Here is a 72089-nt window from a genome sequence, read left to right as displayed (position 1 = left end):
TCGATTCTCACCCCCGCATCTCACCCCAGTCCTGACTACCCTCCCAAGTTTCTTGAACTCAGTCCTACATTAAGAACCTCAGAAACCAAGTCCCCCGCATTTTCCTCTGGTCAAATATTGACCAGTGTTTGTCTCAGTAGATCCAATCCTGGAGCTTCAGTTCCCCTATCTAAATAAAATATTTTCCTTTTTCTACTTACCCTTTTCTCGTAGTGTGATTCTGCATGTCTTGGGTCAGGAAACTCCCCACGACCATGACAGAATCATCCGGCCATACTCCTGACTCCGCAGAATCATTACATCCTTCCATTAACGATACTCTGGCACACCACAACCGGACCATCCAAACTCTCCTAGAGCAACTATCCAACTCCAACCAGCGTCTTCTTCAAGTCATGACGAAACGTTTTTAAAGGGGGCGTATTTTGAGTTTTTGAAGGAGTTCAGACTCACTTTTGGATGCACGGAGTCTCCTGCAGACGTGGCTAGAAAACTGCTCCATCTCTCACAAGGAAGGAGATCAGTAGCAGAATTTGCCATAGATTTTAGAACAGTCGCTGCTTCCTCAGACTGGAATGAGGAGGCACTAAAAGGAGCATTCACCAAGGCTCTAACGGAGAAAATCAAGGACCAACTGGCACTCTGTCCAGAACCTGCTTCACTCAACGACCTAATTAATCTGGCCATACGATCGATGAGACAGATATGCAGGTATGCACCACCACCCTGTTAATCCTCTTCCATAGCTTTCTGCTCCATCTCAGGTTGCTGTCCAGTCCTTGATGGAGGAACCGATGGAGCTTGGTCGGACTCGGCTTAACCCTGAGGAGAAGCAGCAACGTTGCAGGTCAGGTCTCTGATTATATTGTGGTCTCCCTGGACATTTTGTGGCCAAGTGTCCATCATTGTTAAAAGACAAAGCCCATCAGTAGACGAGTGTACTGATGGGCAGTATCACTGATCGCAAAACCTCTCGTTGTACCATTCCCTGTACCATGGGCTTCAATCAACACATTCTGAACTGTCATGCGCTGGTTGACTCGGGCTGTGAGCAGAACCTCATGGACTTTGAGTTAGTAAAACAGCTAGGATTACCCACCACACCGCTTGCTACACCGCTCACAGTTTCTTCATTAGATGGCAACACACTCACCATTATTACACATCGCACTGCAGCCTTTACTCAAAGTATCTGGCAACCATACAGTGACGTCATCATTTTTTGTGTTCCTCTCTCATCAGTCACCACTAGTACTAGGTCATTCATGGTTATCCATCTACAATCCTCACATAAACTGGCTGACCAATAGTCTTGAGTCCTGGAGCCCCAGGTGTTTAGAACGGTGCCTTAGATCCGCCCTCGCTGTTTCTCACACTAGCCCTAGTAAACCTCCAGACCCCCAGACCTCAATGGGGTGCCCGAGACCTACCGTGATCTGAGTAAAGTTTTCAGTAAGGACCAAGCATCCCCTCTATCACCATCGACCATTCAACTGCAGTATTGACTTGCTTCCTGGAGCCACTCTTCCTTCCAGTCGCCTTTACAGTCTCTCCAGGCCAAAGAGGGAGAGTATGGAGAAGTATATTACTGAGAGCTTGGCCGCTGGCATCATTCGTTCCCCAGCCTCACCCCTGGGGGCAGGGTTCTTTTTTGTTTCTAAAAAGGATGGAACACTTAAGGCCATGTATAGATTACAGAGGACTAAATCTCATTACTGTAAAGAATAAATATGCTCTGCCTCTTCTCTTCTACTTTTGAGCCAATACAGGATGCCACCATTTTTACAAAACTGGACCTCCGGAATGCATACCACCTGGTCAGGATCAAGCAGGGGGATGAGTGGAAAACTGCATTCAAGACCCCCCTCGGGCACTATGAATACCTGGTGATGCCTTTTGGTCTGACCAATGCACCGACAGTGTTTCAGGCACTCATCAACTCGGTGTTGGGTGACTACATTAACCGTTTTGTCTCAGTTTATCTTGACGACATTCTGATTTTTTCCAAGGATTCTACAGAACATGAGAAACATGTCAGGGCTGTGTTACAGCTCGTCCTACAGAACAGACTTTACATAAAAGCTGAGAAATGTGAATTCCATGAGCCTTCTGTTAAGTTCCTAGGATTCGTCTCTGAGAGCGAGTGGTTGAAGGCAGACCCGGAAAAGATTCAAGCGGTTCTGGATTGGCCAACACCCACCACCAGGAAACAGCTTCAGCGTTTCCTTGGTTTCGCAAACTTCTACCGCCGTTTTATCCATCACTACAGTCAGGTCACTGCTCCACTAACCAGTTTGACCTCTGTTTCCAGACCCTTTGTGTGGACCAGTCAGGCACAACATGCTTTTTCTCCACTCAAGAACAAATTCATCCATGCTCCTGTGCTGACTCAGCCTGACCCCGCTAGACAGTTCACCATAGAGGGGGATGCTTCAGACACCGGAGTGGGAGCCGTCCTATCTCAGGTAGTTCCTAATGACCACATCCTCCATCCTTGTGCATTTTTCTCCAGACGTCCTTCCCCTGCTGAACGCAACTATGACGTTGGAGACAGAGAACCGCTTGCGGTGAAACCCGCTCTGGAGGAGTGGAGACACTGGCTCGAGAGGGGGAGCTCCCGGTGGTTATATGGACTGATCAAAAGAACTTGGCTTATCTCAAGGACGCTAAACGACTCAACCCCAGGCAATACCGCTGGTCATTATTCTTTTCACGTTTCAACTTCATCATTTCTTACAGACCAGGAGCCAAGAACACAAAACCGGACGTCCTCACTTGACAATTCTCCCCAGACAAGAAGCTCGAACCTACCACCATTATACCCTCCTGCTGCATCGTCGGGGCCCTGACCTGGGACATTCACTCACGAGCATTACATGCCCTGAGGACCGATCCAGGCCCAGGTAATGGTCCACCTAACCGTCTCTATGTCCCCAACCAGGTCAGAGGTTCCGTCATCCACTGGGCCCACACAGGGCATTTCTCTATGCATCCTGGGATGGGTCGTACAGTGGCTCTCCATTGGCGCATGTTCTGGTGGCCATCCCTGTACACAGATGTCAAGAGTTACGTCGCCGCCTGCCACATCTGTGCCAGATGTAAGAGCAGCAACCAACCTCCCTCTGGTCTCCTAAAGCCCCCTCCTGTTCCTCCACGACCCTGGTCCCACATCACCCTGGATTTTGTTTCTGGTTTGCCCCCATCTAATGGATTCACAGTAATTTTGTCTATAGTTGATCGTTTCTCTAAAGCCTGCCACCTCATTCCGTTGAAATCACCTCCGTCTTCTACAGTAACAGCACAACTTTTGATTAAGCATGTTTTTCGTTTACATGGCATCCCCAAGACATTCTGTCTGACCGGGATCCCCAGTTTATCTCACGCCTCTGGAAAGAGTTTGCCACTGCACTGGGGGCCAAGGTCTCCCTAACCTCAGGGTTCCACCCTCAAACTAATGGCCAGTGTGAGCGACTTAACCAGGAGTTGGAGGCCACCCTGCGCTGTGTGCACCACCAACCCCTCGAGATGGAGTACACAACTCCCTTGGGTGGAATATGCCCACAATAGTCACATCTCCTTGTCTACTGGTAAATCTCCTTTTGAGACCTCCCTGGGCTTCCAACCCCCTTTGTTTCCTTCAGACCAAGTACAGTCCGCCTCTTCAGTTCCACCATTCCTCCGCAGTGCTCGACGGGTTTGGACCCAGACCACATTAGCCCTTCAGAGAATGGCCGACCGTAACAAACGGCTTGCTGACCATCACAGACATCCTGCTCCTCCCTATACTCCAGGCCAAAAGGTGTGGTTGTCTACCTGGGACATCCATCTGAAAGCCTATTCCCGCAAGCTTTCCCCACGTTCCATTGGTCCCTACACGACTGCCTCGGTTCCTTGTCCAACCACAGTCCGTCTTACCCTTCCACCCTCCCTCAAGGTCCACCCCGTGTTTCATGTGTCTCTAGTTAAACCTGTTGTTTTCAGCCCTCTGTGTCCTTCTCCTGCTCCGACACCACCTGCTCGCTTCTTTGAAGGGGCCTCGTCTACCCTGCCAGGCGCCTTCTCAACGTTCGTCCTTGGGGTAGGGGCCGCCAATAACTTGTGGACTGGGAGGGGTTTGGTCCCAAGGACAGGTCGTGGATTCCCGGGTCCTTCATCACGGACCCTGCCCTCATCACTGCCTTTGAGGCTTCCAGGTCCTCTTCCTCCTCCTCCGCCTCCTCCTCCTCTGATCGGCTGCCAGGTGGTGTCCATTGAGGGGGGGTACTGTCAGGCTCTGGGGTGAATGCAGCACCAGTCTGTTAATTGTGCTTGAGTCTCTGCAGGTGGGCGATTCTGGAGAGTGGCCAGATGCAGGCTGTTCCAAATCAACTGGTCCAGTGTAAATAAGGAGCTGTGAGATCACTTCACTTCGCTGGATGATTACTGACTTTGGGTAGCTCTTGCCATTTCAGATTAACTAGAGTCTTAGTCTTAGAATTGTGCTCTTGCTCTGTAGTTTTTATATATTTTTTGTATGCACTCCGTTTTTGTCCTAACCAGGAACGTCCACCATTGACCCACACAGCAATAACCTGGATTTCACCTCCGAGCCTGATCTCACCCTCCAACTGGACCGACCCGCTCTCCCACCGCTCACCTGCCTCGGATATTGGATTCTCACCCCGACAAATATTGACCAGTGTTTGTCTCAGCAAACCCAATCCCGGAGCTGAACCCAGCATTACCGCCACATCTAGAGGTGTACCTTTTGTTCCCCTTTCTAAATAAAATATTCATTTTTCTACTTACCCTTGTCTCCTAGTGTGATTCTGCATGTCTTGGATCAGGAAACTCCCCACGACCATGTTATTATCCATGACTTCACATTATATCTGAATATCAATATCCTGAGCCAAATGACGTTCTTGATTATAAAGCGCTTTCTTTTAAGGTTAAAGTTCATTTAAAAATCTAAACAACTTGAACCTGAGAACTTGTGAATCAATGAAATCACAATTTGTTCCAACCTAAGGATCAGTTGGGCATTTACATTAAGAAAGTAATTAGTTATAGTTACAAATTACTTTTACAAAAAAAATGAGTTAGTGATTCAGTTACCACATTGTAAAAGTAATTAATTACCTAGCAATGTAACTGTAATGTTATTTCTATGTTCTAAAATGCAGTTCTGTTCTATAATATCTATACAGTCAGATGTTTTTATCAGAATGATTCTTACTGTCTAGAATGAACATTTCAGATATCTGAAAAGTTCATTCAGTAAGAATGCTCTTATGGATATCTGGAATGTTAATTTCTAGTAGGAACAATTTAATTATAGATATCTGGAATACATATCCAGCATGCCTAATAAATGTTAAAAAGGCCACCTTTGGATTTCTGAGATATCTCAAACTTTAATTCCTACAGTTGCTATCATGGATAGCCTCCATTTACAATTTCTACTAATTTGAAGAATACAATTAGTATTGGGATAAATTAAATTATTGCTTTATAACATAGGAATTACAGAGAGTTCAGATTGTTGATTAAATGTTAAAATGGCTAGCCAACAAACAAAAAGATATCTGCTGTGCCCTTGAGCCTCATAAATGTGGTGATTTCACCAGAAAAAACAGTTATACTAAACCGAAAGAGGCCGGGGTGAAAGTTGCTCACTGGGCACAAAACACTGAGGGATTTACTTTTAAAAAACTATAATTGTTGAGCAAATTAAATAGAAAATGCATGTTGTAACTGGAAATTGTTGCATTTGCATGAATAAACCTTTTACATAGAACACATTATGTCATGATTAAGGAGATGGCTTCAATATTGATCCAGTGACCTCACCACTGTTAAGTCCAGCTGAGAGCTAATGTTGACCCAGGACTGGAGGTCTATATAGACAGTGCTTATGTTAGTGTGGCAAAAGGGATGGGTGACTTAAATCTAAACATTTGCTTTAAGGTTTGACCAGCAAAGAATAACCCTGAAATGGCAAATATAGAGGATGACTCTGAAAGCTGTGATATTGCTCTGTGTGTTGCGCGTGTCCAGTCTCCACGTAGACAGAAACAGGGTGTCCAACTAATAAAAAGTCCATGTCTGTTTTCCTATATCTGGTTCTTGTTGAGATAAATGGTTGGCCCATTTGTTTGTGTTAATAATATGCTTTGGTAATATTGTATTAGAAACCTAGAAGATCATTTGTCATCAGCAAATCTTGATTTTTACATGTGTTTCAGGCTGAAATCTCACTTTAAAAACTAATATTTGTGAAAGTTGTCTCTGCTGAATGCAGATGTTTATATATGTTATTATATGGAAGAATACACTGAACTCTGAAAAGACTGAATGTCTGATCATTGTACCTAAGAGCATGGTTCCCCTGATTAGTCAAAAACTTGGTCATTTATTTTCTACCGTCAGGACAAACTTGAGGAATTTGGGTGTTGTTTTTGACCATTCAATGTCTCTTGAAGGCCACTCAAAAACATTGGTCCGAAACTATTTTTATCACTTAAGAAAGATCTCCTATCTGCAAAGGTTGGTGTCTAAACATGAACTTTAAATGGTTCTCCATGCCTTTATCTCTTCCCATCTAGGTTACTGTAACACACTCTTCACATGTTTTAACAAAAATGCAATTGGCCACCTTCAGTTGGTCCAGAACTCTGCAGCAAGACCCCTAACTGGTGCAAACAAAAGAGCACACATCGCTCCTATTCTAATGTCTCTGCACTGGTTACTCATTAACTCCAGAGTCCATTTTAGAATTCTGGCTATAGCGAACAATGCTCTACATGGCCAAGCTCCTCCCTATATTACTGAACTGTGTAACGTCCAGCAATGGTCAGTTTTTAGGTACAGTTTGACTATTCAACATCCGGTCAAAAAGGAGACACGAGATTGCATGTTTTCCCTTTAAATCAGCCTGCCTTCATCCCATCAGCTGGAGCCAAGAGTCTCTCTGCAGCTCTGAACACAGATAACGAATTGTCAACAATGATGTTCTCTCCTCAAGGTCCATCCTTATCATCCTACAGGATTCTTCATGCCTCCAAATAAGTGAACACTCGCAGCTCGGATTAGTTGCTAAATCAAAGAAGGACTTCCTAAATTAAATATGAACTTCTAAAACTTACAAGCTAGATAATCATTAAATAAAATGTTTGTTTATTGCTACTTATAGTAATTATAATATAATGAAATGTGGGCTGCGCAGTGGCGCAGGTGTTAGAGCTGTTGCCTTGCAGCAAGAAGGTCCTGGGTTCATTTCGCAGCTTGGGATCTTTCTGCATAGAGTTTGCATGTTCTCCCTGTACATGAGTGGGTTCTCTCCGGGTACTTCAGCTTCCTCCCACAGTCCAAAAACATGACTGTTAGGTTGATTGGTCTGTCTAAATTGTCCTTAGGTGTGAGTGAGTGTGTGTGCATGATTGTTTGTCCTTTGTGTCTCTGTGTTGCCCTGCGATGGACTGGCTCTCTGTCCAGGATGTACCCCACCTGATTGCCCGTTGACCGCTGGAGATAGGCACCAGCACCCCCCACCCCCACCCCTGCGACCCTGCGTGAACAAAGCGGGTTCAGACAATGGATGGATGGATGGATGGATAATGAAATGTTTCATTAATCTGCGCTCAATTTGAAACGAATGTTATGTTATGATTACAGTGATTGAAATATGTTACAGCTAGGGTTGTCACAGTGTGAAAATTTAACCTCATGGTTATTGTGACCAAAATTATCACGGTTTTTGGTATTATCGCGGTATTTTTTTTAAACGTGCTACATTTTCACACAATTAAATAAACCCTGTATGTCAGGAAATATTGTCCTCAGTTTGTGTCTAAATTTAGCCTAAAATGTGTTATTTTGTAATTATGTTGTTTATTTGTTTACATTTTTTCCCTTTAGTCTTTAAAATACCAATATTTGCCCATAACTTCTTATTTTATGTCTGTTTGATGTCATCATTTTAAAAATATTAGATCAGATGATACTCAGTACTCAAGTAGCCTTCTAATCAGATACTTTTTTACCCTTACTTGAGTAATAAACCTTATATCAGGAAAATATCGTCCTGGGTTTGTGTTCTTCCAGTGAGCTTTGCAGATGTGGGAAAATGTCATCAGGCAGTAATCATTGTTAAATTCATAATTATTCTTGGAGAGAGACCAACTCTTATCTGCCCCTGGGAGCCCCGTAATGCATAGCGTCATTTCAATATGGGGGTGTCCGCGACACGGCTTATATGCAGGTAGCGGCGCTGCGGCTGCTTTATGTAGCGACTCGTTGCATTCTCCCTCAACCCAAATCCTCGGATCACGCATTTTAGCTAAAACGCTAACGTTAGCTTGCCTTGCGTTGACTGTAGAGATGTGGGTGATGGTCACGCAGATGTGTCATGAGATTTGAAGCGTTGCTGCCTTTCACAGACGCTTTTTCTGCACGTGCTGCAAACAGGATAGCCGTCTTCTATAAACTGTCCCTCGGCATTCTTCAAATATCCAAAACATGCCCGTACTTCCCACTTTGTCTTCTTTGAGGGATAATAAATGTCCTGAGTGCTGCCGTCTCCTCCTTTGGCCTTTATTTTAGCTTTAGCTTCAAGAAAGTTTTGGTTGTAAACAACAAAGCACGCATGTGCTGCCGGCAACTTCAGCAGATGATACGGTGGCTGGTAAGGGTCACCGCGCCTACACCGCAGCCACGGTAATCCACCGAGATAATATAGTTTTTTTTAAAACAAGACGGTTATTATTATTGTCAACTTTTTTACCGGGGTTTACCGCTACACCGGTTACCGTGACAACCCTAGTTACAGCATGTTAATATGACAAGGTCATCACCATTTGCACTAACACAAGAACAAAGTAAGGTTAAGTTAAACGCGTGACACATAAATAGCCTTTACCCCAGATCAGAGCATCAGGTATCAAGGAAGGCGTGTTTCTGAGATTCTTGGTAATGTTCCTCAAACTTGTCAACCTCTGCTTGGCTACACAAATCATAACATGTGAACATTAAAACTGGATCACTCTAGTGATTCATCAGTTCAGTTCAGCTCAGCTCAGCAGTGTAGTTCTAGAGAAAGCTTCAGACCGGTCATCTGAAGCAAAACCCTCTTTAACCTATCAAAGCTTTTGACACGTCGTCAAAATCTTTTGCAGCTGCGAAGCTGATACAACAACAGTTCCTGCAGAACAAGCTGATATTGTTTAGACTCCTTAAGAGTCCCAGACGCGTGGTTCCATCCATCTGTCATGACCCGAGACATCTCTGGACTGAAGAGTCGGTGCCACGGTAGTCTACAACCCTTCTATGCCAGAGGTCATCCGACCTCTGTGACCTTCGGATCCACCAAGACGGTCTCCGAGAACGGGTGAAGTAGACACACAGATAGCGTCTGATGTGCTTTTGATAATAATCAACTTCATAGCTTAACGCAAACCAAATTATTTTACATCCAGAACTCTAAATACGGAAGTTCTGATAACATCGCATTCACACCAAGGTTCATACATCACATCTAGTTGCATCCTTCACAGCACACGTTAGTTAACTTGTCATGTTTTAATTGTTGGTAAAATAAATTCTTACTTTTATAAACCTGACTCTTTTCTGAATCAAAACGAAGTGTTTACAATCCCTTAATAAATAAAGAATCCTAGAATCTTCTGATAAACACAGTAAAGACCAAGCAGGTTGATATTCTACATTTAGATAGAGTATCACAGCTTATTGGTCATAAGTAGAGGTAATATATATAGAGCTCTTAAAGCACTCAATTTCCTTAACCCTACAACTGTTAAAGCCTTATGCTCCAACCCAGCCCTCAGGCCCACCCACCAGAACCTTCTAGAAGTTCCAAAGACCAGATAAAAAAGTCGAGGTGATCGCTCCTTCCAGACTGTTGCACGCCTACTTTGGAATGATCTTCCTTCATCCTTAAGTAGCATTGACAGTGTGTACATTTTTAAAGACCCCTTTATTTAAAGCTGCTTTCACCTAAATCTTTTGTTTTCTTATTTTCAACTCAAATTTGTAATCATCTTCCATCTGTTTATGAAAGAAAACATTTTTAAGACTTTATTTTTTCTGATGTTAATCTACTTCTGTTTTGAGATCATTATGATTTTATGACTTTATGTTTTATTTTGTTTTGATCTATGTGAAGCACTTTGTAATTCTATGTCTGTGATAAGTGCTTTATAAATATAAATAAAATTTACTTACTACGTGGAATGTCACCTCTGGTGGGGAATGAGCCTGAGTTGGTGTGCAAGGTTAAGAGGTTCCAATTAGATATAGTCGGACTCCCCTTGACGCATGGCTCTGGAACCAGTTTCCTTACGAGGAGCTGGAGACTCCACAACTCTAGAGCGCTCTCACTGAGAGGCGCAGAGCAGGGGTGGGCATCGGTGAACGAGAAGGTAGCCTCCCTCCGCCTTCGTGTGTGTGTGTGTGTGTGGGGGGGGGGTACTGACTATGGTTTGTGCTTAAGCACCATACTACACAGCTCTTGGCACCAGGAAACCTTAGGCCGCAGCTCGATGATTGACTTGGTTATCGTCTCATCTGATCTGAAGAGAGGGGTGGAGATTTCAACTGACCAATTACCTGGTGGTGAGTTGGCATCGATGGTGGGGGAGGTGGGGGAGATTGAGTCTGAGTGGGCCATGTTCCGTGCCTCCATTGTTGAGGCGGACGACCAGTGCTGCGGCCGCAGGGTCGTTGGTGCCTGCCAAGCAGCTAAAATAAGTTTTCTCCATAGGGTGTCTGGAATCTGAGAAGCTCAGTCATCCGAGAGGGGCTTGGAGTAGACCCGCTGTTCCTCCACATCGAGAGGACCCAGTAGAGGTGGCTTGGGCATCTAGTTAGGATGCCTCCTGGACACCTCCCTGGTGAGGTTTTCCGTGCATGTCCAACTGGGAGCAGACCTAATGAAGCCCCAGGACACGCTGGAGAGACTATGTCTCTCGGCTGGCCAGGGAACACCTTAGGATTTCCCTAGAGGAGCAGGCCCAAGTGGCTGGAGAGAGGGAAGTCTGGGCCTCACTGCTTAAGCTTGGTTTATGTTTGACGCATTTACTTTCCGCTTGGTGATGCGACTCGCTGATGGAACACGCTTCACAACTTGCAGCCTTTATGGTTCATGCGGCTTATCTCTGCGGTGAGCCAATATTCTCCCGAACTGTAGGGGGCAACATGGAGCTCTACGGCATGCATCCAACACTACACCATAGTAGAAGTAAAAATTACTGTTGTTTACAACATGGCATTCCAGCAGTTTTTTTAACAGCGCCCTCGTCTTTTCCGACAGTGCGAGCTATTTCTCTCCAAGAATTATTAACAACATGTTGATCACGGTGATCTTCGAGAGCTGAATCATACAAATGTCTGTATTTACGAACCTCTGCCATAACTAGTTCTTGCCAGTCCGCCATGTTTTTCCATGTTCGACCATCCGCGTGGTTAGAAAATTTCCTAGGTGCGTGATGCGGAAATTTTGGGTTGTGCGGAGGCCAGGTGGAGGGGCGTGGTTGTTAAAATGACACAATGTTGCCGCACGGAACCGTGCAAACCTCGCGGACGCGTCAAACATAAACCAACCTTTAGGTGCGCCTCCATCAGTGTCAGCCTGAAGAAGCCGGCAGCCGTCGGCGAAACGTAACGTCAACAGGTAACAAAACTGTTTCTGTGTTTTAAAAAAGAACGACAACATGCAACCTTTAGGCTACTGCCTATGCGACTCAATCCTGAATAAGCGGCTGAAAATTAAGGGATGGATGGATAACACTCTTTTAGGTTTAAGAGATGTTTTGTAAGTCCAAATAACTGAAAGCATAGATTTGAGTAGTTATCCACACAACTAAACGTTTCTACAATAATATTCAAGTACCAGGCTTAAAATGGCTCCACGACATGAATAAGTCTGGGAAAACCATGACCAAGACCATAACTAGTTCTTGCCAGTCCGCCATGTTTTTCCATGTTCGACCATCCGCGTGGTTAGAAAATTTCCTAGGTGCGTGATGCGGAAATTTTGGGTTGTGCGGAGGCCAGGTGGAGGGGCGTGGTTGTTAAAATGACACAATGTTGCCGCACGGAGCCGTGCAAACCTCGCGGACGCGTCAAGCATAAACCAACCTTTAGGTGCGCCACCATCAGTGTCAGCCTGAAGAAGCCGGCAGCCGTCGGCGAAACGTAGCGTCAACAGGTAACAAAACTGTTTCTGTGTTTTAAAAAAGAACGACAACATGCAACCTTTAGGCTACTGCCTATGCGACTCAATCCTGAATAAGCGGCTGAAAATTAAGGGATGGATGGAGAACACTCTTTTAGGTTTAAGAGATGTTTTGTAAGTCCAAATAACTGAAAGCATAGATTTGAGTAGTTATCCACACAACTAAACGTTTCTACAATAATATTCAAGTACCAGGCTTAAAATGGCTCCACGACATGAATAAGTCTGGGAAAACCATGACCAAGACCACTTTAAAAGATTCAACTACTACAGAAGCTAACTACATATGTAAGTAGTAAGGGACGATTTAAAACTTTTGCACGGTAATACTTTTTATTTCATGCGAACATATGCCTGCATGCACAGGGCTGCCAGCGATGATGAGCATACATGATCCCCTAGAGGAAGACAATAATATTGGCATTAAACACCTCAAGATTCTGCTGGTTTTTAATATATCTTAAATTATGTCAGGAAAAACATTGGAACATCACACAAAAGCCACAGTCAGTGTATTATGCTATCTCATAAAGCTACAGATCTCTCCAACAATATTGACACAGGGAGCAGACAAACAAATGTCAGCCCCTATAACATATGAAATACTTAACGTAACCAATTTTCACCTGTCAATCAACCTGGGAATAATGACAGACAGCCAGGAATCAATACAGCACAATTGAATTTATTCGACTTCCAAACATGCCTCATTCTGCCCCATAAAAGACTGTCAAATGTCACGAAACCCTGAGCTGCAGGTGGCGTCTAAGCATTTATTTTATTTCCACCAATGGAGCTTATTAGTAACTTTTCCTTTCACCATGAAGGGAAAAAAAATGAAACCCCCTCTGCTTGTTTTCCATTAGCAAAAAAAAAAAAAGAACATTGTCATCTTAGTCTTAACCATAAATGCTGTATTTATTTTTTTCTACCTCTTCTTGGCACTGAATTTTCCCATGACCTCTTCTGCAAATGGCACATTGAAATTTTCTTTACTGTTAAACCGCCACCGTAGCGGAAAATAACAGAGGATGCAGCTACTGAGCATTGCAGTCTTTGTCTTGCACCTCATTTACAATACATTGCCCCCTGCCTCACATAATCAATTAAAAGGCGGCAGGGCTGAAGAGGCACCCTACCAGTCACAGAGGTTTACATCAAAAGGGAGAGACGCTTTTGAAGACTTGCTTCATCCTTGAGAGTCTTCCCTGGGAATGCAAGGACAGATTTAGTCACTGATAGATGTGGTTCTGGCCTTCTTCAAGGTCTCGTCTGAAACGTATCAGGTTGCACTGCAGCTTTAGAGTACAGTATTTCTCTGCTGAAGTTTTAGTGAAGAAAAAAAAAAAGATTGTGCATGCACGGAATTGAAATGAATTATTTAAAAATCCATAACATACAATTTAAAAATGCCATTGTTAAATAAAATGGTGCAAAACCGGCTTTAAAACAAGATTTTCAAACATGTTTTAACATTAATAAAATTGACCTATTAAAAGCACCATCTCGCTGTTACACTTACCAACGTGTAGATGAACTAACGATTGCATCTTCCAACAGAAGAACAGACAGAGAAAAGGGCTGTCTCCAAATAAAGGCCTGTTTTATAGTGTAACAGCTGTGCCACTAGTATTGATTACCGAGCAGTGTGAGTGGGCTTGAATATTTTTATGAAGTGAGGAATTGTGGGTCTTTCCGTTCGGCGCCAAATGGGAGCGGCCGCGGGACATTCCGTGTGACCCACTTGCTGTTGAAGAGGTATTGTTGTGTCCGGTTCACACTGACGTGCCAACATACGCTAATATTTGATATGCACTCGGCAATAACAGTCAGCTCTGAATGCAACCAGATATATTGTTAACAGCCAGCTCTTTAAATGTCATCTCAGTATGGGCCAAGAGTTGTAACAGAAGTTTGCGAAAGAACTTTTTGCAAAGAAATTGATCACTCTTGTAAATCAGACATCTGGGCAGCTGCAGAGTGAAACGGGAAAAAATATGATTTAAATACAACCACTGTGGGAAAAATAACAAGTCTCAGTGTCTGGGCAAAAATTTCAAAATATACCGTCTTAGAAAGATGTTTGGTTTTGCATTTGCATTTTTTGTATATCTACAATAATACCTTTGCAAAATAGATTTAGAATCAAATTTAATTTCAAATGCTTATTTATTTATATGTTTTTTTACATGCAGGAATAATTATGGCCCTGGTTCCCATCTGTTATGCGTCTTGCACCTGACCTTGACTTTTCCCAATGCGGGTGGTGGGCCCATGTGGAAGTAGCTTCCTGTGGTGTTTTCTGACCCAACCCCTGGAGCCCAGGCTTGACCACCAAGCATTTGTCCCGAAACCTGATAATATATGAAATAATGGGTCCAGTAGGGTAACATGGTCTCCCTAGTGCAGGTAAGGCATCCTGTTTGTCAAAGTAATCCTTCATCAAGAAGGCACAAATTCTTAAACCAAGTGTCCTCATAGGATGGCAGAGCTCTGCTGTAGAGATAAAGCAAGGAGCTTGGTGTTCAAGAAAGAGATGGAGTAGAACCAGCAGCCCCTCCTCATCAAAATAAGTCTATTAACTCAGTCACTGCCAATAACGACTAAAGTCGTCAATTGCATGTTTTTACTGTGTGGGCATCAGAATGAGCCCTCGCACCGTGAGAACAAACATCTCAGATCTTAAGCTGATCTTCATTTGCATACGTCACATGTCATGTGATCAGGAAGCAGAAAATCCATGTGTTAGGAGATCGTTTTGGGCCACTGCTGTAAAAAAAGTGAGGCGTGAACCGGAAAAGCTTCTGCCGATCACAATTCAACAACAGATTATGAAAGAACGGATAAAGCTCGAAACGCGCTGATTCTTCCTGATGCAAGAAGTGAGTCTCCGCTTTATTTTGGTTGTTTTGGTGTCGACGTCATTCTAGCGCGCAACGTTCTGTGACTCTTAAAAACAGTAAAAACAGTGAGAAATTCTGGCAGCGAAGGGCTTTACCGATCAGGAAACGGCTGGCAGCGAATGAGTTAAGCTTCAGTCATAAACTTGGTCCACATCGGCAGGATCTTTTAATTGACAGGGTTATTCATCATCATTAACTTTATTTATAAAGTGCTTTCCATTGGCCAGGAGGCGAACCAAAGTGCTGTACACACACAAAAGAATTTTAAACATCACTGACCCATGCAAGGGCCACCCAAATATACAGAGACAAATAATAGCAGGAGATAAATACAAAGGATGCTGGCAAAGGAACAAGATAAAGTAAATTACATTGGATAAAAATGAGCTAAACCATCTAAAAATATGGCTAGCTCACGTGCTGAGGGAACGTGGCTGAAAGTGAGTCTTCATCCGATTCTTAAAAACCAGCAGTGAGGGTGCTTGTCATTTCACAGTTTAGGGGCCAAACCGAGAAAGCCCTGCCTCCTCTTGTCGAGCATTCACACGTGGACACAGTGCACGGGATGGGTTGAATCGGGTGAGTAACTCTGACAGATAGCTTGGAGCAGAGCCCTGCAGAGACTTAAAAACAAAAATAAGTATCTTTAACTTGACTAAAATAAACTGGAAGCCAGTGCAGATTGGCCAAGAAAGATTTTAAAATCCTGAGAGACACATGGGACAGTAGTAGCTCAGGAGATAGAACAAGTTGTCCAGTAATCGGAAGGTTGCAGGAGGGATCCCGGTTCCGACCAGAAAATACATGTAAAGACACAAAACCCACCACGCCTGCTGTGGTGGTCGGAGGGTGTCGCCAGTGTTCGGCAGGCCTTGCCTCTGGCAGTGCACCCCAGGGCAGCTGCAGCTACATCGAAGCTCATCATCACCAGCATGTCAATGTGTTGTGAAGCGACTTGGGGGATTGTAGAACCCTAAGAAGGCACTATACAAATACACGCCATTTACCATTTTCATGGTGATTAACCCTTCTACGACCTTAGTGCATTTTTTGTGCTCAAAGGACATTAACGTTAGAAAATTAAAGGGTTATATAAGGGTTAAAAAAATCAGGGCTATACCAGTTTTGGTCATACAGTGTGTGGTGTGCAGCAACTCAGCAAACACAACATGCACACACACACACACACCCTATTGGATATTGCACTCTTAGATGGCAAAATCCCACTAGATAAAACATGATTTAAAAATCAACAAACATGGTGGAGGAGGAGCTTACTGCACACTTCTGTCACCTCCATTTCTGATTGGCTTGACGTCCCATTATACAGGCAGCAGGCTTGTTCATCCCTAAAATTCTGACCAGGACAAGCCAACGTGTTTGAAAGCCTGGATTTATGACCCAAGTGTTCCTAACGTTCTTCCAAGCAAACCAGAGTGCTTGTAACACACCAGAAAAGGCAGGATTATCTATCTTATCATAGTCACGTGCATCCTTAAGGCCTGGCATATACTTGCAGTTTAAAATGGCTGCCACGCGTAACTTGCGTTGATTTGAAGCATCATTTGTACGTCCAAAATTAACACGACACATTTGAACACAGCCGAAATGCGTTTTCTCTGAAAGGTGGCTGGGCTCTCCCTTAAAGATAGGGTGAGAAGCTCGGTCATCCAGGAGGGGCTTGGAGTAGATCCGCTGCTCCTCTACATCGAGAGGCATCTAGTCAGGATGCCTCCTGGATGTCTCCTGGTGAGGTTTTCCAGACTCTTCCAACCGAGAGGGGACCTAAAGGGAGATCCAGGACATGTTGGAGGGACTATGTAATGTAAATGGTAAATGGCCTGTATTTGTATTGCACCTTCTTAGGGTTCTACAACCCCCCAAGGCACTTCACAACACAATCAGTCACACACACATTCACACGCTGGTGGGGATGAGCTACAATGTAGCTACAGCTGCCCTGGGGCGCACTGACAGAGGTGAGGCTGCTGAGCACTGGCGCCACCAGTCCCTCTGACCACCACCAGCAGGCAACGTGGGTTAAGTGTCTTGCCCAAGGACACAACATGTCTCTCAGCTGGCCAGGGAACGCCTTGGGATTCCCCCGGAAGAGCTGACCCAAGTGGCTGGGGAAAGAGAAGTCAGGGCCTCTCGACTTAGGCTGCTGCCCCTGCGACCCGACTCCGGATAAGCGGAAGAAAATGGATGGATGGATCTGAAAGCTGCAATATACGAGTAACCAGTAGGTGGATTTGACAAAACGAGTGAGACACACTCATCATGGTGACTCTGTCTCTGTTTTTTCTGTTGTGAACTCAAAATTAACCAGTTAGTGATCTCTTCTATTGACGCCATGTTTGTTTTGATTCAAACCCAGCTGAACACTGGGAACACTTTGGAAACCCCATGGAGGAGATGGAGGGTACTGTGTGATAGGGATGTCTGGAATTATCCTTTTAATAACCAACCAACATTGGTAAAGCTGACGAAAATAGGTAATGGCAATTATTTTTAAGTTGTCCTAATTTTACATCATATTTTCATTTTTAAAAACGTATTAAATTATTGAAAAAAAGCAGCAGCATCTTACAGGAAATACTTATATATGTATGTATAACTGAATGACAGTGAATACAACTAGCCAGCTAACTATGAATACAAACTTTGACAGACACTAAAAACATTATTTTGACCTGGATAATAATCTAAGAAGACGTTTAGGATTCTTATTATGTGGATTATACATATTTAAACTAATTGAATCAATAACTTTCTACAAAGAATAGTGATTCATTTTTTGCAGTAGGCAGTATTCATTCTCAGAATCTTACAGTGAACAGAACAGGTGGAGATGCTGATTTTGGAAAGAAGACAAAAATGGAGCACTTGGGAGCAAAGGTCTATGAGCAATCCAATCCACTCAAAACCAAAGATAATTACTGTTTTCTAAAGGGGTGAAAACATGTCCAGCATTCACTAATGATGCATGAGACTGTGTTTAAACAATAATAAATCAGCCCTGTCCTTTTGAGAGCCTCAGTATGTGTGTTTGACTTGATGGCAGATGTGTTTACTGGTGTCTCACTGTGTGTGTGCGACAGTGTGGATGACACAATAGCATGGCTGGCGTCTGGCTCAAGCAGAGCTATGCAGACGTGGTTGGTTGTTTTTCTGATCCCTTTCTGTCAGTGTCACAAGAAGTGTCATCAATCATCAGAGACCAAGGACCAGACCACCCCTTCCTACTGGTCTCTCACAGTGAGTCCTGACATTATCGGAGGATTTCTATAAACAGCTCAAATGCCGGTCTAAAAAATCCAATAATCATAAAATAAAATACAGATGCCATATTGTTTTTGTTTAATTTCAACAGTGTTTTATGTATAATTTGTAGAGTTCTAATGATAAGAAGGAAAGAGTCAATTCAGGGATGCAAACTTATCAGACATCAAAAACAAGAAAAGGTTTTACTTTAAACCCTAACATGTTTCACTTTAGCCTGAAGCCCGCTTCACAAGAAAATCATGGTGATTTTATACCAGCCATGCCCCCTCCGACAATGTAAAGGTTGTGCATGATTACTGTAATGATGCTAAAGGTCACTTTATTAGATAATCTTACTTTTTGCGGTGTGCTACGAGCAACCTGGTCTTTTCGGAAGGACATTGAGACAGCTCTTATCATAAATCTGGTATTTGAAACATGTTGAATTGTTTTGGTCTGTTTTTTGGGGACAAACAAGCATGCTGCTTGTTGGTCTGTCTAATTAGAAAGCAATGTGATGAAAGTGGGCAGCAAACTCCTAAGCAATGTTTGTTTGACTTTTAAGTCACATTTTATCTCTCAAAATGTCTCGTCTGAGCGAGAGATTTCTGTGTGAGACAGCGGTTTGTGTGTGGTGTGAAGTATCCTAGGTTGCTGTGCATCACACACTGTAGGGTCAAAACAAGGATATCCATGATTTTTTATCACTACATGTGTGGTCTATCCTGCTTTGTAAATTGCTGACTATTTAAAAATCCTGCCATGTGAAGCAAAGACACAATGTGTGGTTTTTACTGTTAATCTGTGGAAATATCCACAAAATGTTTTTGAAAATGAGCTAAATGATTCCCAGTTGTTGGAAAAATATAGGTGGCTTTGTAACATATAACCATAAAAATTGGATCTAAAATACATGAGAGCAGGTCTAAGTCTCTATGGGAGCCCATGAGGACAAAACGCATTTACTGATTTGTAACAACTTTTGCCTTAATAAATGCTGTTTTACACATTTGCCTCTTCACTCACTGCCAGTGATGAAAGGGAGTCTGACAGGGATGGACTGGGACTAAAAGACAGGCCTGGACTTTGACTAGGCCCGGCCCAAAGTAATCGGCGCGCGGAAATTCGTCAGCAAAAATATGTGGTCAAACCATCAAAATTATAGCAACAGTGCTAATGTTGACTATATGTTGAATTAAAAGCTGTATTACTGATGAACTTAAAAAATTATGCAGTAATTAATCTTCTTACTGCACAAATAATATCACATCTAAATGAAAATGCAACTTTACAAATGTAACTTCTGTATTTAAGATTTTCAAAGTTTGTGAGCATTAACTGTAACACTACTACCAACCTTTTTACGTAAAACCACAACATATTTCTTATTACTCACTGCGTGTGGCCATTTACAGCTAAAATGTTGAAATTTAACTGTTATCATAACATAAAATTGCAACCTAAAAATGAATTCCTAACGTCAATCCTTGCAAATGTTTCTCCTCTTACATTCCATATTTACTTCCCCTGGATCTGCCTGTGGAACCAGCGCGTCTTTCTGTCCCTCATTACTGCTGGCATGTTGCTGTGTAGCTATCTGCCTGACTTCACTGCTGTGAACCTGCTGCGAGGTGCTGCTGCTGGCTGTGCTACTAAATATGTCAGTTAATTAGTGACACTTAGAGGCTTCAGCATCTAATGACCGCAATTTTTTTTCTCTTGCCTTCTCAGCCCCACCCTTTCCTTTTTTTTACTAGCGGCCGGGTGTTGCATCGTTTTTTTTTCTACTGCCTTTGCCTCCTCTTCGCTTCATCTTCTCCTCCTTGCCTGGTGGCCACAGCCAATGTAGCTGGCATCCAACTTAGAGGTGCAGTGCTGCCTTTTAGAGTGCTGGAGCGTGAAAGAGCTTTGACGGGGGAAAAAACAGGTGTTGAAAGCATGCATGGAGAGTGGTGGGCCAGTCCACCGGCCGTCCTGGGGTACCGGCCGTTCTGTGATTCTCCAGAATCCACTGATCGCCGGTCCGCCCCTGGAGTCTGATGTGATTGTCCTTTTGCTGGAGGTTGTGCTCCCAGGAATTTTTGACCCTAATGGCCATCCGTTTGTAGCGTTGTAAATCTACATAACTAGAATTTAGCGCTGTTGCTATTTCAGCTTTGTTAAACCCTGAGAAAGATCAAACGAGTTGGCAATGAAACTTTATATATATATATATATATATATATATATATATATATATATATATATATATACATATGTATGTATATATATATATATCTATGTATGTATGTATGTATATATATATATATCTATGTATGTATGTATATATATATATATCTATGTATGTATGTATATATATATATCTATGTATACATATGTATGTATGTATGTATGTACATATGTATGTATGTATGTATGTATGTATGTATGTATGTATGTATACATATGTATGTATATATATATATCCACGGATATTTATATAATCGATAGAAGTTCATACACCAACTGGCTTGGTTTATATTTAATCAAAAGATTAATATTTAATTTAAGAGATTTAAATTAATAGCAAAAGTGTATTCATTAATTCAGATCTAAAGAGATCTTTGCTTGTTCAATGATCCATATACACCACTCTGTGTTTTACTCCAAAGAAGAGTCAGGTTTAAAAAGTTAATAATTTATTACTGACAATTTAAACGACAATTCATAAATAACAATTTATAAAAGGTTTGGTATTAAAAACTTGGTATTGAAGCAATCTGTGTCTGGATGAAACTAAAAATGAAATGTGTGTGTTTGGATGTGTGAATGTAGGTCTCAGAAGGTTTTTTATCTTGGAAAAAGAAAAAACGCGTTCTGGGTGGTAGAATTTGGTTTGCAACAAAGCTAAATTATTTCTTTAAAGAACAGGCATTCAGACACTTCGTCTTCGTCTTCGTCTTCCTCCGCTTATCCGGGTCCGGGTCGCGGGGGCAGCATCCCAATTAGGGAGCTCCAGGCCGTCCTCTCCCCGGCCTTGTCCACCAGCTCCTCCGGCAGGACCCCAAGGCGTTCCTGGACCAGATTGGAGATGTAACCTCTCCAACGTGTCCTGGGTCGACCCGGGGGCCTTCTGCCGGCAGGACATGCCCGAAACACCTCCCCGGGGAGGCGTCCAGGAGGCATCCTGACCAGATGCCCAAACCACCTCAACTGGCTCCTTTCGATCCGGAGGAGCAGCGGTTCTACTCCGAGTCCCTCCCGAATGTCCGAGCTCCTCACCCTATCTCTAAGGCTGAGCCCGGCCACCCTACGGAGGAAACTCATTTCGGCCGCTTGTATCTACGATCTCGTTCTTTCGGTCATTACCCAAAGCTCATGACCATAGGTGAGGATTGGGACGTAGATCGACCGGTAAATCGAGAGCCTGGCTTTCTGGCTCAGCTCCCTCTTCCCCACGACAGATCGGCTCAGCGTCCGCATCACTGCAGACGCCGAACCAATCCGCCTGTCGATCTCCCGATCCCTCCTACCCTCACTCGTGAACAAGACCCCGAGATACTTAAACTCCTCCACTTGAGGTAGGACCTCTCCCCCGACCCGGAGGTGGCAAGCCACCCTTTTCCGGTCGAGAACCATGGTCTCAGATTTGGAGGTGCTGATCCTCATCCCAGCTGCTTCACATTCGGCCGCGAACCTACCCAGCAAGAGCTTAAGGTCAGAGCTGGATGAAGCTAGGAGGACCACATCATCCGCAAAAAGCAGAGACGAGATTCTCCTGCCACCAAACTCGACACACTCCACACCAGGGCTGCATCTAGAAATTCTGTCCATAAAAGTGATGAACAGAAGCGGTGACAAAGGGCAGCCCTGGCGGAGTCCAACCCTCACTGGGAACAGGTCCGACTTACTACCGGCTATGCGGACCAAACTCACGCTCCTCTGGTAAAGGGACTGAATGGCCCTTAACAGAAAGCCACCCACCCCATACTCCTGGAGCGTCCTCCACAGGGTGCCCCTGGGGACACGGTCATAAGCCTTCTCCAAATCCACAAAGCACATGTGGATTGGTTGGGCAAACTCCCATGCCCCCTCCATCACCCTTGCAAGGGTATAGAGCTGGTCCTCAGTTCCACGGCCAGGACGAAAACCACATTGCTCCTCCTCTATCTGAGATTCAACTATCGATCGGACCCTCCTCTCCAGTACCTTGGCGTAGACCTTTCCAGGGAGGCTGAGGAGTGTGGTCCCCCTATAGTTGGAACACACCCTCAGGTCACCCTTCTTAAAGATGGGGACCACCACCCCGGTCTGCCACTCCCTAGGAACTGCCCCCGATGACCACGCAATGTTGTAGAGACGTGCCAACCATGACAGCCCTACAACATCCATAGCCTTGAGATACCCAGGATGAACCTCATCCGCCCCCGGGGCTCCGCCGCTGTGTAGTTGTTTGACTACCTCAGCAACTTCTGCCCCCGAGATCGGACAGTCCATCCCCAGGCCTCCCAGCTCTGGTTCCTCCTCGGAATGCGCATTGGTGGGATTGAGGAGCTCCTCAAAGTATTCCTTCCACCGTCCGACTATAGCCTCAGTTGACGTCAGCAGCTCCCCATCCCCACTGTGAACAGTGTGAGCGAGTTGCTGCCTTCCTCTCCTGAGGCGCCGGACAGTTTGCCAGAACCTCTTTGGAGCCGATCGATAGTCTTTCTCTATGGCCTCACCAAACTCCTCCCACGCCCGAGATTTTGCCTCGGCAACTGCCACTGCTGCACCCCGCTTGGCTATCCAGTACCTGTCTGCTGCCTCCGGAGACCCACAGACCAGCCACGCCCTGTAGGCCTCCTTCTTCAGCCTGACGGCTCCCCGAACCTCTGGTGTCCACCAGCGGGTACGGGGGTTGCCACCACGACTGGCACCGGCCACCTTACGACCACAGCTAGCAACAGCCGCCTCGACAATCGCAGAGTGGAACAAGGCCCACTCGGACTCAATGTCCTCCACTGCTCTCGGGACGTGGTCAAAGCTCTGCCGGAGGTGGGAGTTGAAGACCGTCTTGACAGGTTCTTCTGCCAGGCGTTCCCAGCAGACCCTCACTATGCGTTTGGGTCTGCCAGGTCTACGCGGCATGTTCCCTTGCCATCTGATCCAACTCACCACCAGGTGGTGATCAGTTGACAGCTCCGCCCCTCTCTTCACTCGGGTGTCCAAAACATACGGCCGCAGGTCAGATGATACGACTACAAAATCTATCATCGACCTGTGACCTAGGCTGCCCTGGTACCAAGTGTACCGGTGGGCATCCTTATGTTCGAACATGGTGTTCGTTATGGCCAAACTGCGGCTTGCACAGAAGTCCAATAACAAAACACCGCTCGAGTTCAGATTAGGTGGGCCGTTCCTCCCAATCACACCCCTCCAGGTCAAGCTGTCATTGCCCACGTGCGCATTGAAGTCCCCCAGCAGGACAATGGAGTCCCCTGATGGAGCACTATCTAGCACTCGTCCCAGGGACTCCAAAAAGGGTGGGTACTCTGACTTGATATTTGGCCCATAAGCACAAACAACAGTCAGGACCCGATCCCCGACCCGAAGGCGCAAGGAAGCTACCCTCTTGTCCCCCGGGGTAAACCCCAACACACAGGCAGAGAGTCTCGGGGCTAACAAAAAGCCAACCCCAGCCCTCCGCCTCTCACCCGGAGCAACTCCAGCAAAGTAGAGTGTCCAACCCCTCTCCAGGTCTCGGGTTCCAGAGCCAATGCAATGTGTCGAGGTGAGTCCGACTATATCTAGCCGGTACCGCTCAACCTCTGCCACAAGCTCCGGCTCCTTCCCCGCCAGCGAGGTGACGTTCCATGTCCCAAAAACTATTTTTCTTGTCCGGGGATTGGACCGCCAAGGCTCCCGCCTTGGTCTGCCACCCGATTCGCATTGCACCGGACCCTTCATGTTCCTCCTGCGGGTGGTGGGTCCACAGTTGGACGAGCCCATGTATCCGGTTCGGGCTGGGCCCGGCCGGGCCCCATGGGCGAAAGCCCGGCCACCAGGCGCTCACTTACGGGCCCCAACCCCAGGCCTGGCTCCAGGGTGGGACCCCGGTAACCCTCCGGGCCGGGTACTCCGACTCTTCGTTTTAACCGCCATGAAAGATCCTTCGAACCGTTCTTTGTCTCACCCTTCACCTAAGACCAATTTGTCATGGGAGACCTTACCAGGGGCACTAAGTGCCCCAGACAACATAGCTCCTAGGATCATTAGGGCACTCAAACTCCTCCACCACGATAAGGTGACGGTTCAAGGAGGAGGCATTCAGACACAATCTTGTGTTCTACCCCACCGTTCAGACGACCCTCTGTTCGAATCCAGAGGTCAAGGGAGGATGTTGGTCAGCCTCTGGGTACTCGGTCCGGTAGGGTAGACCAGTGATACCGACTCTCTGGTCCTAGAGTTGCCGCAGGCACACAGGTGGATGGTTTGCATCTTAAAATGAACTCTGAAGGAGTTTTGCGTCAGCTTTGCTGCAGATGGCATTTCTGTTGAAGTAATTCTATCAGCGTGACAGAAAAGCTTTAGAAGAGGTTTCGAACGGCCGACTCGATCCTCTGGACTCTCGTGCCATGGAGAGAATTTGGTGAACTCAAGAACTGAACTCGAACTGAGGAGTGAGGTTTTAAGAGACGGCCGGTAATCTTATTCTAACGAATTAGATTTTGAAACGTCAGAGGGTGGGACTTAACATACCTCAGAACACGCCCTCTCAAGATAGAAAGCTTTGGTGTAATGGAACAAAGACATGTGAGTGCAGTTAACTTTAACCTGATTACTGTGTCCTGCATGGTGTGTATAAGTGTAAATGATCTTCTTGTCACTGTTAAACATTACTGATTATAATATATAATAATTATTATTAACCAAAGAATAATAATTCATTTCAGTAATTAAATACATTTATAATGAACCTTGATGATATTTATGAACATTGTAATAGACAGTGAAAAGAGTTTATTAAAAATGATTCTTTTAAATCTTGAAGTGTCCTTCATCTTGCGGATGGAACAGCAGTCAGATAAAGGCAGTCAGATTGAAGATGGTTTACAGCAGTGTAACGTGATGAAGGTTCTCTGATTTGTGGCAAAGGTCACATTTGCCCAGCTGGGTCAAGCTGGGTCAAACAGTACTTTTGAATCCACAGATTAACCCAAGGAGCCACGATGTCTGCTCAAGATCATAACACCAGTATCTGCTGTTCCGTCCCAGAAGGACACTGCAAGCCACGATGATAATAATTAGATAATAATTAATAAACTCATTGATTTTATTACTGTTTAATATAATCATCATACAATGATCACTTGGTTCAATATAAAGGTATTTTAATTACATGAAATGGATTATTATGCTTTGGGTATAATAATAATTATTATAATGATTAAAGATGTGATCAGCAAAGAAGGTCAAGTCACCTTATCCAGCTAACACAGAGTTCAGATAAACAATAACTGCATCACATGTTTTTGACGCATGTTCAAGCTTTCTTCTGGAGAGAGTGGGAGTGGTCTGAGAGCTTTTGGTAAAACTAACCATCACAGATTCACGTTCAGTTCTGGAACCAACACCGGAGGAAAGGGAATGGCTGTCCCTAGACCTCCACCTGCTGTTCTAAATCACGCCGACCAGAATAGCTAAAGAATAAACGAACTGTAACAAGCTAACGAAGACTCTACCAGAGTCATTGATTTCTGAAGTTAAGTTAAGACGAGAACGTTCATCTGCCAAACGCTTGATAACCTGTGTACCCAGGACAACTCTGGACCAGACGATCGGACACTTGCGTCTCCTCTACCAGCCAGAGTGTCATCTTGGATGAATCACCATCCTCCTGATCTCCGGGTCCACAAGAGGGTCCGGTTTCGGTGAGGTAGAACACGAGAATGCGTTTGATGCTGGTTCTCTCAAAATAACTCAGTTATCTGCAAAACATCAATTCCATCCAGAACGCTTTTCATTCTCTCTGAAAGAAAGCTTATGAGAACTTCATTCACACATCCAAAACTCACCATTCTCATTTTAGCTCCATTCAGTCACAGGTTTGCTTTTAAACAAGTTTAATATCAAAACTGTTGAAAATTGTCATTCAAATTGCCATCCATGAATTGTCATTTTATAATTGTTGTTTCAAAATTTTCAGTTTAAAATTGTTAGTAATAAATTTCTTCATTTTTAAACCTGCCTCATTATTGAAATGAAACACAGAAAGGGCATAAGTTTCTGGTTATTTGAGAGCAAAGATCCAAGGTTCTGATTTAAAATAACTTTTGCTATTAAATTTAATTATCTAAATTAAACATTAATCTTTGGATTAAAATTAGATCAAACAGGTTGATGTATGAACTTAGATCAATATATAAGTATCCGGGATATATATATATATATATATATATATATATATATATATATATATATATATATATATATATATATATATATATGATATAAGCTTCATAGGTTAATCTGATTGGTCATTTTTCGAAATCTCCACTGCATAGCAACTGAGGTGATTTCAGCGTGTAGATTAACTCTACAGCAGACTTCGTGTCTCCTGTGATGGATATTCTGTAGATAGAAGTACAGCCAGGACATCTTGACCCAGCTGAGGAAGTGTGACCTTTGGGTCACAAATGAGGCCATTCATGTCGCTACACGTTGCTAAGGTCTCACTCAAACACAAAAATACAGCTTGCTTGTAATGATTTAAGTACCCTATGTCATGAGTCGGGGTGAGTACTCCCGTCGCACATTCCACCTTTGAGTTGTTTTTCAGGAGAGGGAGGCGCCCAGCTGCTTCTGGTTAGCAATCAACGGCACTGGCTTCTTAAGGAGTTGGAGAACACACCTCAACGCGGGATGATTACTACTACTCGGTAGATTCCAGCCGTCTAGTGTTGCAGTGACTTTGTACCTCTTGTGTTTTGGCTTATTATTCTCTGTGGATTTTTGTGCTTACATCTTCTTCAGGATTTTTTTTGGAACATCTCTGGAGTAGAGCCTTCTCAGGATTCAGTGACTCATCAGGAAACTCACCTTTGCCACATAACTGTCTGGACTCAGCTTCCCTGTGTTCTCCATCTCTCCAGTCGCCCCACTCCTCTGCTTCCCACAAGCTCCCTCTCCTGGATTTACACACCTTGACTCACCCAACTCTCGACCGGCCCCTCCCGATTTTTCCTCATCTCCTTCGCCCAGTAAGTCTTATCTCTGCACCTCCTCAGTTAAGACTTACTTCTCAGGACTCACCTTATTTTGCTCTCCCCTCCTCAGACGCTGAGTACAGACTTTACTCATCCACTGGAAGCTCCAGTGTTTTTTTTGTTCCAGTCTACTAATAAATACCCTTTTTTTTGATCTTTACTTGTGAGTGTGTTGATTCTGCATGTCCTGGGTTAAAATCCTTCCCCAGACCATGTCAGAATCATCCCGCCAACCCGCTAACCCAGCAGACTCAACCCTCTCAGATCTTCTTCAGAGAATGTCTCAACAGGAGCAGACATTACCACTGCTTATGGATCAGCTCAACGCTGCCCACAATCGTTACCAGCAGTTGGAGGCCCTAGTCCGGCAGATCCATGAGCGGGTTACGCAGCCGCTGCCACAGACTACAAGGTCGGAACCTCAAGCAGCCGCTCCTGTTGCTTCCGGACCGGGAGTTCCTGTCCCCACAGAGATGTCACATTTTCGTCCAGCCATTTCTCCTCCCTCACAGACATTCAGCGGTGAGTTCGAAGAGTGCCACAGCTTCCTGCTTCAGTGCCGGCTTGCGTTCGAACGCTCACCTGGAGCCTTTTCCACGGACTCGAGTAAGATTTCTTATGTTATTGGACTACTACGTGGAAGAGCCCTACGGTGGGCAGAAGCTAAGAGCCATTGTGCTGCCTTTTTAGCAGGACCTTTTGATGAGTTTTTAGCGGACTTTACATTAACTTTTGGACAGACCGAGTCCGTTTCAGATATTGGAAAGAGACTCTGGAACCTGTCGCAGGGCCGACGATCGGTTGCAGACATGTCGGTGGAGTTCCGAACCCTGGCAGCTAGGACTTCGTGGAACGAGGAGGCGTTGATGGCTGCATTCACGGAGGCCCTCAGTGTTCGTGTACGGGATCAGCTGGCGCTGTGCCCCGAACCTCAGTCTCTCGAGGGGCTCATTCGCCTGGCCATCTCCATTGATAAACGTCACCAGGAGCTACGGCGCCCCGCCAGCAGTGCCCGTCCAGCTCCTATTCCTGACCGAAACCTGGGTGGTCATCGCTCCTTTTCTGAGACCCCCACAACTGATGAACCTATGCAGATGGGTCACACTCGCCTCACCCCAGAGGAACAGGAACATCGTTTGAGGTCAGGTCTCTGTTTATATTGCGGGCAGACCGGACACTTTGCCAGAGCCTGTCCTGCTCTGGGAAAAGGGAGAGCCCATCAGTAAAGCCGGGGCTACTGGTGGGCGGAAATTCAGACTCTTCTAGCTCCCGTTGTTCAATTCCATGCACTGTGTGTTTTAATTCTGAACAATTTCAGTTAGAGGCTCTGGTGGACTCTGGTTGTGAGCAATCTATGTTGGATGTCGGTTTGGTAAAGAGGTGGAAAATACCTACCACCCGTTTGTCTTCTCCTCTCACGGTTTCGTCTCTGGATGATCGCAGTTTGTCCACCATCACTCACCAGACCATCCCACTGCATATAAAGGTGTCAGGTACCCACACAGAACTTCTGGCATTTTTTTGTATTTCCCTCTCCCCAGTCTCCAGTGGTTCTTGGCCATTCCTGGTTGAAACACCACAATCCCCAGCTGAACTGGAGAACCAGTCAGATTGAAGGATGGAGTTCTGAGTGTTCTCTAGCCTGCCTTCGCTCAGCCGCACCAACTCTCCAAAATTCCACAACCTCTCCTTCTGAGAAGATTGACCTCTCCAACGTCCCTCCGGCCTACCATGACCTTCGACAGGTATTCAGTAAGGACCGTGCTTCTTCTCTTCCCCCACACAGACCTTTTGATTGCTGCATTGAGTTGTTACCCGGAGCCCCACTTCCCTCCAGTCGACTATATCACCTTTCCAAACCTGAGAGGGAGAGCATGGAGAAATACATCCAGGAGTCTCTAGCAGCTGGTCTTATCAGGCCGTCCACATCACCATTGGGGGCAGGGTTCTTCTTTGTTCCAAAGAAGGAGGGGACTCTAAGGCCCTGTATTGATTACAGGGAATTGAACCAAATAACAGTAAAGAACAAATATCCTCTGCCTCTGTTAACCTCCACTTTTGAACCTATTCAGGACGCCACCATTTTTAGCCGCCTGGATCTCAGAAATGCGTACCACTTGGTACGAATCACAGGGTGATGAGTGGAAGACTGCATTTAAGACTCCGTTAGGACATTTTGAGTATCTGGTAATGCCTTTCGGCTTAACAAATGCTCCAGCTGTGTTTCAGTCTCTGGTGAACTCTGTTTTAGGAGATATGTTGAATAAGTACGTGACTGTCTACTTGGATGACATTTTGATTTTTTCAAAGACTCTGGAACAACACGTCTTGCATGTGCGTTCTGTGTTGCAACGACTCCTGGAGAATCGGCTTTATGTGAAGGCAGAGAAATGTGTTTTTCATGTCTCTACTGTTAAGTTTTTAGGGTTTGTGATCGAAAGTGGGAGACTGAAGGCTGACCCTGAGAAGGTCCAGGCGGTCACAGAGTGGCCTACCCCCTCGTCCCGTAAACAGCTTCAGAGATTCCTGGGTTTTGCCAATTTCTACAGAAGATTCATCAGAAATTTCAGTCAGACTGCCACACCTTTAACCAACCTCACATCCACTAACCACCCTTTTGTTTGGTCCACAGAGGCTGAAGCAGCCTTTCAGAAGCTGAAAAGACTATTCACAAACGCTCCATCGCCCAGACCCCCAACTCCAGTTTACACTCGAGGTGGATGCCTCAGACACCGGAGTCGGCGCCGTGTTGTCACAGGTATCACCGCTCGACCATCGCCTTCACCCTCGTGCTTTTTTTTCCTCGCCGTCTCACCCCAACAGAGAGCCGATATGACGTGGGTGACGGAGAGCTCTTGGTGGTGAAACTCGCCATTGAGGAGTGGAGGCACTGGCTCGAGGGAGCTGAGATTCCCTTCATCATCTGGACTGATCACAAGAATTTGGTCTACCTCAGAGAGGCCAAGAGACTAAACCCACGACAATACAGGTGGTCCCTTTTCTTCTCTCGTTTCAACTTTCAGATTTCATACCGACCCGGATCCAAGAACGTAAAACCGGATGCTCTCTCGAGACAATATGCTTCTGACCAGGAGACTGAGCTCTCCACCATCCTACCCCCGGCGTGTGACGTGGGAGATACGTGACCAGGTACTGGAGGCACAGAGAACTGACCCTGATCCAGGTAAGGGACCTCCAGACAGGCTCTGGGTTCCGCAGGCTGTGAGAAGCAAGGTCATTCACTGGGCTCATACTGGCAAATTTTCACTTCAACCCGGAGTAGGACGTACAATTGCACTCATCAGACGCACATTCTGGTGGCCGGCCATGTACCGAGATGTCAAGGATTATGTTTCAGGTTGCCACATCTGTGCTCAGCAGAAGGGTGATCACCGTGCACCTGCTGGACTGTTGAACCCTCTGCCGACCCCCTCTCGACCATGGTCTCATGTGGCTCTGGATTTTGTGTGTGGTTTACCGAATTCTCAGGGATTTAACACCATACTCACCATTGTGGACAGATTCTCCAAAGCATGCCATCTCATTCCTTTGAAAACTCTTCCATCTTCTACTGTTACAGCCAAACTGCTCATCAGACATGTTTTCCGGTTGCATGGTATCCCGGAGGAAATCTTGTCCGATCGTGGTCCCCAGTTCATATCCAGAGTCTGGAGGGAGTTTGCAGAGGCTCTGGGGGCCCGAGTCGCCCTTACCTCTGGACACCATCCCCAGACCAATGGTCAATGTGAGCGTATGAACCAAGAACTATGTGCTATGTTACGCTGTGTATGTTCAGCTCACCCGTCATCATGGAGTTCGCACCTCCCCTGGATCGAATACGCCCACAATTCTCACGTCTCTACAGCAACAGGTCAGTCACCTTTTAAATCCTCCTTGGGTTATCAACCTTCCCTGTTCCCTCCACAGTCTCCAGCCCTCGCCACGGTTCCACAGTTTCTCCGGAAGCCAAACGGGCCTGGGCATCCACCCGGGCGGCTTTGGACAGGACGGCGGCCTCCAACAAACGGCTTGCTGATCGCAGGCGGCGTCCTGCCCCGTCCTACGCTCCTGGTCAGGAGGTTTGGCTCTCCTCCAAGGATATCCCCCTGAAGGCGTCCAGCCGCAAACTTTTGCCCAGGTTTCTGGGTCCTTTCAGGATTCTGGACATACCCACGCCCTCTACGGTCCGGCTGGCCCTGCCTCCCTCTCTCAGGGTTCACCCTGTGTTCCACGTGTCCTTGGTGAAGCCGGTGACCACGAGCCGTCTCTGCCCTACGCCTGCTCCTCCCCCGCCTGCACGGTTCTACAAGGGGGGTCTGGTTTATTCTGTTCGCAGGATTCTGGACTCCCGACCCCGTGGCAGGGGCATCCAGTACCTCGTTGACTGGGAGGGGTACGGCCCGGAGGAGCATTCCTGGGTTCCACGCTCCTTTATTGAAGATCCGTCCCTCATCCGGGACTTTGAGGCGGTGTCTGCCAGGACGCCAGGAGGCGTCCGTTGAGTGGGGGGGGGTACTGTCATGAGTCGGGGTGAGTACTCCCGTCGCACATTCCACCTTTGAGTTGTTTTTCAGGAGAGGGAGGCGCCCAGCTGCTTCTGGTTAGCAATCAACGGCACTGGCTTCTTAAGGAGTTGGAGAACACACCTCAACACGGGATGATTACTACTACTCGGTAGATTCCAGCCGTCTAGTGTTGCAGTGACTTTGTACCTCTTGTGTTTTGGCTTATTATTCTCTGTGGATTTTTGTGCTTACATCTTCTTCAGGATTTTTTTGGAACATCTCTGGAGTAGAGCCTTCTCAGGATTCAGTGACTCATCAGGAAACTCACCTTTGCCACATAACTGTCTGGACTCAGCTTCCCTGTGTTCTCCATCTCTCCAGTCGCCCCACTCCTCTGCTTCCCACAAGCTCCCTCTCCTGGATTTACACACCTTGACTCACCCAACTCTCGACCGGCCCCTCCCGATTTTTCCTCATCTCCTTCGCCCAGTAAGTCTTATCTCTGCACCTCCTCAGTTAAGACTTACTTCTCAGGACTCACCTTATTTTGCTCTCCCCTCCTCAGACGCTGAGTACGGACTTTGCTCATCCACTGGAAGCTTCAGTGTTTTTTTTTGTTCCAGTCTACTAATAAATACCCTTTTTTTGATCTTTATTTGTGAGTGTGTTGATTCTGCATGTCCTGGGTTAAACTCCTTCCCCAGACCATGTCACCCTATGTACTGCCCCTGTAATCAGGGAAAATACACATCGTCACTTTTAAGGTGGGTTTCTGAAATTTCTGATGGCAGAATTAACCAAAGAATCCTAGTGGCTGGCTGCCATGTAAATATTAGGTCCTTACTCATCACACAAATAAAGAACAATTTGAAGGTAAACTTACACTGCGTCAACTTTTGCCTATAAAATATGATATGGCAGGTCCTGTGAACAGGATTTCAGGTCAACTTAATTTCAATTTTTTTAATTGGCTTCAATTTTGAAAAATGGAAGTTTAAAGTCTACTGGGCTGTGTTGGTACCTGGAGCATATTCTTCTTAAACACACCCAGTTAAGTAACTGTATGGTTTAAAATTGAGAGTGTAAAAATGTGTGAAAGCATCATATGTTCAAATGGTTCAAAAACTGAAAGTTGACGTGTCAGAAAACAAAATGTTGTAGATGGACACCACATTTTCAAAATGTTTCATCCTAACTCTGTAAGTGCAGATAACTCTGATTGCTGATTATAGAGCTCCGGACTTCACGTGACTCTCAGAGAGTAGACGCCATGTTGGCAGGCAATGAAGGTAAACAAAATGAACGGGATCGGCTTGGATTTTACTTCGTCGGAGTTTACTTCACACTTTAAAACTGAAGAAATCGTTTTATATAGTCAGAAATTAAACAGACTAAACATCTCCGACCCTTACTGTGCCCCTGGGATACTTTTTAAAAACGCCAGAAGCTGTCGGAGCGGACTTCTTACCGGACCTGGCCGGGGAACCCCTTGGGATTTACCCGGAAGAGCTGGCTCAGGTGGCTGGGGAGAGGGAAGTCTGGGACTCTCAACGCTACATGCCCCCGCAACCCGGGGCATGTTCTGCATCCTGGGGCACAACAGGAATCTACCATATTTCCCGTTTGAGTTTTCTGACAATAACAAATAGCCCAGCTGGGGGCTTCTGACTGCCAAGATGGCGCTGTTTCTATTTGAACTGTTGCATGCTGGGAGAAGTGACGTCAACTCCCGGAGCTCTATTGCCATTATGACACAGAAACTACAGAGGTGTCCTAAAATTATTTCGTTACTGATCAAATGTTTAAAAAGGTTTTAAGCTACAGCTTTTCACACCCTGGATTACATTCAAGTGTCCCCAAAACAGTCATTTAAATACAAATGTACATTACATTTGTTAAGAGAAAATCATTTACAATGAACATCTGCTTTGTATTACAGTTTGTCGACACAAGACCGCACAGAAAGATATATCAAGAGTGCAAAAAGAAAAAAAAATGTCTTCGAAAAATAGCTGAGGAATCACAAACCACTCACATGACCAGAGCAGACCACTTTGTCTGTACTGCACCAGGTGTACTGTCTGCTATTGCCTCTGACATTTGTTATCTGTTAAAAAACATCTGGTTTTACTATTCACTCTCAGAAGAATGGAGCGAGTTGGATTCACGGTTGGGGGGGCAGAAAGAGGTCAAGGATTAGACTTTGGTTTACCCAAAACTTTAACCAATCCAGATTGAGCAACCCTTTCATTTATTATTTATTTACTTTCTTGAGCTTATGTCATGTTTTTTGCCTTCACCGCAAACGTCTTCCTCCCAAAAAGCATTTTTCACTGCCATTTATGAAAAAACCACAGCAGCGCATTGCTGTGAAATGAGTCGTCATATCAGCCGTGCCTGACAGGGGAACTCTTTCTCCCCTTCGACACACGAGGAGCAGAGCTCGCTTTGGTCTCTGCCACTGTAATGGTGGGTGTTGACAGAAGAAGAGACAGGAAAACATGTGTTCCCTCAAAAATACAGGAGGAGAGATCCCAATTGTTTTCAAAGAGCCCATTATCTCTGCAGCGTATCGCCACCCCTTGCTGTTGTTTGAGGAGGGGTTGTTTTGTGGTTTTTCAGTCGGATCCCAGCTCAAACTGTCACAGTCAGACTATTGAAACCATCTTTTGTGGTGGTCACACACATGTTTACTCAGCCATGCACAAGACACATGTATAGTCTATTTTGAAAAGCAACAAGTTAAATGCGACAGGGATACCATGAGGTTTGTGGATCACAGGGGGAAACAAAACATTGATAAATGTGCAGTGAAGCTATTTATACAGCAAATCAATAAGAAGGTGACATTTGTGATATTCCAAAAATATTATTATTGGAAACTTACACAACCCACAAAGGTTATCATTTCCAGCATCTGTTTATCCAAACCCATATTACACTAGAGATATGCACATGCAAGAAGAAAGCTACCACACTCAAATATTTAGGAATCATTCTGCTACGGCTCAGTAACATAGACTGAAGCACAAATGTACTTTCAAAGACTCCAAATCCCATTTCTTTTTATCTGCCAAAATGCAGAGTCTGTACTCCAACTACCACAGCTATGCCAAAGCAATTTGTTTCCTTTATTGCTTTTGGAAACCAATATGTTTTAATTAGAGAAATACATAGGCGAAAACAACACCATAAATAATCTTATTTTTTCCACACATGACAGAGAAATTTCACCAGATCTTTCTCTCACAGCCGTGGCATTTATACTACTTCAAGGAATCTTGTGTAATACTTTTAAGGACTGAAGGGTTCCTTCTTCTTTTTCATGTGAAATCCATTCACACATATGTTACCCAATAATATGTGTATATGTGTATTAAAATAACTCCTCGGTTATGGTCAGAAACATTTTAACGGAACTACAAAAGTAGTAATAGTATAAAAGATGCTGATATTCGTCATCCAAACAGAAACATAGCCGTCGTGATATTAGCTATGTTTTTAGACAGTTGAGTTATCCTTTATCCTGTTCTATTCTGTTGTTTTATCTATATCTCTTGCTTTTATTTGCAGGATTCGTTGTTGTTTTAATTTCTTCTTTTATGCAGCTACAGGACTTTGGTTTGTCTCCTGGTCGATGGAAAGTGCTAAAGTTGATGATGATTCAGCTACGATTCACCATGAAAATTATCAGGAAGTAAAATCAAATAATTTCCTTTTAGTAATTTTCCTTTTAAAATTTGAAACAGATAACAAATTTGTTCTTTTTACATGTTTATCTGATGTTTGTTCAGCATAGCATAAGTTCTATGCCAATGACATTTATCAAAACATGGTCATTTTACTGATTAAATACCATTTTATGGTATTTTAAGGTCCCAGAAACCATTGGAGGGATTATATCTCCATGTTGGTCTGAGATCAGCCAAGGGTCCCACTAGAAGAGCTGGTGTAGGTACCTCGGAAGAGGAGGGATTCCCTGCTGGGGCTTTTGCCCCCACATCCCAGACCCAGATAAGTGTCTGATGGCAAGAACAATAGCTTTAGGACATTTTAGGGCCCTCCTAATTTATTTATTTGATGCACCATGTCTTTGTCATCTGCAATCAGACTCATTTATTATTTTTACTAATTTGGTTGTAGGCCTATGTGACATACAGGTTAGTACTGAAAATCAGTTTATTTCCATTATGGTATGGATTTCTCATTTTCTCTACCGCTGAATATCCTAGACAACATCTGGAACGTTTGCAGTGGTAAAGTGTTTCAGTGGGGATTGATTTCACTGCTACACACTAACATCGCAGCATGTGTGAAAAATAAACATTTGGCATGCAAATCATGAAGCGAGCAGATGTAGCTGTGTGTCTCTCATACAAAAAGTATGCGTTAAAATGCAAACTGCAACGTTTCTGTGTTGTCTAAGTGCAGATTCATATGTGCATTTTTTGTTTATTTGTCATGTTTGGTTAAGGCCAGACTAGCCTCATTTGTTCATTTTGCCGCCGAAAACTTGGGTTGAACCAGCCAGGAAGAAGGGGTGCTGCCAGGACAAATTCAGATTGCAGACAGCTTTGTTTTTTTATTGAGTCTTCTGAAACCTTTGGAGAATATGTCATGCTGACCCTTACCAATATACTTTAACAGCTATTATTCCAAATGTTTTCATTACCCTGATGTTTATCCTGCTAATAGATGTTGCAAACATGCTTAGCAAGATTTTTGGTTCAGACTAACTCAGTATTTACACTTTTCCATGGGAAAACCTAGTGTTCTATGGAAAAAAAATCATAAAACCTATTTAAAATGTATTTAAAAAAAACGTGGTATGAAAATGTTGCCATACTGCCCAGCCCGATTTAGTCATATTGAAGGTCACAGGAAGCTGGTACTCCTCAAATTCAGTCAGAGTTTGTCAGGCTTTTTCAATCCTAGCATTTGAAAAATTCAATGACCAATTATAATAAGAAATAATTATGTAAAAGTGTTTCATCTTCATGTTTATCAACCTAAATGCAAAACCAAAATCAGAACCTCATTCATTTCTCCCATTAGTGTTACTTTCTTGACTTCCAATCTTTTGCCCCATTTGCCATCCAACTAAAAAAAAGTTAAGAACCTTCAGAAAGTTGAGACAGATATTAAACTTCCAGACTAGGCCTCCACATTTCCATACATGGTAGATTCATCATTAATTCATTTTGAAAGCATTTTTTCTTCATCTTTAGTTATGAGTCAGCTTGTATAAATGGATTTTCCATCTTACTCGAAAGGGAGTATCCATCCTCTCCTCCCTGTGATGTCAAAGTACAGTCAGTCATGGAGACTGAGAGCCCTGCTGGCACCCACTGAAAAGCTAGTGTCGCCTCAAACCCAAAGGGATTATGTGTGTGTCCTCTTTGTTCAGAGACAACCAGCAGCATCTGGCAACAGTCAGTCCTTCTTGTGCACCGTCAGAGACAAGTGTGTTGTATGACTGGGTTTCATTTGGACAGAACGTCATTTACTTGACCTGTATTTCTTCTTACCATCTCGGGGGGAATTGTCCAACTGGGAAGAAACACAATCTGAGAAAGAAATAAAGCAAGAAAGAAGCAAACAGAAAACAAAATGATAGAAAAGCATTAGAAACAGGCAGAGAATGATCGAGGGAGAGGGAAAAGAAGGAAATAAGTAAAGACAGGAAAAGGGAGGAGAATAGAGGGCCTCCTGCTCTTCTTTCTCTCCCACCACTTCACCTCAGAGGGAAAAAACAAGCTTCTGCCAGGTCGTTTCTCATCATTTGCTCGATTTGTGCTGATCCTACCTTATGTTGGTTAAAAATAGAATAGAGGAAGTTGTTCGAGTTTTGAAACACCTGTACTTCCATCTTAAGTTAGAAGATGAATTCTCATCTTCAGTAGTGTATTTTGACAGTACTTTGGTTTTTATCTTTTATAAACACAACCGACTTATTGCAGTTCATCAATGTGTTGCAAAACCTGACCAATCAGATAGTGTTCTGGGACCTGGAGGAGGAGGTAAAATTCAGTTTCTTCCTGGATTTAGTGTTCCTCTAAAGGTTTTTCCCTGTCTGACTCAAGGAGCCTAACCTTCCTGTTGCTGGACTTTTGAAAAGATTTAAATAATATGCAAAAGAAATTTTCTCTCAAAATAGTAATTGTAGACATCTAGACCTCATCTGGGCCCTCATTCAATTTAGTTTCTAGTACAGAAAAAGAAAAGTGGGACAACTATGGAACAACTTTAGAGCAGCTGTGGCTATGTTGTAGCTCATCCCCACCGGCAGGGGCGGCGTTAGGCCCGGCTACTTGGGCTGAAGCCCCGAATCTTTAATGAAAAGCCCTGGATCACAAACGTGGAAGTAACATGCAGTACCAAAGTCCAACAGAGAGAGAGCATCTAGCAGTAGTTTGTACACAGCCTGCCTGAGCCTCCACCACTGAAGAAGAAGCCCTTCAGCAGCCGGCTTCTTCTGCAGTGCCTGTTTTTTTCTACACTGCCTGAAATGCATGAGTGAAGATGGACATAAGGACGTTTTTTAGACAAAAAGTACAACAACAGAACCCCAGCTTTGATGAGACTGGTGTTGTGAGTCTTATTTGAAAATATTTGTTGTGCTGCTGGTTTGCCTAAAGTTAGCTTACTATCATGTAAAGTTGATGGAGAAAGAAAGGGAATATTTACTATCATCTCACACTAAACACTAACAGGAACAATACTCTACCATGAATATGCTTAATATGTAGCTTCAGATTAAAAATTATGTTGTACAAGACAAATATATATGTTTACTAGTGCGTGTCACACGTGTGTGCGCGCGCGTGTGTGTGTTAAGCCCCGGATCTTCTTCAGTCCTTAATCTGCCCCTGCCCACCGGTGTGTGAATGGGTGAATGACTGACTGTGTTGTGAAGCACCTTGGAGGGTTGTAGAACAGAGAGATGAAGAAACCACCCTTCGTCACAAATTTTGACAGGTCTATTGTGCTTTGACCTTTATGACCTTTCCCCCAAACCACCTTACGTCAAACTTGACAGGTGCAGGGGCGGCGTTAGGCCCGGCTACTTGGGCTGAAGCCCCGAATCTTTAATGAAAAGCCCCAGATCTCAAACGTGGAAGTAACATGCAGTACCAAAGTCCAACAAAGAGGGAGCAGCTAGCAGTAGTTTGTATACAGCCTGCCTGAGCCTCCACCACTGAAGAAGAAGCCCTTCAGCAGCCGGCTTCTTCTGCAATGCCTGTTTTTTCTACACTCTGCCTGAAACGCATGAGTGAAGATGGACATAAGGACGTTTTTTAGACATAAAAGTACCGCGACAGAACCCCAGCTTTGATGATACTGGTGTTGACTCAGGTTTGTGAGTCTTATTTGAAAATATTTCTTGTGCTGCTGGTTTGCCTAAAGTTAGCTTACTGTCAGGTAAAGTTGATGGAGAAAGAAAGGGAATATTTACTATCATCTCACACTAAACACTAACAGGAACAATATTCTGCCCTGAATATGCTTAATATGTAGCTTCAGATTAAAAATTATGTGGTACAAGACAAATATATATGTTGACTAGTGCGTGTCACGTGTGTGCGCGCGCGCCTGTGTGTTGGGGTTTACCCCGGGGGACGAGAAGGTAGCTTCCCTGCGCCTTCAGGTCGGGGAACAGGTCCTGACTGTTTGTGCTTATGCGCCAAATATCAGTTCGGAGGACCCACCCTCTTTGGAGTCCCTGGGACGAGTGCTAGATAGTGCTCCATCAGGGGACTCCATTGTCCTGCTGGAGGACTTCAATGCTCACGTGGGCAATGACAGCATGACCTGGAGGGGTGTGATTGGGAGGAACGGCCCGCCTGATCTAAACTCAAGTGGTGTTTCATTATTGGACTTCTGTGCAAGTCGCAGTTTGGCCATAACGAACACCATGTTCGAACATAAGGATGCCCATCTGTACACTTGGTACCAGGGCAGCCTAGGTCGCAGGTCGATGATAGACTTTGTACTTGTATCATCTGACCTGCGGCCGTATGTTTTGGACACCCGAGTGAAGAGAGGCGCGGAGCTGTCAACTGATCACCATCTGGTGGTGAGTTGGATCAGATGGCAGGGGAAGATGCCGCGTGGACCTGGCAGACCCAAACGCATAGTGAGGGTCTGCTGGGAACGCCTGGCAGAAGAACCTGTTAAGACGGTCTTCAACTCCCACCTCCGGCAGAGCTTTGACCGCGTCCCGAGAGCAGTGGGGGACATTGACTCCGAGTGGGCCTTGTTCCACTCTGCGATTGTTGAGGCGGCTGTTGCTAGCTGTGGTCGCAAGGTGGCCGGTGCCAGTCGTTGTGGCAACCCCCGTACCTGCTGGTGGACACCAGAGGTTCGGGGAGCCGTCAGCCTGAAGAAGGAGGCCTACAGGGCGTGGCTGGTCTGTGGGTCTCCAGAGGGAGCAGACAGGTACCGGATAGCCAAGCGGGGTTCAGCAGTGGCAGTTGACTATCGATCGGCTCCAGAGAGATTCTGGCAAACTATCCGGCGCCTCAGGAGAGGAAGGCAGCAACTCACTCACACTGTTTACAGTGGGGATGGGGAGCTGCTGACGTCAACTGGGGCTATAGTCGGACGGTGGAAGGAATACTTTGAGGAGCTCCTAAATCCAACCTATGCGCATTCCAAGGAGGAACCAGAGCTGGGAGACCTGGGGATGAACTGTCCAATCTCGGGGGCAGAAGTTGCAGAGGTAGTCAAACAACTACACAGCGGCGGAGCCCCGGGGGCGGATGAGGTTCATCCTGGGTATCTCAAGGCTATGGATGTTGTAGGGCTGTCATGGTTGACACATCTCTGCAACATTGCATGGTCATCTGGGGCAGTTCCTGTGGAGTGTCTGACCGGGGTGGTGGTCCCCATCTTTAAGAAGGGTGACCTGAGGGTGTGTTCCAACTATAGGGGGATCACACTCCTCAGCCTCCCTGGAAAGGTCTACTCCAAGGTACTGGAGAGGAGGGTCTGATCGATAGTTGAATCTCAGATTGAGGAGGAGCAATGTGGTTTTCATCCTGGCCATGGAACTGTGGACCAGCTCTATACCCTTGCAAGGGTGATGGAGGGGGCATGGGAGTTTGCCCAACCAATCCACATGTGTTTTGTGGATTTGGAGAAGGCTTATGACCGTGTCCCCAGGGGCACCCTGTGGGGGACACTCCAGGAGTATGGGATGAGTGGCCTTTTGTTAAGGGCCATTCAGTCCCGTTACCAGAGGAGCGTGAGTTTGGTCCGCATAGCCGGTAGTAAGTCAGACCTGTTCCCAGTGAGGGCTGGACTCCGCCAGGGCTGCCCTTTGTCACCGGTTCTGTGCTTTACCTTTATGGACAGTATTTCTAGGCGCAGCCGTGGTGTGGAGTGCGTCGAGTTTGGTGGCAGGAGAATCTCGTCTCTGCTTTTTGCGGATGAAGTGGTCCTCCTAGCTTCATCCAGCTCTGACCTTCAGCTCTTGCTGGGTAGGTTTGCGGCCGAGTGTGAAGCGACTGGGATGAGGATCAGCACCTCCAAATCTGAGACCCTGGTTCTCGACCGGAAAAGGTGGCTTGCCAACTCCGGGTCAGGGGAGAGGTCCTACCTCAAGTGGAGGAGTTTAAGTATCTCGGGGTCTTGTTCACGAGTGAGGGTAGGAGGGATCGGGAGATCGACAGGCGGATTGGTTCGGTATCTGCAGTGATGCGGACGCTGAGCTGATCTGTCGTGGTGAAGAGGGAGCTGAGCCAGAAAGCCAGGCTCTCAATTTACCGGTCGATCTACGTCCCAATCCTCACCTATGGTCATGAGCTTTGAGTAATGACCGAAAGAACAAGATCGCGGATACAAGCGGTCGAAATGAGTTTCCTCCGTAGGGTGGCCGGGCTCAGCCTTAGAGATAGGGTGAGGAGCTCGGACATTCGGGAGGGACTCGGAGTGGAACCGCTGCTCCTCCGGATCGAAAGGAGCCAGTTGAGGTGGTTTCGGCATCTGGTCAGGATGCCTCCTGGACGCCTCCCCGGGAAGGGGTTTTGGGCATGTCCTGCTGGCAGGAGGCCCCCGGGTCGACCCAGGACACGTTGGAGAGGTTACATCTCCAATCGTGTCCGGGAACACCTTGGGGTCCTGCTGGAGGAGCTAGTGGAGAAGGCTGGGGAGAGGACGGTCTGGAGCTCCCTAGTTGGGATGCTGCCCCCGCGACCCAGACCCGGATAAGCGGAGGAAGATGACGACGAAAACAAGATTTCCTGAAAGGGGAAGTCAGATCGGTCACGCAAATGATAGGATTCCGTTTGAAATCAACACTCAGCATTCAACTCACCACGTTAACTTTAATTATGATGGCGCAAATATTATGCAAAATTTTTAGCAATTATTTGACAAATTAGTCAAATCGAATGAAGCGCTGGTGGCTGACAATGATTTTAATTTCAGACTGCAGGTGGTGAGCAATCCATCCGGTGCTGGGAAACGAAAAATTGAGAGTATTCTTGATCAGGAATTAGTGGATAAAAAGCGAATTCATCTCATTTCACCCCCCGAGAGCGATCAGGCCTTGTGTTTTGCGCTGAGCTTAGCCGGGCTGTTAAACCCCGCCGCAACAGATACGGAGTTAATGGATATGGCTAAAAATATTCATCATCAAACCGGACTTTCCGTTCAAACCCCCATTTCATTCAGCGACGTGATTCAATTTGAAAATATTGTTCAAAGAAAAATTGTCATTTTTTTTCAGAACCGCCAAAGTCATTTCTAAATTTGAAACAGATTTCTCTGACCATTCGAACCCATTGATTCTTTTGCTGCTGAATCACCACTTTTACGGCATAAAAAATATTAAAGGTTTTTTAGGTGCTAAATATTTTTGTTCTTGGTGTTTTACCCCCTATCAGACAATGAGTGGGCAACATTGTGCATGGTTTTGCTGTGTGTGTAATAGTGATTTATGCAAACAAACAGAAACCTCGCTCATCACATGCGGCAATTGTAATAGGATATGCACAAATTTAATCTGTTTTCAAAAATACAAAACACCTGTTTACAGACCTCAAGCGGACAGGGCTGTTTCGCCTTGTGAATTGCTTAAAAAATGCATGAGTTGTAAGCGTGTTTATTATATCGCTATGGGTAAAACCAATTCAGGCCACGTTTGTCCTACAACTAAATGCACCATCTGCAAACAACCGGCAGTCCACGGTCGTCAGTGCTTTATTCAGCTTGAAAAAAAGGATGAAAGATTACTGGATAAAGTCAATTATTACGACATGGAATCATTTAAAAATAAGAACGGTGTGCATACACTTTTTGATCTGCGCAAAATCAGATTCAGGTGAGATATGGGAAAAATACGGCGTGGGGTGCATACAAGATTTCATCATGCAGATGAGGCGGCCTAAATTCAGCAATTATACATTTATTGCTCACAAGGCCAGAGGATTTGACTCCAATTTAATCCTGAGAGCCATGATCCAATTAAAAATTGTACCCGAAAATATTCTCATGCGAGGCAGCAAGATCCTATGTTATTCTGATCCAGATTTTGGCTTCAGATTTATAGATTTGTTACGTTTTCTCATGATGACACTAGCCAACCTCCCTGTGGCCTTGGGATTTTCAGATTCATGCAAAGGCTTCTTTCCTCACAAGTTCTCTAGTGAGGAGAATTTGAACTACATCGGGGCTTAAGGTTGGTTTATGCTTGACGCGTCCGCGAGGTCCGCACGGCTCCACACGGAAAAGTTGCGTCATTTTGCATCATTTTAACAACCACGCCCCTCCACCGCGTCTCCGCACGGCCAAAGATTTCCGCAACGCGCACCTCGGAAAATTTCTAACCACGCGGACGGACGGACGCGGAAAAACATGGCAGACCGGCAAGAACTAGTATGGCAGAGGTTCGTAAATACAGACATTTGTATGATTCAGCTCTCAGAGATCACCGTGATCAACACGTAGTTAATAATTCTTGGAGAGAAATAGCTCACACTGTTGGAAAAGACAAGGACGCTGTTAAAAATGCTGAAATGCCATGCTGTAAACAGTAATTTCTACTTCTACTATGGTGTAGTGTTGGATGCATGCCGTAGAGGTCCATGCTGCCCCGTTCAGTTTGGGAGAAAATTGGCTCACCGCAGAGACAAGCCGCACAAACCATAAACTCTGCGAGTTGTGAAGCGCGTTCCATCTGTGAGCCGCATCACCGCGCGGAAAGTGAATGCGTCAAGCATAAACCAAGCTTTATCCTCCTGTCTCCGATTTTGGCTTTGATCAAATGTCTACGGAGCAGAAAAATACATTTTTAGAAAGGTAAATGGAAGTGAATAAGCATGAGCTTTTTGATTTTAAAAAGGAAGTGGTGTTTTATTGCAGGAATGATGTCGAGATTCTCCGGAAAGCATGTGGAATTTTCAGAGAAGAGTTTTTTACTGAAACAGGGGTCGATACTTTAAAATCAGTGACCATCACTCCCGCATGCATGCGTGTATTTAGATCAAATTTTCTAAAACTCGACACGTTGGCAATCCCTTGTCTCGATTATCGTACTCAATAAAAACAATATTCAACAGCGAGTCTTGTGTGGTTGGAATGGTTATCTCATTGTCAAATGTAGAGATTCAGCACGCTTTGAAACCTTCCAGGGAGCAGAAAGTAAAAGAGTTTTTCTCGATGGATTTGCGGTCATTGCAGGAGCCGCACACGCGTTAGAGTTTTTCGGGTGTTTTTTTCACGGTTGTCCAAAATGCTTCCCACCGTCTGCAATGTGTCCTCTGAGAAAAATCACTTTTGGGGAAATTTATGACAAAACTGTTGAAAAACTACAGATGCTGGAATCTGTGCACCGTTTAAAAGTAACTGTGATGTGGGAGCATCAATGGCACGAGATGATGAAAACTAATCTGGAGGTGAAGCAGTTTGTGCAGGAATTTGACCCCACCACCAGCTCCACTCTCACCTCACGAGGCGCTGTTTGGCGGGAGGACATGAACCGTGCGTTTCAGATATTCGGCTCAGAGCCATGCAAAGATCAACTACGTCGATTTTACAAGTCTCTATCCTTATGTAAATGTGACACAAAGTTACCCCGTCGGTCATCCACAAATTCATGTGAATAATTTCAGAGATTCAAAAAGCTATTACAGTTTCATTCAATTCAATTCAATTCAGTTCAATTCAAAAATACTTTATTAATCCCAGGGGGAAATTGATTGCTGTAGTAGCTCAGAATAATAATAATAATCAAGTCATCAAAGAGTTGTTGTATATTACAATGGCTGTTGGCAGGAAGGATCTCCAGTAGCGGTCAGTGTTGCAGCTGTTGTGATTTGAAGTTGTATATTTATATACTGTAATTAGATAATTTAATTACCTGATTTGGTATATTTATACAAACTAAGTAATCAATCCGAAGAGGCTGTTTTTATCATCAGGGAGTTTACTTAAACACTTTGTATTGACTGAGAGACAAGAAAGAGAGAAAGTTGGGATCGTTTAAGAATCTTTAATTTCTATAATTATAAATTCTTACAATGGATGTAGATGGTTCGGTTTGGTGTGTGTGTGTGTTCGTGTGTTTTGTTCAGAATCTCTAGGCTGAGTAGCGGATCTGGTTTGTTATGACTAGGCTACCACGAGGCTTCAGAAGCTGAAGACATGAGCCGCCATTTGCCGTATTTACGTACCCAGTAAGAGCCTCCCGTGTTATCAGGAATTGCCAGGTCTCGGACCTTCAGCGATACTGGAGCTGGTTGAAACAGCGGTCACAGCAAACAACGCCCGTCTGAAGGGTCGACTCAGGTACATCGGCAGGCGTCAACAAGTTTACTCTTATTTTGAAGGACCGTCGTCTCGTTGACTGAAGTGAACGACGGAAAATCTCAAGCTTGACAGATTTCAGCTCAAAGTAGGAAGTCCAGCTGGCCAGTCTGAACTTCTTAATGATGACGATGGAAATCCTTAGGAACTCGGATGTCCGGGAGCTGAGTTTAATACGTAACTGCTGAAAGTCGGACGTAACGTGGAACTGACTTAAAATGGCGTTGCCTTCTTTTTATATCTCCCAGTTGTTTGAGAATCTTAGTAAACCGGATTGGACCACTTTCATAAACAAACCAGATTCTGCCCTACCACAGGCGAAAGTTCCGATTGGTTGAAAACAATGTGTCACGTGTTTCCATGGTAATGCATATCAGTGTGTCTGGGCAGCCCTGTTTATTCATTTAAACACATAACTCATGACATCTTTATTTCACAGATCATTCACCTGATTATTAATGATCAACAAATGCTTTGATTAGCTTATCACAAATGAAGTACTTTGATTAACCCATGAAAAGCGTTCTTCTTCTGTTCTTCTGTCTCTTCTCCTGGAATGTAAACATACTGAACCAAGCGTCCGACCTTGGCGGTGTTACTGTGTGAAGGGGCAGCTGTTAAGGGCAGACCCTCATACTTCCTAACGCTACACATCCCCCCTTTTCAAGGTCAATGTGGTCCTGCAAGAGACCACTTGGTCGTTGAACAAACCCAAGTTATGAAGAATCTTCACAACCGACAGGACGCGATCCCACTGGAACAGCCAAATGTGGTGAGGTACGAACCCCACGCTGAAGAACAGTCCCGCACACTCCTCAGGAAGAACAAAAGTCAGCAGGTTATTAACTATTCCTCAGGGAAACCACAATTGAAGCAACAGCAGCTTTATATCCTCACGGGCAAAACAGCAAAGCAGGAGCAAATCTTGTGTATATCCACGAGCAGGCAATAATTCCAAAAAGCAAAATGATCTTTGTATCCACCGGTAGGGTAATATTCCAAATAAAAATTGAACTTTGCAACTGTACTTAACGTAATCCACAAAAAGGGAAGAGTAGTAGAAAGTAATCCCAACGAATGCGGTGTCCCAGCAGCCATGCCGGAACCACGGTCGTCCAAGGCCAACGAGCCGGAGCACCACCCAGGAGTAGTCGATGCAGATGACGAGTCATGGATCCACCCCCAGGAAGCAGGATCCTCACGAGCTCAGCAGAGGAGAGAGAGCACAGTGCAGGCACTTCAATGTAGACACGACAAAATGGCATTTCATGTCATCAAAGAAATAAAAAAAAAACTAATTCTATGAGTACCTGTTGTACTATGTGTAATTTTTATGTGAATTACCCATTAAGTGAAGAAATGGATGCAACCCTTTCTGTGTAAGAGGCAAAAAGGATGATGCGAAAAGCAGAAAATGAAAGAACCCTAACTGGTATCAGTGAATCCTCACTGGAAATACATACTGTCAGGATAGGGGCAAAATTGGTTATGGCCCGTAAGGTTAATCAACTTGATAATCATAACAATCACTATTAAATCAACTTCAAAGATACTAAAAAAAAAAACAGAAATGTAAATCAGTACTAAAATGTAAATCAGTAGTTAGTAGTCCCTTCATGTGAATGTACCCATAAGGAATTGTGATTAGTAAAGAGAAAAAAATAAAATAAAATTTTGGACAACAGTACTATGTGGCCTAACCCACTTACTGTTACCTGGCCGTTCACCTGACTCCAGGAGCCCACAGCACGTCCATCTCAACACACCCTAAGTCTGCACGTGACGTATAACATGAAAGACAATCATGCACACTCACAAACAAATAAATGTGTGTAACCTGAGATAGAAATCTGTGGAACCAACGGGACGTATTTTTCACCCCCCTTTTGAAGTCGGTAGATTGTTGTTGTCATCGGCCAAATCTGCGGAACCCTTGTGCAGTTTGATATGGTCCCTGTGTACCCATTTGTAGATGGGCGCCCTGTTTCTGCCGGTGATCTTGATCTGATACACAACCGGAGAGATCTTATCTGTTATCAGGTACGGACCCGACCATTTGGGCAAAAGTTTCTTAGCCAGCTTCCCCTTAACGCCACCCGTTTTGGGAGCGAAAATGTAGTACCAGGCCTCATCACCCACCTCGAGTTCGGAATGTGAGGCTTTCTTATCGTAATAAGTTTGTCTGCCTTCAGCCGACTTCTCCAGAGATGCCTGTGCGAACGAGAATGCTGCAAGCAGGTGAGTTCTCAGGTTCTGGTCGTAGTAGTGGTGGTTTAGAAGAGTCTGAGGGGGACTGGCTGGCGGGACTGACGCGATGGCGTCGTCCGAGCAGTTTTGGCATGCAGCCAAACCCATGCCAAGAGGGCTACGTCGGTTCTGGGCGTAGCGCACCTCGATGTTGAAGCTTTGAAGAGCCAGCAGCCATGACGCGATCCGCGAATTGGTCACCACACCATCTCTGATGCGTTGACTGTTAAGGAAGGTCACCGGCTGGTGCTGTGTCTCAATGATGATTTTCTGGCCGCCAATGTAGTTCGCAAAGTACTTAACTGCCCACATGGTGGAAAGCAAAGCTTTTTCACAGTCTGAGTACTTCAACTCAGGCCCAGCCAAGAGCTTACTAGCATAGGCTACCACACGCCTGTCGCAGTCGTGAATTGGTAGAGACCAGCACTCAAACAGTGAGCTGAGAAACCAACCTCACGGTGGAACGCCTTGTCACAGTCGGGGAGCTCCAAGCACGGAGCCGGGCACATCGCGGCCTTCAGGTCATCCATGGCCTGCTGGTGCTGCTCTGCCCACTCGAACGCCACATCCTTCTTCAACAGATTAGTCAGAGGTCGTGCTATGTCTGCGTAATGTTCCACGAACTGACGCGAGTAGTTGCAGACCCCCAAGAAGCTCCGAAGTTCGGAGACGTTTGTCGGAGGGGTGATGGTGGCAATGCCCTGAATTCTGCCAAGTTGAGGCTGCACTCCCTGTGGTCCCACCAGGAGGCCAACGTACTGAACTTGCGACCTGCACCACTGTCCTTGGGCGAGAGAGATCTTCGCACCCGCCGCCGCGAGCTGACCCATGACATGGTCCAGTTCGGACAGGTGATCATCTAATGTACGCTGACGAACAAGAATGTCGTCGACATAGATGAGGGTCCCTCGCTCTCGAGCATCGGGGCAGGCTTTGTTCAAGAAGATGTTGAACTCAGCAGGTGAGTTGGAATAACCAAAAGGACACCGGGTGAAGGTGTACTGCCAGTTGGCAAAGGAGAAGGCAAGTTTGTGTTGGTCCGATTCGTGGACGGGAATCGTCCAAAATCCAGACGCATTGTCAAGTGTGGAAAAGTACTTAGCATCTTTCACTCGTGGAAGCTCCTGCTCCAGGCATGCCATAGGCCACCGAGACAAGGGAACCTGTTTGTTGAGTTGCCAGTAGTCAATGGTCAGTCGCCACTTACCATTAGGCTTCAGTACCGGCCACAACGGAGCCGAGTAGGTGCTATTGCAGGGTCGAATGATCCCTTTAGCCAAGAGGCTGTCAATGATTTCCTGGGCTGGTCCTTGGGACGCCAGGGGAATCTTGTATTGCCGCACGAAGGTCGGCGGTGCATCTGGCCTTGTAGGAATCCAGACTTCATGGATAGTGGTCAGACCACAGTCCAAGGAGTCAAGTGAAAGAAAATCCGAGTACTTTAGCAGAAGTTGTCGTAGTTTGTCTCGCTCGACCTCGTTGGTGAGAGCATCAGCCTGGTCTATGACCTTCTCAATCTGGGACAAAGCTTCAGGTGGCTTTCCGGGTGGATTTGAGCGTGGTGGTGTGCCCGTAATCACGGCCTCACCCGAAAGACTGGCCACAGAGTAGTGGAAGTCCTTGTCAGGCGGCGGATTGTACGGCTTAGGCTTTTTCACACGCGCAAACAGTTCCCCGGACTTGTAGCTGATTTTAGCGTCCAGGCGCCGGAGACAGTCCAACCCAATGAGCATGGGAAAGGGCATGTTCTCATCAATGTACACGGGGTGTTTGAAGGACATGGCCCCTATCGAGATGTTCACCTCAGTCTTCGAAGACGCGGTTCCTGGATCGCCACCGAAAGTAGTGAAAATCATCGGGCCGGTCATGAGTGGGGGGGTGAGAGGCCCTCCCCCCTTTTGTCGTACATGCTGTTGTAAAAATCCCTGCTCACGAGCGTAATGTCCGCACCTGTGTCCAGCAACGCGACACAGCAATGTCCCTGATTTATAGTGACCTCAACTGCGGGCCTATCAGACCCCGTCCTCACGACCAGAGGTGCTAGCAAAACTTTGTCAGTCACGGCGATAGCGCTACCGGGGTCGTCGTCCATGGGTGCATCGCCTAACATCGCCACGGATGGAACGACCGGTGAGGTGTTGTTGCTTTCCTCTGAGGTGTTGTTGTTTTTTTCCTGCGAGTCAGAACCTGTGAAATCATCAGCCTGCAGCATCTTCGTCTCATCCGGCGGCGTCTCGGCTAAACACGGGGTTGCTGCCCGTGTCGCCTGAAAATCACGCATAAACTGTTTGACGTTCTCGCCGTCTTTCTAAAGAGCGCAGATCATGTTCATCATGTTCCTCATCTCAGTCATCATTGGTAGGAAAGCGCTTTGCATCGCCGCCTGAAGTTGTGATGGAAATTGCATTGTTTCCTCTGAGCTCATCTTCCAAATTAGTAATGTATTCTTTAATTTACTAATTTCTCCAGAAACAACCTTACCTGTAGACTTATTAAAGAATTAGTTACAGGGAAGCTTGGCTTTTGAATGAATATTTTGGGCAAAATCGTTTAGTAATGTCAAAAATAACATTCTCTTTTGACCTACCCAAGATGGCGGGTCGAGCTACGAGTCGGGTTACCTAAGATGGCGGATCGCCGCGCATGCGCCGTCCGTCACTCGGCGTTTCTCCCCGTAGCAATTTGCAGTGTTTTACACACCGGATCGGAGACTAGAATCTCCGCGAACTGAACCGACTGTACTTTGTACCGGAAGGTCCAGCGGAATTTTGGACGCAGAATCGCTGCGTCGGAGCGGCTTAGACAGCTTATCGGGACGCGTACCCGAGGCTAAACCGAGGTTGCTAGTTAGCTCTTCGGCTAGTGCTAGCTCTTCGGCTAGTGCTAGCTATTGTCTGGAGTTATCAGCGCAAAAATTGCCCGATCAACCAAACGTCTCCAGCGACGAGGTAATTTGGGACTTAGCGACTGCACTCTGGTGTGCAGATGTGGTCCGCGGTCTCTAACCACGGCTTAAAGCTGATATCATTATGGCGAGCTTAGCCTGATATCTGCACAGTTTATTACACTTTGTGCCGATTTTGAAACTGAAGAAGTCTCTGACTGAAGACACTCTTCCGTTGTCGGACAGTCTTGTGAAGAGAATGCTCAGGGTTAAAGAGCAAGTAACGTCTAAATTAACTTTTTTTTGCTGATGAACTGTATAAATGAGTGTCTAATAGTGTTTTAAATGTGTGTATTCATTATTTTAGCATTTTGGTGCATTTTCTTTAAAAATTAAAAATTCTGCCTAAATACCACAGTATTGCGCCACCTTCAGCTTAAAACATAGAATTTGACTCATTTTGAATAAATTTTAGCCAATGGCTAAAGAGTAAGATACTACGCAAACCAGTAGAGTACTACGTAGCAGCTCTATGTCAAAGTTATAAAAGCATCGAGAGTCTCGGCCACGCCTTGTGGCGAGATGGGAGTTGGATTTGCAAGCGAGTGTAGGACGGTTAGCCGTAGTTCAGCATTAGCGTATAGCATTAGCATATCCTAGGCTTTAGCATAGCTTTTAGTGTTATAAATACTTATTTAGTTTTAGTTTAGCTGTTGGATACTGTAGTTTAGTTAGTGTTTGGCTGTTAGTGTAATTAGGAAAGTAGTTCAGGTTTAGTGCTCCATATCGTGTTAGTATGAGAAGGTGTAGTGTAGTATGGTTGCAGTGGATCTGTGGGGTTGCACTCCTTTCCGCTGGACTTAGAAATTAGGCACCAGTGGTTGCGCGCAGTCGGTGTCTGGAAAACATTCAGCTCCCGCCTGGTGCTGTAGTTTGCAACCAGCATTTTACCCGCGATTCTGCACATCTCCGTTTGAAGAGGGAGGCTGTGCCCACCGTGGCTCTTCCGCGATTTAGATGCAGCCCACCGACTCTGCTCCCCCACCATGGCGCGTTCCAGTCTGAGGTGAGTAAGCTAAATAAAAGTTTTGACATCTTCTAAAGACAATTCCCTACCTAAATGCAAAGTCTGAGAGACGTGGTTCACTTCCTTTAGCTAGTCAGTCGGTAATTCTGCAACAGTGGCTCTAACTGACGCAGCACTAGTTGACACACAGCATTACAGCGTGAAATCCAGCTTGTGACCCGGTTCTGTGAGGAATTCTGTTCAGGAGGTCGCATTTCAGGCTCTCCACATCATATGTGACTGACTTTTACGTTATAACAACGATCAAACACTATGAATGTTATAAAGCGCCTATATAGGACAGTTTCTTTTGTATATTATCTGACTTTATAAACTCCAACAACAATGTGTTTCTATTTCTTTTTTCAGGCTAAATCTACCCAAGACACTGGCTGTCAGACTGATTTAGTAGTCTGCAAGAATGCACTTGTCCAGCCTGACATGAAGCCTTACCCGTAGCAAAGGTGAATTATTTTTAATAATCTTCTATGTAAACATTTTATTATTACCTTCTAGTTTTAATTTGTTTTACAGATTATTGTTACACGTGATTTTATGCTCTTTTAAACATTTATAAATGTGCTGCTACTTTGTGTTTTACATAGTCAGCCAGAATAGATCTCACAGCCGCAGTGTGTCTTGTGACACAGAGACCATGACGGAAATTCATCTTCCAGAAAATCCCATAGCAGCGTCCACACCCCTGAAAAGACCAAGATGTGAGGTGTCTGCTGTTGATTCCAGCTTCCACCTCAGTGACAGTGCAAGCTCAGTGAACTGAAGGTAAAAAAAATTAAAACATTTCGGAATTTTTAAGATCCTGTGACACTTGGTGGTGACGTGCTGATTCACCTGGTAAATAACTTTTACATTAAATATTTTGTTTTTGCTATCAAAAGTAAATTAACTAATAACCTGCATTATTGCAGGACACTCAGAAAAATATGGACTCTACACCATGAGGCAGGCACACATTAATACTCTATAAGAGCACATAAGGTGAGCAACACCAGATTATTATTATTACTGTACACTGTCCTGAATTTGTTTTCTTTCTGCATCTCATCATTAGCCCGGCTGATCACCTGATAATTCATGTCATCTGGTTGTGACAGCATGAGGATGTCCTCACACACCTGTAACCTATCAGATCATCTGGCAGAATAGAGAGAGAAGAGACAACACCACATCTCCTGTTCCTGGAAAGCCTTCAGCCATCCTTCGATGACTGAGAACCTCCATCAGCTCTGTCTCCTGTCTGCCTACAATTATTATAATAAATATTGTGTTTGACAAGTTTTTTGTGCTGTCAAATATCTCATTTAGTTTCCAGTTTTGATATTTTAATGTATATTTATAAATTACATTGATTATCACATTGTTGCATGTTTAACTAGCTCTATTGTGATGAATTAAACTAACACCTCACTGTTAAAAGCTCATTTTAATTTTAAGCATGTTTAAGTATTTATGGCCATGAACAAAAACAGGAAATATATAAATTGAGATTTATTTAATTAATATAACAAATAAGGGGGAAAGAGTCATTGAAAGGCACATTCTTCCGGAAGCTCCTGATCCTGACACCAGAGACCAGCTGCAGACACCAGAGGACCTAGAAACAAGAGAGCAGCTGTTATCAGTAAATAAAAATTGAAATCAGGGCAGTTTTAGTGGGCTGAACACATTACAGAATAATTTTCTCATGGGGTATTTTCATAACTTTATGCAGCAGACTATAACTTGAGCCCAGGGCTCCTGGAAAACTGCTATCCAGCACGTTTCAGTGGTTTTCCTGCTTTAACAGGTTAGATTAGCTGTTAAGCAGCTCAGCTATTTGTTGCTGATTAAAACCAGGTGTGTTGAAGCAGATAAACCTCTAAAACATACTGAATACTAGCTCTCTAGGGCCGTGGAGCTAATCTGATGCTATGGCTAATGGCTACTTACCATTCAGAGCTGGTTCTGTTGGGTCAGTTCCGCTAGTTTCAGGCAACTCACAAGCTCAAAACAATAAGGCTCAAGTCCGCTTGTCTCCTCCAAATAGACTTGGTCCCTTTCTTCTCGAGTGTCTGGGTAAGGAGGGGGAGAAACGTCCTCCACTTCTAATAACTGCTCAGAGTGAAGGGAGCTAGCATCGTCTAGTTAGCCATTGTCTTCGTCACTGCCGCGGCTCCGCCCTCTCGGCCCTCCAGGCAACGCCTACTAATGTTGCAGTTTTTAAAATTGATACGTGGGTGGAGAAGGACTCTGAGGCACACTTGACCTACTCTTTAAAGCTGTGGTATGCCCACCCAGAAAACTGTTTTTTCCTGTTCTACCTTTTAAAACAGCAAAGGGTGTCACGGTCTGGTTTTTTTTCCTCCTGCCATTTACTATGTGGTTTTGAGTCTCCTTCTTCAGGTGGGCATGTCTGGAGGTGGCCAAGCTGCAGAGCATCAGCTCATTAGCTGGCCAGGGAGTATTTAAGCAGCTGAGAGACGCCATAACTTCGCTGGATGATTACTCTACCTGGGTACCTTCTAACAGCCACCAAGAGAATTATATATTCAAGTATTTTAGCCTTTGAGCATATGTGGAATTTTTGGAATTTGGATTTTTGCATTTTTGATCTCCTGCTGTTGTTTCCAGACAAACCCTCCACTCCCATCTCTGACTGGCAGAATTCTGGAGAGCTTCTACACCCGCTTGTCTCTCAGTCTCTCCCTGGCCAATTCCACCTCCAGTAGCCCACCGATACTCACCTGGATCTGCACCATCGTCACGCTCAGCTCCCTCCACCTCCCGATCCCTGCTCCTAGAGAGCTTCATCGACCCAGAACGGACCAACTTCCCCCATGAGCTATTTCCTCTCTGACTGTAAGTTCTCAAAAGATCACTAAAATCCCCTGTTGCCCTTTTCGAGCTGGATCTAACCTCCATGTGTCTGCAAATTCCCGCACCCGACCCCGTTGAAGATCTCAGCTACATTTATGCTGCTCCCTTGGTTTCTCCATTAATAAATTATTGTTGAAAACTTTCACCGTAGTCTGCGAACAGATTCTGTATGTCGTGGGTTAGACACTTACCTCACAAGCTGTCAAAGGGTAAACTGGTTTTTACGCTCTGCTGCACTTGCGGTGAGGAAAATAACCAGACAGACTCTTGCAAGCACAACTCAACTCAGTGAGCGCTAACGGGTGTTTGGGTCAGCTTCAAATTCATTGTCGCTCTGGACACAGGCTACCGTGTGGTGAAAATGATCGAGGTGTGGGATTTTGACAAAAGCAGCATGGATGTGTTTGCCAGTTATGTTCACACGTTTCTGAAACACAAGAACAAGCCTCGGGTTTTCCTGAAGGCATGACTGATGATGAATCAAAAAGGAAATATGTCCAAGACTATGAACTTCATCAGGGGATATGTTTAGATTTGGCAAAAATTGAGTGCAATCCTGCTAAATGTTCCATTCGTCCAAATTCGGACAGCGAAATGAACTTGTACAAACCACATTCATTAAAAATCCTGATCAATTTTTTTACCTTTTGTTTTCAGGTTAATACAAAGTTAAATTCTTCCACTTTATCACCTCTGAAGTGGTCCTGGTGCAGCACAGCTTCAGTGATAGATGCGTGTCACCTCCTGGCAGGAGAAACAATGTTTTTCTCGCGGCCTTTACAACTACGCATGCACATCTCAAATTTTTAAAAGAATTGAATAAATTGGAAAACCGTGTGCTCTATTTAGACACAGATTCCATGATTTATGCTGTAAAACCGGGTGAGTGTATTCTACCCACAGGATCACTTCTGGGAGATCTGACTGATTACCTTGGAGGTGATTCCATTTAAGAGTTTGCAAAAGCTACACTTACAAAACCCGTGACCGCCAGCAGGTGATGTTAAAGGCTAAGGGTATCACTCAATCTTTTATCTCATCTAATCAGATACATTTTGACAACGTGGCGCAGCTGGTAGAGGGATACCTCGGTGGAGAGAGGGGGGAGTTTCTGCTGGCGTGTCAGGACACCATTAGGAGGGAAAAAGAAGGGTTCACTCTTTCAAATGATCATTTGTGAAAAAGTTTTGTGTGGTTTTTGAAAAACGGCTGTTATTTCCTGACGGAACAACTCTGCCTTTTGGTTTAATGAAAATGGAAACTCATTTTGATCCCATAGTGAAAGTCCCTTTCAGCGCTCTGATAGCAGGACCATCAGGCTGTGGGAAGACTTTTTTTGAAAAAAGTATTTTGAAAAATTGTCTGGAATGTATGACTGAAATGTCAAAGAATATAATTTGGTTTTTGACTTCTTATCAGAAAAAGTATGAAACTTTGTGATTAAAATATTAGATTTTTTCAAGGTCTCCCGTCTTCATTCGATGACGATCAAATGTTTCCACCTGAGCAAACTCATTTGATTACTTTAGATGATCTGATGCAGCTGACGTCCGACCATCCGGAAGTGGTAAAATTATTCACTCAGTACAGACATCATCGGACTATGAATGTTTTTTTACTCACACAAAATGTATTTCATCAAGGGAAAAATAACAATTCCAAACACTAATTATTTTATTTTGTTTAAAAATTCACGACATAAATTGCAAATAAATGTTTTAGCAAATCAAATCTACCCTACTCAAAAAAAGATATTTTCTTGAGAGTTTCCAAGATGCAACCCAGGACCCTCACGGTAGTGGATTTGAAACCGGAAACACCAGAGCGTCTAAGGCTGCGCAGTGGAGCACTACCGGGTCAAATGCCGGTGGTATATTTGCCTAAAATTGTCAGGAACCGAGTTCAGAAGACCCGTGAAGACGCCAACACAGTAAAATTATATAAAAAAATCTTTATTTAATGCAGAGGTACCTGGAGGGCAAGGCTGAGGCAGGTTCAGAGGCAGGCTAAGGTCAAGGTGGCAGGCAGAAAGCAAGGCAGGGGTCAGGCAAAAAACAAGGTCCAGAGACAAAGATCAGGCAGGGTGGATGGCTGGAGAACTACTGACCATGCTGTATTAATCTGGCATCTGTTGACTGGATGGCTGGTTCATTTATAGCAGGGGAAGCAGGTGTATGGGATGAGGCTGATTACAGGAGCAGGTGGAATGAATGGAGCTGATTGAAGCTGACAGAGGTTGCTGGGGAAAACAGGGCTTGGCTGGAGCTTGGTGAGAGGACAAGGTGAGCTGAATGAGGAGGAAATGATAAGGCAGATGAGGGTAAAGGATGGGAGTCATGACAAAAATAGAACTATGTCGTCCATTATAAAACACAATGCCAGGATTCTCAAGGCTTTGTTTCGCATGAGCCCCCGGACACGTCACATTTTTAAAAGACTGCTCGCTGGATGTTGTGCACGCTCTTTGCGAGATTGCTTTAAACGTGCTGAAAGGGAAAATCCGGCTCTCACCTCTCCAGTATAAGAAATAATCTAAAAACAAAACGCTCCTGCAGCAGTTGGCTGATAACAAAACTAGCTCTTTTAAAAATAAAAAGCTTTTAATTAGTCAAAAAGGCGGATTTCTGCCGATTCTCCTAGCAGCTGTTTCACCTCTACTAGGAGAACTAATCAGCGGTATTATCAACAAATAGGAAATAATAGCTTCTCAAAAAATGTTCATGGTTACGCCTCAACAATTATACCATCTCACAAAACCCACGATCAGAGACGTAGCAGAGGCAGATCCTGACGCGGATATGAAATTAATTATGCAGGAGATGGGACTAACGCCGTATGAGAAAATTAAGAAATACAACGCACTGCTACAGCGTTATCTCACTCTGGCGAGAGCCGGATTGCAGGAGGATTTACATATTGTCCCCTCCACCAAACATAACTCTGAATCAGCTGATGGCGCTGCTGCTGCTGTGCCAGCTGATCAACCTGAAGCTGTCATTCGAGATGCGCTGCAGAATTTGCCGTCACGCAGCAGGAGAAATGCAGAGTACCTGCTGAAGATGACACGATTTCATTGGGGACCAACGGGTGAATTTATATATAAAGGCGATGTGCAGAAAGGATCTCACATCCTTGACTTGGTTAAAAACAACACCAACCCATTAACAACAACCAGAACTAACAGGGTAGATCCATTTCCCCTGGTGGAGAAAAATGTACCCTTGTCAGCGGTGACAAACCCACTAGTGCATCAGCAGATTATGCAACTCAGAAGCAAAGGGGGGTTACTTCCGGCTGTGGTTGAAAAAAAGAAGCAACTGCCCGGTCAAGAAATGGCCAGTATTTTAAAGAAGACGAAGAGACAAAAGAGACAGATAATTTTATATCCAAGCTGGAGCGATCAATCCGCTTTGAAGAAATGGATCCGCTTTTCCCCTTAAATGAATCACATGTTCAACTTTTTGTTTGTTCAATAAAACGTTTATTGAAAACAAATTTCACAGTCCGTGACATTCTTTAAACATTTTGAGAGAACAATTCATCTGTGTGAAATACAAATCATGACATTTTATACAATTTCTATATTTTTAACAAAATTATAAACCATAGCATCATTCATCGATACATTTTTATGATATTTAGACAGAATTTGTTTGAGAGAAATCCCGCTGGCCTTATGGCATAGGAATAATATGCAGTGATGTCCGCAGCGGTCGAATGTCAACCTCTGCAGCTGGTCATCCTGATAATGGGTTTCTGAGCACCGTTCTTTTAGAAAATTCAGGATGGTTTTGGGACAATAAACTCTGGTGAAAATGTGTAAGAATCGAAAAATGTCCTGAGGCCAGCTTGCTCCACAGCTAACGCTAACCAATATTCACCAGGTAAATGAGCCGGATGGGTGTTTACCAAAAAACTGGCCGGGAGCTGTATATTTTAAGGGATTGTAGACAGCTGATCAGAAGCAAACACGCCCGAAAAAAGATGATCTCCCAGCAGGCTCGATAATATTCCGAGCAGTTCATGATTATCCATCAGTATTAATGAACAAGCATCTCTCTCTTTGAGTTCTTCTCGAGAATGGCTTCGTAGCATGTATACACAATGAGTGTAGCCATCTCTCAGAGGGGCACTGAGGCGCATTTCCATTCCAAGTTGCCATTAGCAACAGGAGACAAAGTCTCTACATCATCCGCAGAGTTCAGATTGAAGGCAAACAGTGTATAGCCTTATTGATAATCTATCCTGTTAATCACAAGAGGCAAATCTTTCAAATGTCTGGAGGTGGCTGTAAACAGATTATAAAATTCTCTGACGGATGTTCTTTGATCAAATGTTGGCTGGAATGCTTTTGATGGGATCTGAAAGCCATCTCAGCACAACGCAAGATATTCCACATTCATGTGGCGAAAATTAAGGGCCATTCAGTCCCTTTACCAGAGGAGCGTGAGTTTGGTCCGCATAGCCGGTAGTAAGTCGGACCTGTTCCCAGTGAGGGTTGGACTCCGCCAGGGCTGCCCTTTGTCACCGGTTCTGTTCATCACTTTTATGGACAGAATTTCTAGACGCAGCCGTGGTGTGGAGTGTGTCGAGTTTGGTGGCAGGAGAATCTCGTCTCTGCTTTTTGCGGATGATGTGGTCCTCCTAGCTTCATCCAGCTCTGACCTTCAGCTCTTGCTGGGTAGGTTCGCGGCCGAATGTGAAGCGGCTGGGATGAGGATCAGCACCTCCAAATCTGAGACCATGGTTCTCGACCGGAAAAGGGTGGCTTGCCACCTCCGGGTCGGGGGAGGGGTCCTACCTCAAGTGGAGGAGTTTAAGTATCTCGGGGTCTTGTTCACGAGTGAGGGTAGGAGGGATCGGGAGATCGACAGGCGGATTGGTTCGGCGTCTGCAGTGATGCGGACGCTGAGCCGATCTGTCGTGGGGAAGAGGGAGCTGAGCCAGAAAGCCAGGCTCTCGATTTACCGGTCGATCTACGTCCCAATCCTCACCTATGGTCATGAGCTTTGGGTAATGACCGAAAGAACGAGATCGCGGATACAAGCGGCCGAAATGAGTTTCCTCCGTAGGGTGGCCGGGCTCAGCCTTAGAGATAGGGTGAGGAGCTCGGACATTCGGGAGGGACTCGGAGTAGAACCGCTGCTCCTCCGGATCGAAAGGAGCCAGTTGAGGTGGTTTGGGCATCTGGTCAGGATGCCTCCTGGACGCCTCCCCTGGGAGGTGTTTCGGGCATGTCCTGCCGGCAGAAGGCCCCCGGGTCGACCCAGGACACGTTGGAGAGGTTACATCTCCAATCTGGTCCGGGAACGCCTTGGGGTCCTGCCGGAGGAGCTGGTGGACAAGGCCGGGGAGAGGACGGCCTGGAGCTCCCTAGTTGGGATGCTGCCCCCGCGACCCGGACCCGGATAAGCGGAGGAAGACGAGACGAGACGAGATGAGGCGAAAATTTAAAGGAGGAAGTTCGTGGCGCCCAGTATAAGCTTCATGATCCACTAATCCCAGTACTATATATTTAGGGATAGATTTGAGAAAGTGGTTCTCCAGATTACATATCCTCGAATTTTGTAGCACGTGAAATGGGATACAAGGCATTTGCTTTTAGTAAAGCAGATTCATGACCCAAACGTACGGCGGATGAAATATTGACCTTTTTCACATAAAGCGAAGCACCCAGCAGTTTCAGCTTGTAGGTGGAGTCAAGCGCCCCCATCAGGCAGAAAGCATCGCTGGCTCTTGTAAGCTTAATTCTGAGATCAACCGAGTTTAAAAAAAGTCTTTCACAGAAAAATATATCGGAATGGAGATGCCCTATCAGGTCTACCTCTCTGGAGTTTTCTGCAAAAATCACTCATTGATTAAGAACTCTATTGGGCCCATTATTTATTATGAAAAAGAAGAAGAAGAAAATATCATTTCTATAGCGCCTCTCAAGATAAAAATCACCAGGTGCTTCACAAAAACAAAAAATGTAAAAATATGAAAAATAATTTAGAAAACTATTAAAATAAATTTAAAATGAGCAAAACATAGACAACTGTGATTAAAAAATGTTAAGAAAGAGAGAGTGAATAGGAAAGAGGGAAATCAGTGGATCCTGAGGAAGGTGGAATAGGTGGGGACAGCAGAATAAAGAGAGAGTGGTGAAGAAGGTCATACAAAAGCCACTTTGAACAAGTGAGTTTTCAGCTGCTTTTTAAAGGAGTCCACTGAGTGTACTGATCTCAGGCTCAGGGGGAGAGGGTTCCAGAGTCTGGGGGCCACAGCAGCAAATGATCTGTCACCTTTGGTCTTAAGCCTGGTGCGCTGCTTAACCAGTAGGCTTTGATCACTGGACCTCAGGGACCTGCTGGTGGTGTAGGGACTAAGAAGATCACCAACGTAAGATGGTGCTTGTCCATGTAAGGCCCTATAGACCAGAACCAGGATCTTGAAATGAACCCTGAAGTTGACTGGCAGCCAGTGAAGCTGGAGGAGAAGTGGGGTGATGTGGGTGTGTTTGGAGGACTTGGTCAGAAGCCGAGGACAGGCATTCTGAACCACCTGTAGACGGTTCAGGCAGGTTTTGCTCAGACACGTGAAAAGAGAGTTACAGTAGTCAACGTGTGAGGAAATTAAGGTGTGGATAATAGTCTCAAGTTCAGAGCGGGACAGAATGGGACTCAGCTTAGCAACGTTGCTGAGATGGAAGAAGGAAGAGCGAACAAAAGAACTGACATGAGAATCCAGGGTGAGAGCTGGGTCAAAGGTCACACCAAGATTCCTGATGGAAGGTTTGGTGTGAGAAGCAATCTGACCAAGAGAGTCTCTGACTTTGGGAACCAGCTTGTCTGGGGCACAGATGAGGATCTCAGTCTTATCTCCATTCAGCTGTAGAAAGCTCCCAGCCATCCAGGTTTTGATAGAGTCTAAGCAGGTGTGTAACAGCTGCAGCTTAGACATCTCATGGGGCTTAAAGGGGGGTGTACAGTTGGATGTCATCTGCATAAAGATGGTAGGAGTTTCCTTTGAATGAGCTCAGGATGTGCTGAAGAGGAAGCAGATAGTGGAGGAAGAGCAGAGGCCCCAGCACAGAACCTTGTGGGACACCATGGTGGAGGACCTAAACTTGGAGACGGCCACAGAAAAGGAGCGCTCAGAAAGATAAAAGGAGAACCACTCCAGAGCAGTTCCTGATAGGCCTACCCAGTCTCTCAGCCTCTCCAGTAGCAGGTGGTGGTCAACGATGTCAAAGGCTGCAGTCAGGTCCAGCAGGACCAGAACAGAACAGTCCCCTGCATCACTGTGAGTCAGAAGGTCATTAGAGACCCTAAGATGAGCTGTTTCAGTAGAATGAGCTCTACGAAAACCTGACTGGAAGCTATCATAGATGTTATGTTCATCAAGAGCAGCTGTGAGTTGTTTAGCCACAAACTTTTCCAAGATCTTGGAGAAGAACGGAAGTTTAGAGATGGGTCTGAAGCTGCCATGGAGAGACGGGTCAAGACTTGGTTTTTTAAGAAGCGGGTAGATTACAGCATTCTTAAAGTAAGCAGGGACCTGACCAGAAACCAGAGAAGCATTAATTATAGAGAGCAAGCTGGGACCGATGGACTGAAAAGCACTTTTAAACAAAGATTAGGGTAAGATGTTGAGGGGGCATGCAGAGGTCTTCATAGAGTTAACTAGTTTGGTTAACTCAGGCAAAGAAACAGGAGCAAAGCTATCTAGGATGATGGACCTGATTGGAGTCGGGAGAGGCAGCGATAAGGCTGAATGAGAGATGCTAGATCTAACCTTATTGACTTTGTCCATGAAGAAAGACTGAAAGTTCTCACAGTCTGCAACAGAGTGGATGGAGGCTGTAGGAGAGGCAGGAGAGACAATGCTGCTGATAGTGTTAAACAGCACCTTGAGTTTCCCTTTGCTCTGGGACACCAGGTTGGAAAAATAGGAAACCCTAGCGTCTCTGACTGCAGAGTTAAAGGATGTCAGAAGATCCTTTAGCTGCAGCAGATGGACGTGGAGATGGGTTTTCTTCCACAAGTGCTCAATTTTTCTGCATTGGCGCTTTTGAGCAATTGTCTTTTTGTTTGTCAGGCACTCGCGGAGTACAGACACTTCTCTCTTTCGCTCCCTTATCTTTTTTTTCCCCAAGGCTCTTGTCCTGTCTGCCCACAGAGCGCTTCTCTGCATTTCTTCTGAAAAACCCTATTTTTACTAAACATGGATTTGATGAATTGGTCATTCAATGCGATTGATAAGATTTTTTCAACAATGAGAATGGAGCAGGGGGCTCCCACAGGGGACACACCCGGTGGGATATATGCTAGATTCCTGGAAGGAGTGGAAGATCATATGCCTCAGCCAGCTGACCACTGAGGATATCGAAGACGCGTGGATATTCGGCCTGATGATCACTGGATTTCTCCTGATTGGAGTGGGAGGATGTCTGGTTTTCTGGAAATTTGGGAAGACGGGAGCAATTGGAGGGCGACCCGCACCCACGAAAAGCACCGTTCATGTGGAGACTTCTCAGACTGGGACGTTACTCGAGGTGAATCATAAGCTGGACAATTTTCTAGCTGCGATACAGGTATTAGTGCGCAAAATGGATGTCATCTTGGAGGGAGTCACAGGACGGTACGGACAGGTTTAAAAACCCAAAATTGGCACAAGCCTGTGTGTTTTCTTTTATTTTTGTATGTTTTTGTATGTTATAAAAAATCTGAAAATAATAAAAACTTTAATTATATTAAAAAAAAATTGGCTTCACTGAAGGACTGGAATGATCAATGTAAAGACCGAAGGCAGAGAGGAACATTATCTCAGCCTGACCCAAACAAGTTCTTGTTATCTGAATCTGACGCTCTGGCCTTGAGCGGCTAGCAACAAACCCCCATGAAGGAATTAGGGCTGTAGCGAAGCCTCGACGAAGTCGACGGCTCAATTCTAAAAATTTGTCGACGTCAGATCCGGAAGTCGACGCACCGCGCCCACTTGTTGCATCCCCAGGAGTTTGTAAATAGAGGAGGAATCTGCCTGTTTTTCCTCTAGTTTGCCCTCTTCTCCGCCTTCACTAACATCTCCGCCAAATACCGAAGACCCGGAACAACGTCCGTCCACTACTAGATTATTTTCCTGTTTTGCCCCTTCGTCTCCCGGCAACGGACAACAACTTCCGGGGTCAGACGCGCTGCTTCGTGTCTATCGCAGATGTAGAAAATCACCGGGAGCGTTTCTCCCTTCATTAAGGAGCTTCTTTCAGAAATGAGGAGAGCTGTTTTGGTGGTAGCAGTCTCTCCTCCGTGCTGGTCTGTTTGCTGCTGGGTGTTTTTGGTTTATTTAAACTCGGTAACTTGAACTTAATGTTGGTAAAGCTACTGTAAGCATCTTCGCTAACAGCTTCTTGCGTTGGAATAAGCTGTTACGTTTTGGTTTAGAGTTAATCTTTTTTGTGGTGTAGATCTCCCTTTTTATTACATTTAGAGTGTTGTGGGTTTTCGGTTTAGTGTAAAATATCACCTGAGTTTGATTTAACCCGTAAGACCACTCGCCTCACGCACATAAGTGACCAAAACAAAGCAGCATGGAGACACACCATCTTCTACCACCTCTCAGGCAGTAGCCTGCACTCCCAAGTTCTACATGTCACCAGAACATAACCAACCGCAACACAATAAAAGCAGTGTTATACAAAATGGAAGGCCTGTAGTGTTTATTCTCTTACAGTAAGAATTTATCAATTTTTTTGAGGAATTTATTTGAGATTTTCTGGTTTTTGTTAATTGTGCAATAGAAAAATAATCATTAGATAAATTTTCTAAATAGTCATTAGAATAGTCGACTATTCGATAAAATAATTGTCAGAATAATCGTTTTAAAAATAATCGTTTACCCCCAGCCCTAGAAGGAATGCAGACAGATGCTGTGAAAACCCGACCCCCCCGCCTTCAGATTGGTGGACTTCAGCCTGGCGAGGTCATCAATCTGCAGGAGTCAATGTGCTCTTCGCTTCTCCCAAGATCTCCCTCCCACCTGTGACTGTACAGCAGATGAGCGCCGTAGATGGCTGCTCTTGCTGGGGGAAACAGGATCCCAGCCCCCCCCACCCCCACCCCACCCCCGCCACCGCCTTCCTATTGGAGTCTCATGTTATGTTTTGTCCTCTGAAGTCTGTTGCATATTTGTTGAGGTGTTTTTTTGCAAAGCAAAGCTGCCCTCCTGGTGGGAGGGTAACTGTGAAGTGCCTTTTCCCTCCACCTGATCCAACCAGCATGTAACCATTTTATCTCTATTAAGGTAGCGCGACTCGGGTTGCAAATGGCCACAGTCATCAATTCTTGTCATGTGTCTTGCCCATATACTGTATGTCTGATCTCTGAATTGTGTGTACTGAAACTCTAATTTCCCTCTGGGATTAATAAAGTATTGATTGATTGATTGATTGATTGATTGATTGTGAAAGCTGTCAGTCAACCAGCGAGTAGGGTTCACTGCAGGAACTGATCTGGTTCTGACAGGAAAGATGTTGTCCAGAATGGAGAGGCAGTGCTTGTTAAACTGAGAAGTTAAGGAATCTGGGTCGTTATCAGAAGAACAGTGTGGATCAAAAGCAGCAGAAAAATTGCTAGCTGTGCTCTCATTAAGAAAACGAGAACTAACCATATGGCGAGCAGGAGGTAGGGACGCAGAAACTGACAAGTTAAAGAAAATGCCATGGTGATCTGAAATATAAACGTCCTCAGAACAAACACTGTCAGCATTTAGACTCAGGGTAAAAATAAGGTCCAGAGTGTGCTCCCTGGTGTGTGTGTGTGGGGCCAGAAACATGCTGGGTAAAGCTGAAGGAGTCCATAAGGCTGGAGAAATTCATGGCAAAGTGATCAGAGGGATCATCAACGTGGATGTTAAAGTCACCAACAATCACCAGTCTGGACAGCTTCACAGTGGAGGATAGAAAGTCACTAAACTCCTGAAGGAAAGAACTGTTTGGACCAGGTGGACGATAAACCACAGCACAGTAGAACAGGTCCTTACGCCCGACTTTAATCAGCTGCAGTTCAAAGGAAGCAGTGACCAGAGGTTGTAGAGCTACATGGAAGATGGTCTCTGAAAACAACAGCTAGGCCTCCACCACGACAAGAACCCTGGGGCTGGCTAAGAAAAGAACAACCACTCGGGCAGAGTTCAATCAGACCAGAATAATCAGATGTTTGCTGCCAAAGTTCAGTCAGAAACAGAAAATCCAGGTTTTTAGAGAGAATTAAATAATTGAGCAGGAAGGATTTATTGTTAACAGAGCAGGTATTTAATAGAGCCATGCTGAGTGAGGTGGAGGAATTAGACATTACAGAAACAGCTGGAGTTAGTGGATGTAAATTAGCAGGTTAGATCCACGGTCTTTATAAAAACCCCTTATGGAGAGAACAGGAGGAGAAACCACTGAGGAATGAGGATAAACCAACCTTAAAAAACTTGGCCGGAAAAACCGCGCCGCAACACGGCCTGGCGGGATTGCCGAAGTGGCGTTCAAGTCGCCAAACAAAGGAAAAGAAGCTAGAAGATCACGCTGATGTTTACAAGATAAACCACGCTTTAAGAGAAGTCTTATTCTCACCTGGATTCCTGCTCGTTTGCCTCTTTTCCTCCGACGTTTTCCCGGGACTGGATAAACATAGCTGGAGACGCTCTGGTTTGAATCGTCGTTTGGCTCCGGGCCAGTGCGCCACTCAGATAAACAAACAGGGAGGAACGTCCTTGGTGCATCTTGGGCGATCATGAACGAACGGAAGGACAAAAGAGTCTGGCGATCATAGGAGATGGTAGCTGGGACACTACTGAAGAGGATCACAGACAGGAGCAAGGTGGAAAAAAGGAGGTTAGTGGAGAAAAGTTTGAAAAAGTGGCCGGTGACTGCAGCTAAGCCAAGCATCTTGTTACCAACCGGAAGCGGAAGACGAGACAAGACGATGGATCGAATCATGCGCGCCTGCCTTGTCTTTGAAGAATAAGCCGGTGCTGAACTGAGATTTCAAACTTTCTTTAGAATAGTTCAGCAGAGTTTCAATAATTGTGCGGTAGGGATGCGTCATGCTGGATTGAGAAATCAGGCGGTCGCCGAGGATCACGTCGCATTGTGAGAAAAATTTTATTTATAGGATAATTAATCAGAGCAGTGGCCGCTCCATCAACCAGGGGAGTTCCATCATCATTGTTGATTTTCACACGTAAAAACAGCAGCATCATTTAAATCTAAATATTTTTCGCCATCCCCTGGGAAAGAACAATAGACCTGTCAAAAATTGTGACGAAGGTAGTATCTTCATCTCTCTTGAACCCTAAGAAGGTGCTCTACAAATACAGAGAATTTACTTACATTGTGCCAATGCAGAGCATGAAGGCAAAGATCAAACACAAATGATGAAGAAAACACAGTTGTTCTTCTTTTTAATATTAAACATGAAAATAATTTCAAAGGATATGGAAAGGGTTTGATGTAATATGAAATTCGATAGTAAATGTTCATCCTTCTGAGACCCTATTTCATGATATGAGGACATTTACCTATTACTATTATTGTTGTTGTTGCTGATGTTAATAATAAAGTTTTTTTTTTCTAATTTAAATCCCAGTATGAAAAACTAACCTAATCATAAGTCATAATCTTGTCATGGTTCTGGGAATTAGTCTAACCCAAGACATGCAGAATCACCACTACACACACAAGGCAGGTAAGTAAAACAGAATTTATTTTAAAGGATGAAACTGAGGGCGCGCTGAAAACGTCAGCGGATCTGGACGGTGGAAATGGGAACTGGGTCTGAGGGACAGCAAACCAGAGGCGAGTCCAAGAGCTAACAGTTTGGGGTTCGGGGGGTGAGAGTGGGTCGGTCGGGAGGAGGATGGTGAGAGCGTGACGGACCGGGAGGAGACTGGTGAACGTGGCTGGAAAACGGAGTCCAGAAGTCCTATGGAGGTCAGGTGAGTAGTTCCAGGTGAGTGAAGAGCCTGAGGTTGGTGAGTTCAAAAACACACGGGTTACACACGATCCAAAAACACACAGAGGCTTAGAAACGAGAAAATCACGAGAGCGAGAAACGAAGGCTGGTACTACCAAGTCGTAGTAATTATCCGGCTTCGAGCTGTGTTCACCATCTCCTTTTGAAGCAGTCCCGCCGAATCAGCTGATGCGTCGCAGCTGCCGCTCCCCCTGACCCGCTGATGAACCGATGACGTGCAGCTGCCGCTCCCTCTCCTGTGAAGACACAGAGATCGTTTAGAGAGAGATAGTACTCATGACAAATCTTGAACATCCTGTGATTTCCAAAACAATATTTATGGAAGTTGTTTAGGTCCAAAAGAGAAAAAAAAATACATACTTCCCTAAAATCCACTGTACTGCAATGGAAGAGGGAACTCCTAGGTCAAATGAGAGAGAAAAAACATCCACACCCGGAACACCTTTCCTAAGGATTTACCTAGAATATGAAAGGATTGCAGCTACACCTGGCTGTGCTCACACAGTGCCACTTTATTAAACTGCCTTTCCAACTTCTGCACTGTATTAAAATTGAAAGGGAGGCAGGGAGAACCCAGTTCCTCCAGATAGATGGACAGAAATCCTTAGTCAAAGCAGCTTGGATCCTTTTCTTCATGCATTCAGCTGTAGCTGAAGCACCAGCAGGCCCTTTTGATATTTATATCATATTGTTATAGCTACAACATGTATTTTCCTTAAAGGTATTGATTTTGATTTGCACACTGTTCCATGCAGCGTGTGATATCCTTAAGATGAACCGCCACTTCCTTCCCAGGCATCGTCTTGAGTGTGGGAATTTGTATGGATTTTTAGAGGCTCGTTTGCAATAACTGGAACGCAAATGCAATAAGCGCTTGATTACTTACACAACCCGTGAGTGCTCAGAAAATTAGTCACCAGTGAACTCTTGGCCTTGTTCTCATTTCTATTAGCAGTCCAAAGATCCAAAGGGAATGAGAATCAAGACAAAAGAATGGAATGGTGCTTCGGCAGTAACCTGCCCAGAATTGTTGGAAAATATAGCTGGCTTCATGCTTTGAATTAACAAAATATCGTTTTGTTCTGAAAACACCAAAAACACAGAAGGAAGCCAAACATTGTGCTCAAATATGTAAATCAACTATGAGGCACACAAATACCTTTGATTAATTTTTTGCAGCATTTTCTGTGTTCCAAATTTAATTAGTTCAGCTAGAAACTTATTCCAACTCAATTCCTTTATGGTTTAAACGCTCTGTTTAAATTGTCAACAGTTTTTTTTTCTTGCTGGCGATGCCTGGAGGTTGTATATGAAGCTGATAGTGAAGCGTGAAATGTCGCACTTTGTTTACTATGTTAATATTAAATATTGAATTCTAATTAAAGCAGCAGTTCTTTGTAAAAACTCAAATCGACTCCTACATAAATCATCCATTGCAACATTTCAAAGTGGTCTTGTTCAATACATCTCCAGACTTTATGAGAGCATTTTTACCCAGAAACAATTGTTTACTTGTTAAAATTATCAGTCATTCTGAGTTTTTCATGCAGACTGAATGTGAAATAGTGTCCTATCCCTATTTCCTACATTAGCGTCTGAAAATAGATGAAAAAATAAGTTTGTTTCAGAAAAATCTGACAGATCTACGTCACAGTGTCGCATACCTACAACCAGATGGTCTAATAGTTGTTTTCGGTCCGAAACGTCTTATAGGAAGAGGTTTTTAGACAAATGCAAGAAAACCACTTTATTACTTTTCTTCTTATTTGTTTTTATCTTCACAATAAATTTATGTTAGAATGTTTGTTGGATGCATGAAAAGATGTGTGAAGCTATTTTGTTTTCTAAAATTGCTAAAACAGCTTTAAAGGTTACAAAAAGAAGAAAAAGAAAGCAGGTACCTAATTCCTTCCTAACTGAGTTGTGGGTCTGTTTGATTGTTGTTTTCTCTTGTTACAATTTTTAGACCTAATGCTTATATGTATTATGGACCTTAATGGAGCTGCTTCCCCCAATATTGCTGTACTGGGTACAGTGACGTCAAAGGCTTTCTGTTTGTCAGGTTGGATTGGCTGAGCTGAAGCGTAGCGGAGGTTGCTTGTAGCGTGGCTGTGTGACCCAGACGCGGAGTGGCTAGCGTTAGGTTGAACAGAGCACGCAGCTTTGATCTAGGAACGGCGACGCAGCGCTCAGATAGAGCCGAGGCTGAGCGGCGGTTACGAATAATTAAGGAAGCTGTCTTACCGGTGGTAGGCAGTGAGGAAAGATCTCTTCCCTGGTTTGATGGTGGATGATACTGAGAACTAGGTTCGACGTATGTCTAGTACGATGACTGAGTGACAACTCAGCAGTGGCACTTCCCTAAAAGAAGTTGACGTGATGACGTTGCCGAGCCGCGCCGGCGATGGGAATGCTGGGATGTGTAGTGCTCCGCCCGCGAGGTAAGTAGAGATGGTCAGGAGGAGGAGTTTGTGCCACTGTTCACTTCAATTAGAGGTTGAGGAGTCATTTTGTACATAAGGAGATGCATTGTTCTGTTAAACAAAGTGTTCTGTTTAAAATAATAAAAAAATAATATAAACTGAAGAAGTAAATCATTTAGCTTGTTTTCAGGACACAATTAAATCAAAGCTACCAAATTTGACTAAATTTAGTGTAACTGAATCACTCGCTCACTCATCAAGAATTTTATTTTAACGTGTATACTGTACTGGACAAAAAGCAAGAAAAGGTAAAGATATTGAAACAAAACACCAATTAAAAAAACTAAACATGAGAATCTTTCATCTGCTTTAAGTAGGGTTGGGCATCGATTGGAACCGGATCTGACTGTTAATTTTTCCTGGAATCTTTCAAAGTTTTTATTTTGAGTTTCGATTCCTAGAATGCCGACTAGAAGAGGAATCTGCGGCCGATCTCCGTGAAAAATAAACGTGATCTGCAAATTGTGATCAACCTTTCCAGAGCTGATCACACCAGCTGTCTGTTTGCAGCACTGAGTCCCCCCTCCCCCCACCCGGCGCACAGCAGCCAAATATAAACAAACACATCTGCCGAAATTTTACTCCGTAATGTAAACTTTTACTCCTGCAGCATAGAGGAAACATGTTAAATACGTCAACACGGTGGATTTAATAGATGCTTTAAAGAACAAACTCTGGGCGGTGTGAGGTGTTTGTCTCACTGCAGAAATAAAAAAAAACACACAGAGCGTCAGCAGTCAGACGCAGCCGCTCACCAACACTCGTGTGTGTGTGTGCGTGAGCGTCAGAAGGCTGAACAATTACCTGCAGAATAATTAAAGTCATCATGCTAGACAAAGCAGCTTTCTCTGTGGTGGACCACACCAGTTTCTGCCACAATAAATAATAATAATAATAATAATAGCAATAATAATAATAATAATTATAATAACAAATCACACACAAAGCTGTGAAATTTTTTATTTCCTTTTTGAATTATTTAGTCTGTTAGAGTTTTAATGTTTAAAATCTGTTAGATTGTTACGGACAGCAGCTACATTTAAGTTTCACTTTCTGTTCTGACTGAATGCTGCTGCAGCATGGAGGTGTAGTTCTCAGTCATCCTGGACATGATCATCCTGAGAGTTTTAGCTGAAAACAGCTGGACGTTTCTGGACATGTTGGAGACATTTAGCCTCCTATTCCAGAGGCTTCTTCCAGACTTTGGTTGTGGTCAGAAACAAACACACTGATTGTGCTGCAAGTCTTTTCTTTTTTTTCTCCAAAACATGTTTTTGTCTAAATGAAGGTGATGTTGTTGTTCATAGAATTAAAATTCATGTTGAAGTTAAGATTGTTTCATCAAGTAGGACCTGTGGTTTGCTGGCTCATGTAAAGCATGTCATGTCTTGAAAGAATCAGAATCGGGAATCAATAGGAACCTGAATCGAAACGAGGAATTGGAATCAGAAAAGTTCAAAATCAAATGATGCCCATGACTAGCTGTAAGCCACATGTCTGAAAATGAGTGGGAAGAAGCTTCTCCATTGATCATAAGGTATTTATCTAACAGCACTTCACATATAACATCCACAACTCAATTCCATAATAC

This window comes from Nothobranchius furzeri, chromosome 1, assembly GCF_043380555.1.
Source record: "Nothobranchius furzeri strain GRZ-AD chromosome 1, NfurGRZ-RIMD1, whole genome shotgun sequence".
Taxonomy (NCBI): Eukaryota; Metazoa; Chordata; class Actinopteri; order Cyprinodontiformes; family Nothobranchiidae; genus Nothobranchius; species Nothobranchius furzeri.
Note: the sequence above shows the minus strand (reverse complement) of the source record.